At 40.7% G+C, this 72,089-nt stretch overlaps 1 protein-coding gene and 1 long non-coding RNA gene across 3 annotated transcripts; one reads left to right on the forward strand and one right to left on the reverse strand.

Annotated features, from left to right (window-relative positions):
• Positions 1–14,945: 14,945 nt before the first annotated feature.
• Positions 14,946–32,988, reverse strand: LOC132406510 (uncharacterized). Its single transcript, XR_009516187.1, has 3 exons — positions 32,854–32,988; positions 27,708–27,754; positions 14,946–15,100 (listed from the first exon to the last, which is right to left on the reverse strand). It is a non-coding gene; the product is annotated as an uncharacterized LOC132406510 (long non-coding RNA).
• Positions 24,780–48,937, forward strand: LOC132406509 (vascular cell adhesion protein 1-like). Of its 2 annotated transcripts, XM_059992279.1 has the most exons (6): positions 24,780–24,933; positions 25,794–25,831; positions 31,938–32,213; positions 32,745–33,056; positions 40,482–40,772; positions 45,719–48,937. In XM_059992279.1, exons 3-6 carry the CDS (start codon positions 32,039–32,041, stop codon positions 45,862–45,864), a joined length of 924 nt encoding a protein of 307 aa, XP_059848262.1. In that variant the 5' UTR covers positions 24,780–24,933; positions 25,794–25,831; positions 31,938–32,038; the 3' UTR covers positions 45,865–48,937. The 2 variants fall into 2 exon arrangements, with proteins under 2 accessions (XP_059848262.1, XP_059848261.1); XM_059992278.1 differs by lacking the exon at positions 24,780–24,933 and having other exon boundaries at positions 25,457–25,831.
• Positions 48,938–72,089: the final 23,152 nt, after the last annotated feature.

The following is a 72,089-nucleotide window of genomic DNA, read 5'->3' on the forward strand; positions in this document are numbered from 1 at the left end:
ATCAGGTCCTGGGACTGGGTACCTTTTGCTATCTGGTCCATTCTTAACTGATCCACCTCAGCCGCCTAATTGAACACTCTGAGCTGCCTCTATAGCCAAAAAATAAAAGCAGAAAGCTTCTCCCCCTTCTCCTGACGCATATTCTGAAACCCCACCATGAGCTCCACTGGGCTTCCAGTCGGGCCAAAAGCATTGTCCAGTGCTTGCAGATAATTGACAGCTGTCGCTATGGGAGATTACAACCTGACAGTTCTGACAGCGTCAGCGGCCCACCCCTTCAAACTTTCAGCCAATCTCTGTCTCTTCATCATCTGAGCACTGCCACTCATCCAACAACTGAGAGGTCCGTTCCTCCCACGTCTCATACTCTTCCTCCCCTTTAGGGGTGGGCATTATTCCAGGGAATAGGCAGAGCCTGCTATAGCTGGGACTTTGAATCTGATTTCTCTATTTATTCACCAGAGAAGTAAGGGCGGATACTAACTCAGAATTCTCACTCTTCGCCAGGGAGTGTGGACTATCTAGACATTCCAAATCCGGCCGCTCTTTCCCCTCACTCCTCAGAAATGAGAGACCCTTGTCTTTGAAATCTCCACCCCCCATCAGTGCTGGTCTGCATTAAAACAATAGCTGCACCCACCATTTTATCAAGCCTCCGCTCACAATCGCAACTTCAACGGTACTTAACAGTGGAATTAACAACTCATCCAGAGTACAAACATCTGCCCCACTGGTCCATTGCTCAGTGTAATCACACAGCAACCAACGGAATCAATCCCAAACGTAGCCCCCACAATTGTAACTCTCGCTTCACCTAGCGGCTTAATATAAGGGGTGATAGCCCCCGGCCTAGCCAAACTTAAGAAATCTCGCTTGGGTGGACGCTGTCCCCTGTTACAAATCAGTACCCCGAAATAACAAACAGTACACAATATGCGATTAAATGACTAAGCTTTATAATTCTTACTTTGACTATACGGTTAGTAAAGAAAACAAAAATAAAGAAAAAGGGCACAACCTTATGAAACAGTCTATCGCGCGGTATTGGAGCTCACAGATAAACAAATTGTCCACCATCGATCTCCTCCAATCGTCGCTGCCCTTACGACCCTTGCTCCAGGTCCACTCCGTTCGGCGGTCTACCAACTCTCTCTGTTTGCGTCTTCTGTCCTCAGCTCTCCCCGCAAAAGACCGCGAAAATCTCTCTTCCAGACTCACAAGCATTCCTAACCCCGTTATCTCTACTCATAACCCAAACATTGCTGCTACAGAGAAATCATTACATTATCAGTGAAATCTTACAGCGTGTTACACAGAAATAATAAAAAAGTGATGTAGTGTTTATGGGTTCAATGCCCGTTTAGAAATCGAATGGCAGAGCTGAAGAAACTGTTCCTGAATTGCTGAGTGTGTGCTTCAAGCTTCTGTACCTTCTTCATGAAGAGAAGAAATCATGTCCTGGGTCCTTAATGATGGACGCCGCCTTTTTGAGGCATCGCTCCTTGAAAATGTCTTGGATACTGTGGAGGCTAGTGCCCATGATGGAACCATCTAATTTTACAATTCTCTTAGGCTCCAGCTATTGTAGACTCTATAGGAACAATCTAGCCAAGTGGGCAAGGTCTAACATCCACAAGTTTGCATACAACACAAAAATGAATGGGAATGGAGTCACATAGTGCAGAAATGGGGCCTGTGTCTCATTGTATGTAAGGGAACCATCAAATGCTTGTTTTTACTATTCCTTAGCAACAGCATTTAGTCCACAGGCTTCTATGTCCCATGTGAGAACTTGTCAAATGCCTTGCTAAGGTCCATGTAGACATCATCCACTGCCTTGCCCTCATCCACTTTCCTGGTAACTTCCTTGAAAAAAATCGATAAGATTGGTTAGACATGACCAACCATGCATGAAGCCATGCTGACTATCCTTAATTGTTCGGAAATTGCACCATCTCGGATTGCAAGACCCTGCAGAGGATAGTGAGGTCAGCTGAGAAGATCATCAGGGTCTCTCTTCCTGCCATCACGGACACTTACACTACACGCTGCATCCAATACAATCTCTCTCCCTCCTGCCGTCTCAATACAATCTGTACACACCCCTCATACAATCTCTTCTCCCTCCTGCTGTCTGGGAAAAAGGCTCCGAAGCATTCGGGCTCTCACGACCAGACTATGTAACAGTTTCTTCCCCCAAGCTATCAGACTCCTCAATACCTGAAGCCTGGACTGACACCTTGCCCTACTGTCCTGTTTATTATTTATTGTAATGCCGGTACTATTTTGTGCACTTTATGCAGTCCAGTGTAGGTCTGTAGTCTAGTGTAGCTGTGTTTTTTTATTACATTCAGTCTAGTTTTTTTGTACTGTCATGTAACACCATGGTCCTGAAAAACGTTGTCTCATTTTTACTATGCAGTAAATATGTACCAGCAGTTATGGTCGAAATGACAATAAAAGTTGACTTGACTTTACATTGCAACTCATCTGACTGACTACAATTTTGCCCTATCATCTGCCTGTCCTTCCCAACAGTCTCACTACCTACTGCCTCTGCTCGTAAACCAACAGCCCTATCCTTAGCCCCATCAGTCTGGTTCCCATCCCCCTGCCAAATTAGTTTAAACCCTCCCCAACAACTCCAGAAAACCTGCCTGCAAGGCTATTGGTCCCCCTCAGATTCAGGTGTAATGTCTCCCTTTTATACAGAGATCATACTTTCCCCAGAAGAGATCCCAATGATCCAGAAATCTGAAGTCCTTCTCCAGAACCAGTTTCTCAGTGGCTGAGAAACTGCCAAATCATCCTATTCTTACCCTCACCGGTGCATGGCACGGAGAGCAATCTCGAGATTACTACCCTGGCAATCCTGCTTTTCAGCTGTCTACATAGCTCCCTAAACTCTCTCAGGACCTCCTGACTATGGTATTGGTGCCACTATGAACCAAGACTTCTCTCTGCTCATTCTCCCCCTTTAGAGTGTGAACCTGATCTGAAATACCCCTGACCCTGGCACTTGGGAGGCAACATACCATCCGGGTGTCTCGATCATATCCACAAAATCTCCTGTCTCCTCCTCTAACGATGGAATCCCCATTCACTACTACAAAATAACAACAGCAAAATGAGTCCCATTCCTTCCTCCCAGCCCCACACACACACACACACACATACAGTCCTTTAAGATCCACCTACTTGAAGGACCTCTTAAATGACCTCCTGTTTCATCTCTCGCCCAATGTTCCTTTGTGTAAATAAATTCATTCAAATGCTGTGTGTGTTTGGTGTCCTGTCAGTCTTTGTGTTGATTCTTAGCACGAATGGAAATGCTGGCAACAATTTTGTTATGTGGCTTCTCACTCCGACCAGAAACTAGCTCTCCACGTTGGGCAAACCTGGACAAAAAAGATGAAAGTCTGAGGTGTAAAGGAATGACTGCTGCACAAATAAACAAGGTGGGTCACGAGGTGTAAAGGCAAAATACTGGAATGATGGTCCAAAATTATTCAATTCTTATTCCAGATTGTTGTATGTTCCTCGTTAAAATGTGAGTTGCTACTCCCCAACTTTACGTTGCATTATGTAGGAACAAATTAAACAATTTCTTCAGAAGGGGACTGTGCTGAGGAATTGAAGGGAAATGTTACTGGAAGCTCAGGCCTGTATTGTTAAACTAAATCTATCTTTGGTTTTGAAAGGACAAATAATAATGAATAAGTGTTTTCGATATCTCCAGGAGTGGCTTGGAAGACGTGTGCCTGAAGGGTGTGGTCCTGCGGAGGATCTGAATCCTCGCTGGTGTCACCAACTGAAGCATTGTGGGAGTTCAGAACATTGAGATATCAGTGTACGCTGCTGTTGAAATAGGCGACACTGCAGCCTGTAACACTGAGACATCGAGTTGCTGGTCTCCTCTCTCGCTGTGGCAGGAGCCATAGCTCTCTCCCTTGTTAGTGAGAAAGAGAGCCTGTGGACATTGAAGTGTTGGGATAAACTGGTTTTTTTTGTTGATGGACGTCAGGACTCTACAGGACTTTGCTGTTGCTTACATGGAGGGGGTGGGGGAACTGATGTTTTTGTGACACCTGGGGACACACTTAATGTGACACACTAAATCATCACTGTGCAGCCAATTGGCTTCAGAAGTCACGTAATTAGTTAAATGGAGATCACCTGTGTGCAGTCAAGGTGTGTCAATTGATTGTAGTAAAAATTCACCTGTATGGGGAAGGTCCAACTCTAAGTGTCTATATGGGTATTCTTGGGATGCTGCATGAAAATCTCTGTTGGCCATTTATATTTGTTTAATTACATCTGTGCTTGATTCTGGCTGTGTGGCTTTCGTTCAAAGGTCCAAAGCTTCATCTTCAAATTTAAAAAGTTTGGATGCGATACAAGCACAGACGTTAAGATTGTGTTGGGGTGCAGGGGTGCTGTCCCCTGTTTCAGCTTTACTTGTTGAAATGGGACAATTACCCTTACAGTTGTTGACATAACGGATTAATTTGAGGGGGCAGAGAAATGATCACCCTGTTTGAAAAGCATATTGGAAGACTGTTGGGAACATCACAAGAAGAGAGTTTTTAGTTTTGGGTAGCTGGGTTCTTATCACACTAGGAATATGGGTTTGTTGGATTCTGCAATATGTCCCACTGCAGCTTTTTTGGTAACCCCACCTTGTTTTTTTTCCCAATGACTTTAGTTGATTTTAGGTTGCGTGATTTAATGAAGTCCTTTAAGGATCCTGAAATGCCTGAGAGTCTGTTGGTTCATCAATCTGTCAAGCAAAATTATTGTGATATGCTAACCATTAATTTAACAGGGAATGTCGGTGTGGGTGTTCTTGTGCCTGAATTACAGGTAACAGTAAAGAATGTCTTGTTAACCATTTATCAGTATATGCTGTAGTGTTAGCTGCCTTCATTTTGGACTTATAATGGGTGGAGGAAGTCTGTCCCTGCAAAGGAAACGCTTCAGACTTTATTTCATATTCAGATTATTGGTCTACATGTCTACTTCTTATGGGTTTCTACATATAGGGGTGTTGAGGGGAATGAACATTGATTATTCAGCCAAAAACGCTGTTAAAAGTTCGTCTGTGGATATAGACCTTCCACTTAGCAAATCAGAAGCTGAGGGTTGGTGGGGCTAAGAATTGGGGGATTATGGCAAGACCTGTGGGCATAAGAGGAGACACCTTTACAAAGTACATAAAATTGTTGTTATAAGGGGGTAAAACAAGAAGGGAAGGAATTACATTGACTTGACTTCTAATCAGGTATACTATGGTTAATTATTACTTTTACCTTCTTGGAAAACATCACTCTGGGGTGTGTAAGTTTTGTCACCATTATGAAACAGTGGAACATATTCTTTCACAATGTGAAGCATATACAGTAAGGTTGAAAGAAAGCAAACGCAGGCTGCACTACAATCTTTGGGGTTGATAGTTCTCATTTTAAAACTTAAGTTATGGAAGTGACTTTAATTCACAATATTATTTTTCTTCATTTACTATCTACAGGGCTTTCTGGAGTAATTTAGTTTTCATTTGATAAAGAATTAGTAGGGGTTTTATTTCCCAACTCTCTACACCACACTCCAGTCCAGTTGATGGTGTTAATGCACCTTTAAATTGGGAAGAAGAGGAAGAGGAAGAAGAATAATTGACTGCTGGAGATTTAGTATCCTGACAAAATCTACACTATGAAACAAAAGAACACTCTGAGCAAATCTGTGAAAAAGTTATAGAAAAGCACAAGTCAGAAGACGGATACAAAAAAATTTCCAAGTCACTGAATATCCCTTAGAGTACAGTTGTCAATAATCATGAACTGGCAAGAATATAGCCAAATGTAAATCTGCCTAGAGCAGGCCATCCTCAAAAACTGAGTGACCATGCAAGAAAGAGACTAGTGGGGGAGGCCACCAAGAGCCCTCTGACAACTCTGCATAAGTTACAAGCTTCAGTAGCTGAGATGGGAGAGGCTGCAAACAACTGCGATCCGTATGCTTCACCAATCCAATTGAGAATTTGAGGCTGGACGTGAAAAGGGCTGTTCACTCATGATCCCCATGCAATGTGACAGAGCTTGAGCAGTTTTGCAAAGAAGAATGGGGAAAAATTGCAGTGTCCAGATGTGCAAAGCTGATAGAGACCTATCCACACAGACTCAAGGCTGTAATTGCTGCCAAAGGTGCATCTACTAAATCCTGACTTGAAGGGGGTGAATAATTAGCAATCAATTATTTTCTGTTTAATAATTGTAATAAATTTATACCAGTTTGTAGAAATTTGTTTTCACCTTGACAAGAAGGAGTCTTTTTTCTGTTGATGTGTCAAAAAGCCAAATTAACTCCACTGTGATTCAACGTTTATAGAATAAAAGATGCCGAATGAGGATGAATGCTTTTTATAGGCAGAGTACATTCACTGATATCAAATGGAACCATTGAGCAATGCAAAAGTACACAGCTGTAAGAACATGCACTTTATTAGTTACACATCTACACTTGCTCATTAATGCAGATGTCCAGTCAGTCAATCTTAAAAGCATGCAGACACAATCAAGAGTTTCAGTTGTTGTTCAGACCAAACATCAAAATGCAGAAGAAATATGACCTAAGTAACTTTGACCATGGAATGATTTTGGTGCTAGACAGGGTGGTGTGAGTATCTCAGAAACTGCTGATCTCTTGGGATTTGCACACACAAGTCTCTAGAGTTTACAGAGAATGGTGTTGGAAAACAAAAAAAAACAACACCGAATGGCGTTTCTGTGGGTGAAAACATCTTATTAATGAGAGAACTCAGAGGAGAATTGGTCAGACTGGATCAAGCTGACAGGAAGGAGAGAGTAACTAAAAAAACCACAGGTTACAGCAGTGGTGTGCAGAAGGACATTGAACCTTGTAGCAGGTGGGCTACAGCAGCAGCAGTCCATGAACATAGAGTCATTAGGTCCAGGAGGTACGTAATAACGTGGCCACCGAGTGCAGCCTGAATGGCTGAAGGCAAAGCCAGCAATAGATTAAAATTAGGGAAGTTCAAAAGGCAATGAATGGGAAGGGTTATTGTGGTATTGCAAGGCTGGAAAGAGTTACACATTTGGGCAAGAAATGCATCATTCAGAAAATTGGTGATTTTACATGCTGCTTCTAAACATGTACAAATCCCCTGTCAATTGCTGACAAGTGAGGGAAAATTATAGTGTTGTCAATGAGGATACTTATTCCAATAACTTGGGAATTATAAAATGAGTCTCCAAGTTAACCAAGATCAAAGTACTCTCCCAGGCTGTTGTTCCCTGGTATTGGGTACCTGGTCACATTCATTTGGCAATGTTGACCTGACAGTCTCATCTGATTGGCCAACATTCTGTAACAGTCACTTTCTTACTCTGACCCATGAAGTGTTTACCAGCTGGACGGAGAGAAAACTCAAAATCCCCTTGAAGTGCATAATCACGGAGACTCCTTGATGCCTCTTGATTTGCCTGTGTCTCAAATTGGAAGAGTATTTGACACAGACTGCAAATCTGGAATCAGCTACACATACTGTACAGGCCTATATACTGTAAGTGCAGAAAGTCCCAAACCGCCCACCCCATCAGTGGAAAAGTTGACACTTCCCACATTTGTGTCATTAATCATAACCATATGCACAAAATGGAAGTAACCTTGAATTCCCATATGATGAAGAACGTCTTCAGAAATAGATGCATAGCTGATAACACTTCCAGTGACTGTAAGCGACCTCTTTCCCATTCCAATTGTTAGCAAGCTCCCAAAATGTCGTATGCCAGAACTAGATCCACAGGACCCGTTACTTATTAATATGTTCCTATAGCTGAAAACAATTCTTTAAAAATTACTTGCTCATATCATCTTTTAACACACACCAATAATGACTGAGGGGAGGCAACAAAGCAACAGGCTCCAAAACATATTAAACTGCAGAAGAAATAGTTCATGTGTCTCTATGGATGTTAACTCAGACCACAACTTTGCTGTGAGGTTTGGGAGTTTGTGTGCCTCAATGACATGGAGAGCTGTGTCGGCTGGAGTCAGGGCTTTATGCTTTGGGCCTTGGTAGGGTCACTCACGCCAAACAGGTCAAAGTGTAGAGGACAGACTAAGAGTGGTCCACCAGTCCTCCAGGTTCCAGGTTTCAGCTCAGGGCCAACAATCCTGACTGGTCAAACCAAATTGTAATGGAAACAGCAATGAAGAATCCTTCTACATCTGAGTGCGATGGTATTCCTGAGTCTCCACGCAGGATTTGTGTGCCTGACGGTAGTGAAAACCGAGAGGAAGCCACTGACATGATGAAGGAAGTCCTGAACATCGCCAGAGATGGAGGACCTTCATTGCTGCCCTAAACACCAGTGGTGTAACAGGCATCAGGTGGGGGGGTGGAGGTCTCACAGGGAAAATTACTGGGCAAATCCATCATTTTTTTCCCGCAGGATCAGCAATGACTGTTTTTAAGTTGATGCAAAATACTTTCCTTTATTGCTCTTTTGTTTGGTTCTGATTTTTGATCATTTTCTGATTTTACTATCCACTCGGCACTTGTGGATTATTGTTAGGCCTTGCCTCCTGTAATTTGTATTTTTGTATTTTCTGAGCTTTTTGGTAGAAATAGTAAATTACAGCACCTGTTGCAAGGGTTGCTATGGCCATTGCTGATATACTTGCTGCCACTATTACAGAAGTTTTACTTGTGGAGAAAGTTGGAACAAAATTAATGGTAATGTATAATAGTCCATTTCAACAATAATGTGATTTCATTAAAAATGTTAATTACATATTGGGTAAATGTTCTCTTCCATACACTGCTAACAGAGCAACACTTTGAAAGTTTAACACCCTCCCTCCCTCTTTGCTCCCTCCATGATTCCCTGCTCCATTCATCCCTCCCCATTAATCTCCCTTCAGGCACCTATCCTTGCAAGTGGCTTAAGTCTGACACCTGCCCACACACCTTCTCGCTCACCTCCATTCAGGACCTCAAACAGTCCTTCTAGGTGAGGCAACACTTCACCTGCAGATCTGCTGGGTTGTCTATTGTGTCTGATGGTCCCTATGTGGCCTTTACAATGGTGAGACCCATCATAAATTTAGGGACCATTCTATCGAGAACCTCCTCTCCATCCACCACAAACGGAACCTCCTGGTGGCCAAACACTTTAATTCACGTTCCGACATGTTGACCCATGGCCCCCTCTTGTTCCAAGATGAGACCACCCTCAAGGTGGAGGAGCCACTGCTTGTATTCTGTCTGGGTACCCGCCAATCTGATGGCATGAACATCGATTCCTCCTTCTGTTGAACAATTCCCCCCCTCCCCTTTATTCCCCACTCTAACCTTCTACTTCTCACCTGCCTATTACTTCCCCCTGGGTCTCTTTCTCCTATTGTCTGCTCTCCTCTGCTATCAGATTCTTTCTTCTCCAGCCCTTGACCTTTCAAACCTATCTCCTCCTTTTTTCTTAACCCTGAAGAAGGGTCTCAGCCCAAAGCATTGACTGTTAACTCTTTTCCATAGATGTTGTGTGACCTGCTGAGTTCCTCCAGGTCTGGGTAAAAGCTAAGCTTATGGATTGACCCTCACTAAGTGCATGTTCTTGGTCTTCTGTTGTTGTAGCCCATCCTTCTTAAAGTCCAGCGTGTTGTGCACTCAGGGATGCCGTTCTACACACCACTGCTGTAATGAGTGATTATTTGAGATACTGTCACGTTCCTGTCAGCTCGAACCAATCATTCTCCTCTGACCTCTCTCATTAACAAAGTATGGGGCCTCAAAATGTGGCATCCATATTTAAGGACCTTCACCACCCAGGGCATTACCACCATAATTTATCTATATATCTATATCTATCTCTAAATATATATATATATATATATACACACACTTACTAGAGTTCATAGTTTTCTTTTTCTCTTGATTATCATACATTGCATTGTACTGCTGCCACAAAATTAAAAATTTCACAACGTATGCTGGTGATATTAATTCAATTCAGATTCACTGCCTCTACAGTAAAGACTGATTGACTCTGAAAATGTACAACACTTCCTTGATCTTAGGGGCCATCTTTTAAGGCAGAAGTCAATAACAACTTACTGTCTTCAATATGCCTCTCTGCTTTTGGTTAATTGAAGAAAAGTGTGTTTGAAGATGGAGGTCCAATTTAATATCAGAAAAATGTATACAATATGTATTCTGAAATTATTTTTTCAAACATCCACAAAAACAGAGAAGTGCGCCAAAGAATGAATGACAGTTAAACGTGGGAACCCTGAAGTCCTCCCTCCTGCACGTAAGCGGCAACGAGCAACGATCTCCCCTCCCCTCACCAGCAAAAAAAGTGCAACAGTACCATCACTGAGTCCAAGCGTGAGCTAAGCAATAGCAAAGACACAGACCAAAGTTACCCCAAAGGCTTTGCATTTCATCTGAAATTCAACAAACCACAGGTTCTCTCTCTCCCTGGCAAGGGAGAGGGAGGTGTCCCCCATTTTCACAGTGAGTGGGAGACATACCAACAACTCACTGGTTTACGACGTTAAAAGTCAGTTTCATCACTTCTTTCAAGCTCTGTGTCAGAAAATTGCAAAACCTTAGGTCTTCGGGCTCCCAGCGAAAGATTTTCCGGCCTCCCTGATGACACACGAGTCTCCTGCTGTGACACCGCCCCTCAATCTACCCATCTCCAGAGCCCCGAGATCTTAGGCTTCCGAACACAATCAAGATTCTCAGGCCAAACCCTTGGCGTGTCGAATAACCGCCAGTCGTGGAACCCCAAGAACGGGTCCCATTCCTGCAAAGAACTGAAGTCAGCGTGTAACTCCAGGTCAGGATCTTCAAAAGAACCCTGAAAGGGAAAAATAAAGATATTAAAGTTGGAAATAGAGCTGTTTCCGAAGATGTAAGCAAAGGAGTTGTCTCTTGCAAATTTCTACAGAAGTACCACCGAGAGCATTCCAACTGGATTTATCACCATGTGGTATGGAGGGGTTACCGCGTGGAATTGGGGGAAGCTGCAGAAAGTTGCAAGCTCAGCCATCTCCATCATGGGGACTAGTCTCACCACCATCAAGGGCATCTTTATTAGCGATCTCGGAAAAAAGTGGCATCCATTATTAAGGACCTGCATCACCCAGGACGTGCTCTCTTCTCATTGCTACCATCAAGGAGGAGGTTCAGGAGCCTGTAGACACACACTCAACATTGCAGGAACAGCTTCTTCACGTCTGCCACTGGGTTTCTGAATGGCCAATGAATCCATGTACACTATTTTTGCACTATTTTAATTGATACGTATTTCTTATAGTGTTTTGTTATATTGCAGGCATTGTTGTTGGAGAGTAACTACATAGCTGGCGATGAACGCCGAAAGGACGACTGGGGAAGTGAGGGTATGAAGTGTAGCGAGATGTCATTGTCAGTAAAATTATCTTTGATCTGTGGTTTGCTATGTGTCAAATTCTGAGTCATCTTGTCTGAACTAGTTTGGTATTTGTTACTCATCAGGAACGGGTCCCATTATAAGAAATGATGGCATGTTTAGGAAATCCAGTAAAGCTGTAATCCAGGTAATCCAGGGCATTATGCACAAATAATACAATATCTAGGTATTTTCATTTCCTGAAGGGAAATGAATCAGAGGGAGATAAGTAAAGTAATTTAATCCAATGAATAAAATTGGGCCCAAAATTAAATTTTTCTAAGGTTTTAAATAGGTAATTCCATTCAACCGATCAAAAGCCTTCTCTGCATCCAGAGAAATCGCACATTCTGATATTTCCTTGGATGAAGGATGCAGAACATTTAACAGTCGCTGTATATTAAAATGGGAATATCGATTGTAATAAATCCTGTCTGATCATTAGATATTATAGAAGGTGTAATATTTTCGAGTCTACAGGCCAAAACTTTAGATAGGATCTAAGCATCAACATTGAGTAAAGAGATTGGTCTATATGAAGAGCATTCAGTGGGATTTTTATTCTTTTTAAGAATAAGCAAAATGAACGCTTCATAAAAACACTGTGGCAACCTACCCACCTTGAAGGAATCAGCAAGGGTAGAACATAAATAAGGTATAAGCAATGAAGAAAAAGCCTTACAAAATTCTCCAGAGAATCCATCAGGTCCTGGAGATTTCCCAGAATGCAATGAACATATAGCCTCAGTGATTTCCTCCTGAGAAATAGGTTGATCCAATTGCTTTCAATTATCAGCCAAAAGTCCAGTAATATTTAATTGGTCTAAAAATTGCTCATTGCAGTATTATCTTTAACAAAATCAGAACTATACAATTTAGAATAAAATTCTCTAAAAGTGTCATTTATTTCAAAATAATCAGTTGTCATATCACCATTGGTTTTGCAAATTTCTTTAATTTGCCATTTAACTATAGAGTTCTCCAACTGATTAACCAATAGTTTACCAGTTTTTTTTCTCCATGTACATAGAATTGGCTTCTATCTTTTAAAAGTTGGCTTTCAATTGGATACATTATAAGAAGATCATATTTAGTTTTATTTTCAATACGTCTTTTGTATAGTTCAGGGTCTGGTGCCAAAGCTAATTGTTTTAATTGATGGTCTAATTGTTTTAATTGATTAACTAAATCAGTTCTCTCTTTATTAGCTTTTTTCCTAATATATACAATATAGGAGATAATTTGTCCTCTAATATATGCCTTAAAAGCATCCCAAATTAGCAGTCTTTTCCAACACATTTTCTTCAAAAAAAGAGTAATTTGATTCTCTAATTTTAGAAAGTCCTTATCAGATAACAAAGTTAAATTAAAATGCCAGTAACTGTTCATTTGAGTGAAACCAGGAAGATTTAAAGATAGCAATACAGGAGAATGGTCAGATACAGCTAATTCTTTATATTCAATGGATCAAACTAATGGAATCATTTGACTAACAATTAAAAAAATCAATCCTGATATAGGAATGATGGACATGAGAGAAGAATAAATACCTCCTTTCTGCTGGGTGAAAAAAAATGCCAGACATCAACAATATCACATTTCATTAAAAAGAATTGAATAAATAAAGCTGATTTATTAGGTGTGGCTGATTTAAGAGTGTCAAGTACCCGTGACCAGGTTACCAAACCAACAGAAATGGAATGGATACATTGGAGTCTGGTGGTACTGTAACTAAAGGTGTTTATTAGTAAACTAAGTAATACAATATCAAAAATGCAAATATACATATAAAACAGGTTAGCAATGATAAATACAGAAGTGTAGGAATAAGAATCAAAACCAAGCTCTATCATAGTCTAGGGGTAAATGAATAGTCTTAAGATAATGCAGAGTTCAGTTCAGTTCAGTTTGGGTTGAGGTAGTTGCTGTTGTGATGTTGGAGAGAGAGAGAGAGAGAGAGAGAGAGAGAGAGAGAGAGAGAGAGAGAGAGAGAGAGCTGGCAAACCTTCCATTGTCTTCTTGTTCCGTTGTACCGTTATGGTCACCGATTATGACCCCTCCATTCCAAGCCAGACCGTTCTTCAGTGGTAGGCTCATCACCCAGGCATGGGTGGACACACACACACAAGCCCCCACCGGCCTGGTTTCATACACTGTGAGCCTCTGACCAATTCCCCCGAATCAATCCTCCAAGCCCCCACCTTCCTGTGAGAGCACAACACTCTTTCAGTGTCCAGTGGCATGTCTGCCTGTGTCTCAGCAGACTTGTCTTTTATCTCCCCTGCCGGGGTACCAGCCATCCATCAACTGATCATGTCCACGTCCATCAAACCAGGCCACTCCCTGCTGTCTCAGCAGGCACCTGGCACCACACTGCTGTGTCAGCAGGGATTCACACAAGCAGGCAAAGTCCTTGGAAGTAAAGTCAACAATCAGCGAAGAAGCCATAATTTTAAATCCTTGTGCCTCTCTCATTATCAGCATGTGCAGCATGGCGCCTCTGCCCCTCTTTATCTCTCTCTCTTGTTAGCAGCATAGTTCACTGGGGTGTCAACTCTGGACCCCCATGGTTTACTCATCACACATAACAAGAGAAGAACAACCTAATACTGGGTCTAGACAACATTTATAATTACCTCCCATCAATGAAGAATAAGAACTTGAATCTGGCAGGAGTGAAAAGTAACGCTCAAAAAATCCTGGGTCATCCACATGGGGGCATACATATTAGCAAATACAATTAATTTATTATCTGGTTTCACTGACACTATGACAAATCGCCCATTAGGGTCAGAGACAACTTAATGTTGAACAAAAGAAATTGTATTATCTATAAAAATTGAGACCCCCTTGAGATTTTGCTCTGAATGAAGAATGAAATTGTAGATCCCTCCACCGAATACAAAGGCATGCATTGTCACAACTACGTACATGCATTTCTTGTAGAAAAAAATAATGAGGGCCCTTAACTTTTGAATATAAGCAAAAATCTTATTCCATTTCACAGGATGATTTAATCCTTTCACATTAAAACTAAGTAAAGTAATATTTTGATCCATTATAAATTCTAATTAATAGAAGAGTTAAAAGACCTGACCATAAATTATTAGAACCAGAGACCAAACCATAAAATAAGGTACTCAAATAGAAAAGTTGGATGGTAGCCCAACCCAGCTTCCAGAGAAAAAAGAAAAAAGAGACCCCATCCCCCTTGCCCTCCCAAAGCTAAAAAGCCGGCCAAAGAACAGTCAGCATGCTAAACCCTATCGACAACCCTCCCAAAGAAATCCTGCTGGCAAAACTCCAATCATCCAAGGTTATTATGTTCCTACCAAGACAAAACAGAAAAAAACATAGATCAAAAATCCAAAACATAGGAGGATTCATTTTAACAATATCAAAAAATATAGATATAGAAAAACTCAAAAAAAAGAATAAAGTAGTAAAAAATATCAAAGAAAATATCAAAAAACAAGATATATAAACGGTCAAAACATAGGTTTATTAAAACCCTATTCCATCCAATATTACAAAGATAATTGCTCTTGTAAGAGATTTAATGCACTTAATCTTCTGCTTTCAAAAACTTCTGTGCATGTTCAACCAATCCCAGCCATTTCTGCACACCAGTTTTCAGAACGATTCTAAGACATGCGGGGAAACAAAGAGAGGGTTTAAACCCTTTATTATAAAGCAGCAACTCGACCTCTTCATACTTAGCATGTTCAGCCATAACCGTTGGTGTATAAGATTTTTGCCTATATTAAAAAACTTAATGTCCCAATTATTTTTTTTACAAGAAACTCACGTATGCCTTTTTAGCCAATGGGGAGAATTACACTTTCACTCTTGTTTTCAGGCCAAGTCCAGGGGAGTTTCAATTTTTATAGATAATAAAGTTCCCTTTGTTCAACACAAGGTAGTCTCTGATACTAATGGGCATTTTGTTATAGTCTCAGGTAAATTAGAAAATAAATTAATGGCATTTGCTAATGAAAATGACCCAAATATAGATCACCCCAAATATGAACATTTTTTTGTTTCTGCCTGATTTGAATTTGTACTCATTGGTGATGGCAGGAGACTTTAATTGCTGATTAGATCCAGTTTTAGATAGGTCATCTTCTAAACCAGTGACACTTAATAAATCAGCTTTGTTTATTCGTTCATTTCTAATGGAATGTGGTATTGTTGATGTACGATGCTTTCTACATCCAGCGGATAGAGAATATTCATTTTTCTCTCATGTTCATCATACATATTCCAGAATTGACTATTTTGTTATTGACAACCATATGATTCCACTAGTCTTATCTTGTGAATATAAAGAGATTGCTATCTCTGATCATGCCCCTGTGCTTTTATCTTTAAATCTTCCTGGTTTTCCTCAAACAAACAGATTCTGGCATTTTAATCTAACTTTGTTATCAGACAAGGATTTTTTTAAGTTCTTGGAGAGGCAAAATATTCTCTTTCTTAAAGAGAATATGGCAGAGGAGACCTCTAACCTTGTTATATGGGGTGCCTTTAAGGCATATATTAGAGGACAAATTATTTCTTATACTGCAAGTGTTAAGAAAAAAGCTAATAAAGGGAGAATTAATTTAGCCAATCAACTAAAACAATTAGACCAAGAATATGGCTTGGCTTCAGATCCTGCTCTATATAAATGATGGGTTGAAATTAAAACTAAATATGATCTTTTATTAACATATCCTATTGAAACTCAACCCCTAAAGAATAAAAGTCAACTTTATGTTCATGGAGATAAAACAGGTAAATTATTGGCTAACCAAATTAAAACTTCTATTGCTAAATGACAGATTAAAGAAATTTGTAAAGCTAATGGTGTCAGGACAACTGATCATTTAGAAATAAATGTTACCGTTAGAGAATTTTCTTCTAAACTTTATAGTTCTGACCCTCTTAAAGATAATACTGTAATGAATAATTTTTTGGACCAATTAAATATTCCTACACTTTCTGTGGATAACTGAAAACGGTTGGATCAACCTATTTCTCATGAAGAAATTGCAGAGGTTTTATGGTCACTGGACTCAGGGAAGGCTCCAGGTCCTGATGGATTTTCTGGAGAATTTTATAAGGCTTTTTCTTCACTGCTCATACCTCATTTATGTTCAGTCTTTTCGGATTCTTATAAGTTGGGTAGGTTGCCACAATCTTTTTATGAAGTTTCTATTTCGCTTATCCTTAAAAAGAATAAGAACCCAACTAAATATTCTTCACATAGACCAATTTCCTTACTTCATGTTGATACTAAAATCCTATCTAAAGTTCTGGCTCATAGGATTGAAAATATCTTACCATCTATCATTTCTGACGATCAGACTGGATTTATTAAAAATTGATATTCCCATTTTAATATTCACCAGTTATTAAATGTTATCTATTCTCCTTCTAAGGAGATATCAGAATGTGTGATATCCTTAGACACTGAGAAGGCTTTTGATAGGTTTGAATCTCACTATTTATTTAAAATTTTAGAAAAATTTAATTTTGGCCCCAATTTTACTCAATGGATTAAATTACTTTATTTATCTCCTGTTCAGGTTCTTACTAATTCTCAGAATTCTAAACCATTTAAACTTCAATGTGGAACCAAGCAGGGTTGTCCTTTGAGCCCTTTACTCTTTGACCTGGCCTTAGAACCCTTAGCTATTGCCTTTCGAGAATCTAGTGATATAACTGGTATTTTGTGGAAGGGTACTACCCACAAAGTTTCACTTTATGCAGATGACTCATTGCTTTTTATTCCCAATGTCGAGACTTCATTGCCTTCTGCACTTTCTCCACTCTCTTGTTTTAGCCAGTTTTCTGAATATAAATTGAACCTACATAAGAGTGAACTTTTTCCTTTGAATACTTTGGTATCAACTAATACTAATCTTCCTTTTAAAATGGTAAGAAACCAATTTACTTATTTGGGTGTAACAATTACTAAGAATTATAAATACCTATTTTTTAAAGAAAATGTTCTTACTTTATTAAATTATATAAAAAGAACCATCAAATTAGTTGCCTCTTTCATTATCACTCATTGGCTGAATTAGTTCTATTAAAATGAATATCTTACCTAAATTTATATACCTCTTCCAGGCCTTACCTATCTTTATTCCTAAATCTGTTTATGATTCTCTTGACTCTATTTTATCCTCTTATATATAGAAAAATAAATGTCCTCGACTGAATAAAGTTCATCTCCAGAAAGTTAAAAACAATGGAGGTTTAGTTTTACCAAACTTTAAGTTTTATTATTGGGCAGTTAATATATGGAATCTTACGTTTTGGTTATATTATAAAAATCATGAGGACTGTCCAGGGTGGGTGTCTTTAGAAGCTAACTCTGTTAATAAATTTTCTATCATCACTCTTCTGGGATCTTCACTTCCTTTATCTTTAAGTAAAATAACTGAAAATGTGGTAGTTAAACATACCTTAATGATCTGGATACAATTTATAAAACACTTTGGTTTATTGAGATTTTCCCTTTCTAGTCCCATTTTTCTTAATTAATTTTTAAGCCCTCTATGACTGATGTAGTTTTTAAACAATGGGATAGTTTGGGTCTTAAATGTTTCCAGAATATGTTTGTTGCAGGAAGTCTTTCTTTGTTCAAACAACTGTCATCTAAATATAGTTTACCAAAAACCCACTTTTTACGATATTTACAAATTAGAGACCTTCTGCAATCTCAATTATATACATTTCCTAAAAGTCTTGATAAGAACTTATTAGATGAAATTCTTAATTTGAAACATTTTACGATGGTTAAGTATCCAATATTTATGATATTTTGATTGGAATGAGAAATGATTCTTTAGACAAAATCAAATATCTTTGGGAACAAGATTTACAGACTTCAATTTCTGAAGAAACTTGGAATGACATTTTTAAACAGGTTAATACTTCATTATTATGTGCCCATCATTCCTTCCTACAATTTAAAGTGGTCGATAGGGCTTATATGACCAAGGATAAGCTATCCCATTTCTATATGGATATAACTCCCTACTGTGATAGGTGTAACAATGGAGAAACTTCATTCATTCATATGTTTTGGACATGCCCAAGTCTTGAAAAATATTGGAAGGAAATATTCCAAACTTTTTCTGTACTTTTTAAAGTAAATTTTAAGCCTAGTCCTTTGACTAGGAGAGTTTAAAAAAGAATGGGACTTCCAACGGCTGTTTTTGTTGATCGGTGTGAAGGGTGGTGTGAGAGTACAAGAAGGGCAAGACTGTGCAGGCGTGTGTGACGTAGACAGGACAGCACAGAGAGTTTAAAAAGAAGGCCACCCTATACAGCAGGCAGCAGTCAGAGTGGGCGGTGGAGAAGGTGGCAGCAGAGTGTAGGGCCTTGGCTCAATGGACTTAGGCAGTAATGGGAAGAGGCGAGAGCGCAGCACCAACTCTTTTTCTCCCCTTGGCGAATCGGCCCGGACAGACAGGAACAGCAGGGCTCACATGGCTAACGGTACAAGCTAATAGTTTAAAAAGTTCCTGTGTTTGGCCAGGTAAGTGGGTGAGTAGACTTATTTTTCCTTATTTCATTCGTGTAGAATTAGGTAGCATATCTGCAGGGTTTGTGCTTTGTTCAGAGTGTCAGATGTGGGAATCCTGGGAGACCTCCAGCCTCCCTGATGGCCACATCAGCACCAGGTGCACCGAGATGCAACTCCTCAGAGACCGTGTTAGGGATCTGGAGCTGCAGCTTGATGACCTACTGCTTATTAGGAAAAGTGAAGAGGTGATAGACAGGAGCTACAGGGAGGTAGTTATCCCTAGGCTACAGGGGTCAGAAAACTGGGTGACTGTCAGGAGATGGAAGGGAAATGCCCGGATAATGGAGAGCACCCCTGTGGCTGCCCCCCTCAGCAACAAGTATATCATTTTGGATGCTGTTGAGGGGGTGACCTGATAGGGGACAGTCACGGTGACTGGGTCTCTGGCACTGAGCCTGGCACTGTTGTGCAGGAGGGAAGGAGGGAGAAGAGGAATGCAGTAGTCATAGGGGATTCCATAGTCAGGGGAACAGACAGGAGATTCTGTGAGCCTGACAGAGATACTCGCATGGTGTGTTGCCTCCCGGGTGCCAGGGTATGGGATTTCCTGGATCGGATCCAGAATATTCTGAAGGGAGAGGGTGAGCAGCCAGCTGTCTTGGCATATGTTGGTACCAATGACATAGATAGGAAAAGGGAGGAGGTCCTGAAGAGAGATTTTCGGAAGTTAGGAAGGAAGCTGAGAAGCAGGACCTCCAGGGTAGTAATCTCAGGATTGCTATTTGTGCCACGTGCTAGTAAGGACAAGAATAGTAGAATGAGGCAGATGAATGTGTGGCTGAGAGACTGGTGCGGGGCTTCAGATTCTTGGATCATTGGGATCTCTTCTGGGGGAAGTATGACCTGTTCAAAAAGGACGGGTTACACCTGAACCCAAAGGGGACCAATATCCTGGTGGGAAGGTTTACTAGAGCTGTAAGGGAGGATTTAAACTAATTTGGCAGGGGGATGGGAACTGGAATGATAGAGCGGAGGAGAGGGAAAACAGAAATAGATCTAAGATAGTGAGCAGTAAGGATGTCAGGAAGGACAGGCAGGTGATGGGGCAAATTTGCAGCCATTGGGATGAGTTGCAGTGCAATCAATGCAAAAAGTACCAAATACCTGACTTATGTTATACTTAAATGCACACAGCATAAGGAATATGGTGGATGATCTTGTTGTACAGTTACAGATTGGCAGGTAAGATATTGTGGCCATCACTGAGACGTGGCTAAAGGATGCATGTCTCTAGGAGCTGAACGTCCAAGGATACATGGTGTATCAGAAGGATAGACAGGTAGGCAGAGAGGGTGGTGTGGCTTTAGTGGTAAGAAATGATATTAAATCATTAGAAAGAGTTGATATAGGATCGGAAGGTACAGAATCTTTATGGGTTGTGCTAAGAAAATGCAGGGGTAAAAGGACCCTGATGGCAGTTATCTACAGGCCTCCAAACAGCTGCAGTGATGTGGACTACAAATTACAACAGGAGATAGAAAAGGCTTGCTAGAAGGGCAGTGTTATGATAATTGTCGGGGATTTTAACATGCGAGTGGATTGGGAAAATTAGGTCGACACTGGATCACAGAGAGAATTTGTAGAATGTCCACGAGATGGCTTTTTAGAACAGCTTGTTGTTGAGCCCACTAGGGGATCGGCTGTACTGGATTGGGTATTGTGTAATGAACCAGAGGTGATTAGGGAGATGGAGGTGAAGGAACCCTTAGGAGACAGTGATCACAACATGATTGAGTTCACTGTGAAACTTGAGAAAGAGAAGCTGAAATCCGATGTGTCGGTATTTCAGCGGAGTAAAGGAAATTACAGTGGCATGAGAGAGGAACTGCCCAAGGTTGACTGGAAAGGGACACTAGCAGGAAGGACGGCAGAGCAGCAGTGGTTGGAGTTTATGCGAGAAGTGAGGAAGGTGCAAGACAGATATATTCCAAAAAAGAAGAAATTTTCAAACGGAAAAAGGATGCAACCGTGGCTGACAAGAGAAGTCAAAGCCAAAGTAAAAGCAAAGAAGAGGACTGAAGGCTAATAAATCCCCGGGTCCAGATGGTCTGCATCCGAGGGTTCTAAAAGAGGTGGCTCAGGAAATTGCGGATGCATTGGTAATCATTTTCCAATGTTCCTTAGATTCAGGATCAGTTCCTGAAGATTGGAGAGTGGCTAATGTTATCCCACTTTTCAAGAAGGGAGGGAAGGAGAAAACGGAGAACTATCACCCTGTTAGCCTAACATCAGTCGTGGGGAAGATGCTTGAGTCCATTATTAAGGACAAAATAGTGGCATATCTTGATGGCAGTAATAGGATTAGGCTGAGCCAGCATGGATTTACCAAGGGCAAATCATGCTTGACTAATCTGTTGGAGTTTTTTGAGGGTGTAACAAGGATGTTAGATGAGGGTAAGCCATTTGGATGTAGTGTACCTAGATTTTCAGAAGGCTTTCGATAAGGTGCCACATAGGAGATTGGTGAGTAAAATCAGAGCTCATGGCATTGAGGGCAGGGTTTCAACATGGATAGAAAACTGGTTTGCAGATAGAAAGCAAAGGGTAGCAGTGAATGGGTGTTTCTCGGACTGGCTGGAGGTGACTAGTGGGGTACCACAGGGCTCTGTATTGGGACCACAGCTCTTTACGATTTATGTCAATGATTTAGATGAGGACATTGAAAACTATATCAGCAAGTTTGCTGATGATACTAAACTGGGTGGCAGTGTGACATGCGAAGAGGACGTTAGGAGAATACAGGGAGACTTGGATAGGCTGGGTGAGTGGGCAGATACTTGGCAGATGTCATTCAATGTGAATAAATGTGAAGGTATCCACTTTGGAAGCAGGAACAAGAGGGCAGAGTATTGTCTGAATGGTGTAGAGTTAGGTAAGGGAGAAATGCAAAGAGACCTAGGAGTCCTAGTTCATCAGTCAATGAAGGTGAATGAGCAAGTGCAACAGGCAGTGAAGAGGGCAAATGGAATGCTGGCCTTTATTACAAGGGGAATTGAGTACAAGAGCAAGGATGTCCTTCTGCATTTGTACAGGGCCCTGGTGAGACCACACCTGGAATATTGTGTACAGTTTTGGTCTCCAGGTTTAAGGAAGGACATTCTGGCATTTGAGGAAATGCAGCATAGATTCACTAGGTTGATTCCTGGGATGGCAGGGCTGTCTTACACAGAGAGATTGGAGAGATTGGGCTTTTACACACTGGAATTGAGGAGATTGAGAGGGGATCTGATTGAAACGTTTAAGATAATTAAAGGATTTGATAGGATTGAGGCAGGAAATATGTTCCAGATGTTGGGAGAGTCCAGAGGGCATGGATTGAGAATAAGAGGTCAGTTATTTAAAACAGAGTTGAGGAAAAACTTCTTCTCCCAGAGAGTTGTGGAGGTGTGGAATGCACTGCCTCGGAAGACGGTGAAGGCCAATTCTCTGGATGCTTTGAAGAAGGAGCTAGATAGATATCTGATGGATAGGGGAATCAAGGGATATGGGGACAAGGCAGGGACTGAGTATTGATAGTGAATGATCAGCCATGATCTCAGAATGGCGGTGCAGACTCAAGGGGCCGAATGGTCTACTTCTGCACCTATTGTCTATTGTCTATTAAGAGGGCATACAAGGAACCAAAAATTAGTGGGAAGACAGAGGATTGGGAAGTTTTTAAAAGCTTACAAAAGGAAACTAAGAAGGTCATTATGAGGGAAAAGATTAACTATGAAAGGAAGCTAGAAAATAATATCAAAGAGGATACTAAAAGCTTTTCAAGTATATAAAGAGTAAAAGACAGGTGAGAGTAGATATAGGATTGATAGAAAATGATGCTGGAGAAATCATAATGGGAGATAAGGAGATGGCAGAGGAACTGAATGAGTATTTTGCATCAGTCTTCACTGAGGAAGACATCAGCAGTATACCAGACACTCAAGGGTGTCAGGGAAGAGGAGTGTGCGCAGTCACAATTACGACAGAGAAAGTACTCAGGAAGCTGAATAGTCTAAGGGTAGATAAATCTCCTGGAACAGATGGAATGCACCCTCGTGTCCTGAAGGAAGTAGCTGTGGAGATTGCGGAGGCATTAGCAATGATCTTTCAAAGTCGATAGATTCTGGCCTGGTTCCGGAGGACTGGAAGATTGCAAATGTCACTCCGCTATTTAAGAAGGGGGCAAGGAAGCAAAAAGGAAATTATAGACCTGTTAGCTTGACATCGGTGGTTGGGAAGTTGTTGGAGTCAATTGTCAAGGATGAGGTTACAGAGTACCTGGAGGCATATGACAAGATAAGCAGAACTCAGCATGGTTTCCTTAAAGGGAAATCCTGCCTGACAAACCTAGTGCAATTTTTTGAGGAAATTACAAGTAGGCTAGACAAGGGAGATGTAGTGGATGTTGTGTATTTGGATTTTCAGAAGGCATTTGACAAGGTGCTGCACATGGAGCTGCTAAACAAGATAAGAGTCCATTGAATTATGGGAAAGTTACATACCCGGTTACAGGAAACAGAGAGTGGGAATAAAGGGATCCCATTCTGGTTGGCCGCTGGTTACCAGTGGTGTCCCAGAGGGGTCTGTGTTGGGGCCGCTTCTTTTTACGTTGTATATCAATGATTTGGATTATGGAATAGATGGCTTTGTGCCTAAGTTTGCTGATGATACAAAGATAGGTGGAGGGACCAGTAGTGCTGAGGAAACAGAGAGTCTGCAGAGAGACTTGGATAGATTGGGGGAATGGGCAAAGAAGCGGCAAATGAATTACAATGTCGGAAAGTGTATGGTCATGCACTTTGGTAGAAGAAATAAACAGGCAGACTATTATGTAAATGGGGAGAAATTCAAAGTTCTGAGATACAACGGGACTTGGGAGTCCTCGTGCAGGATACCCTTAAGGTTAACCTCCAGATTGAGTCGGTGGTGAAGAAGGCAAATGCAATGTTGCCATTCATTTCTAGAGGAATAGAGTATAGGAGCAGGAATGTGATGTTGAGGCTCTATAAGGCACTGGTAAGACCTCACTTGGAACACTGTGTGCAGTTTTGGGCTCCTTATTTAAGAAAGGATGTGCTGACGTTGGAGAGGGTTCAGAGAGATTAACTAGAATGATTCTGGGAATGAGAGGGTTAACATATGAGGAACGTTTGACCGCTCTTGGACTGTACTCCTTGGAGTTTAGAAGAATGAGGGGGGACCTTATAGAAACATTTCGAATGTTGAAAGGCAGGGACAGAGTGGATGTGGCAAAGTTGTTTCCCGTGGTGGGGGAGTCTAGTACAAGAGGGCATGAATTGAAGGGCGCCCATTCAGAACAGAGATGTGAAAAAATGTTTAGCCAGAGGGTGGTGAATCTGTGGAATTTGTTGCCACGGGCGGCAGTGGAGGCCAAGTCATTGGGTGTATTTAAGGCAGAGACTGATAGGTATCTGAGTAGCCAGGGCATCAAAGATTATGGTGAGAAGGCAGGGGAATGGGACTAAAGGGGAGATTGGATCAGCTCATGATAGAATGGCGGAGCAGCGTCGATGGGCCGAATGGCCGACTTCTGCTCCTTTGTCTTATGGTCTAAAACAGAGTGAAGATAGCCAGTAAACAGATACAAGAGGGAAAAGTAAAGTATGCATGGTTGAAACTTAAAGCCCACACCGGCAAGAAGTCTGAGAGAGAGCGGCACAGTTTTCACATGCCAAACACAGAGTGACGGCATTATAGTTATAACCAACTACAGTTTGAGTACGCCTCATCCGAACTTCCACAAGGTGCTGGAAAGATCCCCGGGCAAGGTGCAGGTCTCTGAGTATCACAGACGGGTTTGAAAACTTAAGTTAATGAAAACTAGAAAAGTACGGCATAAAGAGAACAATGAAGAATGGATTCGTCAGCGTCAGAGTGAACATTCGCCACTTAACGGTAAGCTGATCATGAAACAAGCAAAACTCTGAAAATTGAAGGTAATTGTGAATACTTGCAGGAATTTAAGAAAAGGCACGGCATTAAATGTTTGAAGATTTGTGGTGATAAAGTGACTGCTGATCATGAAGCAGCAGAGAAATTCATTGATGAGTTTGTCATGAACATCTAACGCTACATCAGCACTTACGTGAGATGGGCAAGCGTAGGACAAAGTCTGCTTAAGGTAACAAATAAACGCGGAATCGGAAATGATGGCTTTCCCAAGCTACTTCATTATATTATTCCAAATTCCAGAAAACTCCAAACACTTCCGGTCCCATGCATTCCAGATAACTCCCACCCCACAAATGTTCCCCTTGAGGCACCTACACAAACTCTAATATTTTCTTCTGACTCTCCCGCCATGTCAGAGGGAAAATCTCCACTCATGTTGAAAATAAATTCTACAGTGGAGGTAGGTTAGTTTTAGTGACGGTCTTGGGGATGCAATACCAGGAAGAAGTTGACGCTGCACCGGAGAATTATGAGATTCAGAACTGATATTGAGAGTTGAACTGTATACACGGTAACAAACTGAGCATTTTGCACAATGCACAACTTGTGATGTTCCAGAAGAACAAGGTGTTCATGAACCAAAGTTTTACTAGTCGATCGGTAGTTATGCAACCACTGAAGGTGTACGAATGTTTAAAAAAAACGCGAGTCACGAAGGGGGCGGTCCGCGCTGTCACCTCTTACACTGCTCGAAGCGCCAAGCAGATTAGTACTGCTTCTTCGTGTTAATTCTGGTACTTTTTAAAAAGTTAATCACATTCAGACCACGTTTTCGTTCGAGATTTGATTATTATGTATTTCAGGTCGATTTCCCTTGTCGCTTTCCTCTTCGTGGTAACAGGTAGGTAAATTGGTTTTAAATATGATCAATATATTTGCGTGGAGTCACGCAGCGTTAGAGAGTAACTGTACATACTAACTGTATATCTCGGATTGTGCGCTACTGAGTGGACATGGACCGTATCTCGTTTCCAATTTCCTCGGCAAAATTCTTTTTGGCAAAACATAAACTTTACGTTAACTTGAATTCCGCTGAAGAATGACGAGGAAGATAGAAATGAAAACTAGGCACCGAGCAAAATAGTTGCATGATTCAGGAATTCAATTTAAATTTAAGAATATATCTCATAATTTTACTCTTTAGGTCAGAAGCATTTTCATTCCGTTTCTCAGTCCCTGGTCACTATTCTCTCAGTACTCTCTACACTAGATCACTGGTGTGCGCTGGGCTGAGTCTGACCGCGGGTCCGTTTTTGGCTCCGTTTACAACTCCGTATCTTTGTGTGAAACTGCAACAGCCACCAAAGTGCACACAGCCCGAGTTCCTGTACTTCCTTCCGATATAACAGTCTGACCAGTCACCATAACGCGCCTGATGCAAGGTCTCCTCTGGAAACGCCGTCAGTTCCTTTTCCCGACACAATTATCCAAACTAAACAATTGAATCTCTTGGCCATGTCTACATGGTCTTACGTTTTGAGTTGCTGCCACATGATTGTCCGATTAGGTGTTTGTACTAATGAGCAGCTGCAAGGTTAATCTAATGAAGTTGTCCACTGAGTGTGTTCTGCCATCCCTTCATCATCACTGGGTATAAATCCTGAAATTCCCTGAAGGGCTGAGGCTGTTTTAGAAAATGGCTCAGAGGAAATTGGGCACTGTCTGTAGTTACCTGAAACATCACTGTCCAAATTAGTGGAAAAACAAACAAGTTCCTTCCCCTTTTAATGTGAAAAATTCTGTGCTTCCTGTTGTGGTTGTCCAACAAATCAATATCGGGTCCAATATTTTGATCTGTGGTCTGTTCTGAGACATTATGAGTTACTTCAAATAGTTAAGAGAAAACAATTGGCTTCATCACAGAAGATGGATAGTTGTGGGGCTTTTCTGACTGGAGGACTGCACCCATCGGTGTTCTGTCAGTCCAGGGATCTCTTGTTTGTAATTTAAATTAATAACTTGCATGAGCATGTGGATGGTCTGATCAGTAAGTTTGCAGAAAAATTGTTGGAGTACTGGAGAGTGAGGAACATTGTCAAAGGGCATAGCAGGGGTTACAGGAGATCAGTTGGAAATTTAGGCAGATAAGTGTGAGGTGATGCATTTTTGGACGTCAAATACTAGAGAAAAGTATACAATAAATGGCAAGACACTTGAGAGTATTGATGTACAGAGGGATCTTGGGGTGGATGACCATTGCCCCCTGAAAGTGGAAAGAGCAGTAAAGACAGTGTGAAGCGTGCTCGCCTTCACTGGTGGGAACACTGGGCATGAATGTTGACAGGTGCGTTCCAGCTATACAAGACATTGGATCGGCTATATTTGGAATATTTGTGTAGTTCTGGTCACCTCATTGAGAAAGGATGTGGAAGATTTGAATAGGGGCATAAGAGTTTCATCAGAATGTTGTCTGGATTGTGGTGTATTATCTACAAGGAGAGGCAAGAGCATCAGATGCTGAGAGGCAACATGATAGAGGGCACGGATAGGGTAGAGAGTCATGTTCCTCCCAGGTTGGAAGTGTCATAGTTTTAAGGTGACAGAAGGTTTAAGTTGCCCTTGCAGAAGATTCATTTGGATTTTGCCAGACCATTCATGGGCACAAATCTCTAGGCAGTGGTCGATGCAGCTACAAAGTGGCCAGATGTGTTTCCAATGGCCTCCACTGCAGCTTTGCACACTGTTGATGTGCAAGACTGCTGTTCCAGAATACTTACTCAGTGACAATGGAGCATAGTTTGTTCTGGATCAGTTTCAGTCATTCCTGAAAATGAATGGAATAAGACATATTACACCTGCACCGTACCACCCAGCTACAAATGGTTTAGTGTAAAGTTTTGTCCAGAATCCAAAGAACGCTCTGTGAGCAATGTCATCAGAACACTGAATCAGAACCTCGACAATTGTCTCTTTGCATGTCCCAATGCAGCACAGTTCAAAACTAACAACTCACCAGCTCTGCTTTCCTGGGACGTCCCTTGTGCTCACGCTTGGATCTCCTCAATCCCAGTCTCAGATGGAGTACGCAGGACAAGCAGCAGGGACAAACTGAGGGCTCCTCAAACAAGGAGGCTCAATGGTTCACTCCTCGACAAGCAGTCCTGGTGAGGACTGCAGTGGTGATCCAAAGTGGGTATTTGGAAAGGTTATGGATAGAATTGTACCATTCTTACACAATGGAGATTGCATCTAATGTCATCTGAAGATGACACTTTGATCAGTCAAGGAGAGCATCATCAATAGTTTGAGAAGAAAGGTGTCCATAGCTGTTAGAACCACTCCGAGAGTCAAGTCTCACAACCATCATAGAGGATGCCCCAGAGCCCGAGATTGATTCACAGCCACAAAACTCACAAGCTAAGTAGAGTGACCCCCTTGTCAGGAAAGACTTTATCCCACAAGAGTATGGGACAAATGTAGTGTACAGTATTTAATATTTCAGTAATACAGGTTTACCACCGATTTTCTCACACCCTTGAGTCCTGAACCTTGTCAGATTAATGTTTTTGCCAGATTAAGAAGTCATGCAATAATAATGGCAAAAATGGTCTGCAGAAGCTTAAAAATTATTAGTAATTAAACAAAACTTAAATGTAAATTTATTAATTGCTGTGCTTACAAAGAATGGAGTTTCTTGATTATCTTTTTAAACTCTTCATCCAGGTGAAGTTATTTCATGTGTTTTGATCTCTCACTGTGATTTTTCTTGCATCAAATAAAAATTCATTAGCTCTTGTTCTGTCATGAAGGTACATATCTCTAACCCTTTGATTAAATCAACTTAATTTGTTTAAATTAAATTTAAACAGCTCAATTAACTTGTCAATAGTAAATCTTTCAGTTTCATCCATTTCATAATCATCGTTGCCATCTTGATCACTTGCAGTGTTTTTATCAGCATTCAGAGCACTGTATAATTCCTGAGTCTGTAAGGTGATGTAGAACAGGTGTTCTGTCATTGACGATCATCCACTCGTAGAGATTTTCTGCATTAAGACTACTTGCTATAGCTTTCAAAGCAGGTCCTGTAACACTTGTTGCATATGTGAGCAAGTCATGAACAACTTTCTCCCTTGATACATGAAATCCTGAAAAATCATCGACAAGCTTTTCTTCAGGCGCATTGTCAAACATCAAGGCAGGCCACTGCTTATACCAGCCATTCTTTAGTGTTGAATGTTCTAACTTCTCCCACCCTCAAGCAATGAACCAAAGAGCATCCTTCATGTTCAAGTCTTTAATAAATGCCTGTACAGAATTGCTAGCATTTCACATCATCGAACAGATGTTTCATGAAAAGTGAGCGATACTTGGCCTTAGAGAGTACAGTATTCCTTAGTCGAGGTTGAATAAGCAATGTACAGTTTGATGGTAAATACACTGTAAAACCATTATTCTTACGCAGGAGTTCAGCTTTGGGGTGAGCTGAATAGTTACCCAAAATAAGAATTTTGCCTTTTAGATGTGCAATGTGCTCTGGCTTCTGGAACAAAATATTTTTCAAACCACTCTACCATAATATCAGTGGTAAACCAGCCATTTTTATTTGCACAATATGTTACTGGGTAAATTTTAACACCTTCCAGGGCCCTAGGGCATTTATTTTTTCTGATTCCCAGTGGTTTACATTGGAGCACCCTAAAATGGTAACTCTGTCCTTAGATTGTTTGAATCCTGTGGGACCTTCTTCGATTGCTAATGTTTTCCGAGGCGTGCATTGTCAGAATAATGCAGTTTCGACTGCATTTAACACCTGTTCAGGACTGAAGCTTTCGGCAGCTATGAACTTTGCAAATTCATCCACCTACTCCATAGTTCCTTCCTGGTTTGCAGATCATTTTTCTCCACACACTTTATGCATGGAAATTCCATGGCACTTCTTAAACCTTTGAAGCCATCCTTCACTATAGTCACACACAAGTTCTAATTTAAGTTCTTTATGGAATAACTTAGCTTGGCTCATTATAATACTGCCGGATAATACAATTCCATCACTCCAATGCTGGCGAAACCATTCAATCAATACTCAATCATATTCTGTGCTCTTACCAAATTGCCCAACCTGCTGAGTTCCTCCAGCTTGCTGCACATGTTTCATAGTTTTTCTAATGCTCATTTGCTTAGCAAATCACTGTTTGCATTGAATTGTAAAATTTTCTCTTTGGTGCTTTATATCATACACAGTTGATGAACCAGTGCCATACAAGTCACACAGCTTATGCACAGAAACACCTTGGTGCAGTTTTTTCAATTTTTCAACCCCCTTAGATCAATACTGATTGATGTTTACATTTTACACTACCACCAGTATTTGCACTTATCTTAGCTAGGGTTAAAGTTATGTAAAGTAAACACAAAATATTGGGACTAGCACCAAGTGCAATGTAGATAATAAAAGGAGTGAGCTTTTGTCAAAATGAGTCTTGCACGTGAGTGTGCACTACACACAGTGCCATCTGGTGGCTGCCCAATAAACTACGTCTTGTAATTTCATCCGAATTAAAAGAGGTGCTGAACCATCAGTTTCTGAAAAATCAGTGATCAACCTGTATTTGAATGAAGTTGTAAACATATTATTTGATTAAACATTCTTTGTTTGTTTACATAATTCATTGTGGGTTACATGTAAGACATTTGTGAATGGCACAAGTCATTATAGAAAACCTACAGCACAATACAGGCCCTTTGGCCCACAAAGCTGTGCTGAACATGTCCTTACACTCGAACTACCTAGCTTTACCCATAGCCCCCTATTTTTCCAAGCTCCGTGTATCCACCCAGGAGTCTCTTAAAAGACCTTATCGTATCCGCCTCCATCATCATCGCCGGCAGCCCATTCCACGTCCTCACCACTCCCTGCGTAAAAAAACGTACCCCTGACATCTTCTCTGTACCTACCTCCAAGCACCTTAAAACTATGCCCTCTCATGCTAGCCATTTCAGCCCTGGGGAAAAGCCTCTGACTATTCACATGATCAATGCCTCTCATCATCTTGTACACCTCTGTCAGGTCACCTCTCATCTTCTATTGCTCCAAGGAGAAAAGGCCAAGTTCACTCAATCTATTCTCATTAGGCATGCTCCCCAATCCAGGCAACATCCTTGTAAATCTCCTCTGCATCCTTTCTATGGTTTCCATGTCCATCCTACAGTGAGGCGACCAGAACTGAGCACAGTACTCCAAATGGGGTCTGACCAAAGTCCTATATAGCTGCAACATTACCTCCCGTTCTTAAATTCAATTCCACGGTTGATGGAGGACAATGAACCGTATGCCTTCTTAACCACAGAGTCAACCTGCGTAGCAGCTTTGAGTGTCATGTGGACTCGGACCCCAAGATCCATATGATCCTCTAATCCACATATGACACTACAATATATGTGGGTGCTTGATGAAACAAAAAGGAGAAGAAAAACTAAGTAGACAAATATCCCGGCTCCCGCACACTTCTCTTGATTCCATTTCTGGAGTTACAAAGCATAACATGGCGAATAGGAGAGAGGAAATGAAAAAGTGTCTGTGGTTGATGAGTCTTTGATTATGTTAGCAGCTTTACTGAGGCAGCAAGAAGTATAGTACAGATACAATGGGCTGAAGGGCCTGTTCCTGGGCTGTACTTTTCTGGAGTTCTATGGTCAAATGACATTCACTGAATCTTCAACCCATCTTTTAGAATTACTAGCCAGAGCAAACATCAATCCTGTTTCAACTTGTCAAAATATGTTGACATTTCTGTGCATTTCAGTTCGATATTCTCCAATTCTAGTTTACACTGGTCTGTCAACTTAATCTCTTCTCTTCTGAAAGTGTGCGATATCAGGAATCAGTCCAGTGAATCTCCTCTCCACTGCTTTAGTGGAAAGTACATCCACCATTAGGTACAGAGATCAAAATTGCACCCAGAACTACACTAAATGTTTTCCATTTCCCTGTGTGTCTCTGGCAGGTAAACTGAATGGATTTGAGGTTTCGGTCAAAACAAACCCCCCAGCAGTGGAATTTGGACACTCTCTGGAGGTGATCTGCAGTACAACATGTAACAACTCAATGATCGTTGTGGAATATAAACCAGGGATAAATCCCAACAACACTCGTGGTGATAAGTGGATTACAGACCGATTTCCGAGTGTCCAGCAATGGGATTTCTCAGCACCCTGTACTGTAATCTGTCGATCTGATAACACTACAATGAAGGAAGTCAAACAGGTGGTCCCAGTGTACAGTAAGTGAAATCTCTTGCTCAGAACACATCCCATAGCAGAGTACAACATGATGAAAGGCGGCAAAATACAATTATGTATCACTTGAAAACATTACACAGAAAGATGCTGTCGTGTATCGGGGAGGTAGAGAATGGCCTGCTGGGAAATGGATTTACACTTCACTCCCCCACAACGAGTTCACAGTCTGAAAGGGATTTAAATAATTACATTGAACAGAGATAATTCTACAGAAATGGAGAAAGGAACGTTTGAGAGTGAACAAATTTGTTCTCAGGTTAAGAGTGTGCTGATATTTCACTCCAATGCTTTGATACGTAGTACACTGATCTACGGGGAGGTGTGAGAATCCAGTAGGTTAATGGATTTTCATAGCTGGGTTTCACAGTTACAGGGACAGATGAAGATTCTTTATTTGCTGTGGTTTGAAGGGGTTCTTCAAACCGGGAATATCACAGGGTAGAAAGATTCACATGTAGTTGGGATACAGACTGTTCCAATGATTACAATAATCCTTGATTCTCCTTTGACAGATCGAAACTTAAGCATTGTTCAACCTCCTGAAGTGCTGGAAGTTAACAAACCATATCAACTGGAGTGCACTGGCCCGAAGGTCTATCCACAGAACAGACTCGTACTCACCTGGCTCAGAGGGAGTGAGACTGTTCAACGTAGTTCCACAGAGGACCCAGGTCTCCCGGAAGATGGTCCATTGAAGAATGTCATTAGTGTCACTCCAAGAATTTCAGGCAATGGACTGGTGTACACCTGCTTGGCAGAGTTGAACTTGGACTCTAACTCCACCAAACAAATCGCAAGCTCATCTGTAACTCTGCAAGTGCACTGTGAGTTCCACATTAACGATGTTTGCTCCTCCTTCTGAGAATAGATAAAACTTAAATAGTTTATCGATAGTTAATACTGAGAAGGAAACCTACAACCATTTTTCATTGCTCCTATTTAATCTATTATATGAAATCTGTCAGGAAAATATCTTGGACTATGTTAAAAATGTTCAGTTTTCCAAAGTGTGGTAATAAATTGCCTGGACATTTTTTAATAGCCAGAGATTCTTAAAAATAGTTTGCCAATGTCTTGGCATCAATTTGTTACTTATGGACATTTGGGTCCAAAGCGGTAGCTCAGGCCCTGGCCTGACTCCTCTGTCACTGCAGAGGGAAGAAGCCTAAAGCAGCCTCACAGAGGGAAGACCATCTGACATCATGACCGATGTGAGAAAGCCTGGTAAAGTCAGATAGTTAAGGGTGCTGAAGGCAGCTTTCCATGATTACTGTACAAAGCTTGACCGAACTTCTATGGGCCAAGAAATGTGTGCCAGAGTCTCCAGAAAACATATCTTGATTTACTTTGCAAGGTCTTGTTAGTGTGTTCTAACTTTGGAGACATTCTGTACAGTGGAGAGTTTATCAGTTGAACAACAGGCAGAGACTTCAGCCACTGAACTTGTGGATTTGCCTTTACTTGTGGAGTGGTAGTTAATAGTGTTATTCCTCTGCCACTCAGTCAGCCACTCCCATGTTTACATACATACAGAGTTATCATTTAAGTTCATTTGAGTATCATTCATACTCTACAAGAACACATTCCAATAAGTTGAGCTTCTCCCATGCACTCACACCTAATATTGGCCATACTCACTTTTTAACAATCAGCAGTGGCCCCTTTAGATGCTGTCCCTTGTGCCTGAAAGTCACTATACCATCCCCTTTTACTGGAACATTCTCTCCAGTATAGTCTGTCACTTTTAATTTCACTGGGTAAATCTTGCTCTTTACTTTGAGAGATCCATGGGTAATAGATACACTGGACTCTGGTGTCCAGCTTGAATGGAATTACTGTCTCATTCACAGTCACTGGAACAATCCATTCTGTTATACCAGCACCAGCAGTCTGCAGAGAATCCTCAAAGACTTCCTCCATTTCCTCACCAACAATGTGCACCTTTTTCTTGGTAGACCCAGCTTTGCAGCAGTTTGCGAAATGATTCTTCTTCCTACAATTATCATGGGACCTTTCTTTGTAAGTAGGACCTTTCTTTGGGGTATGCCTACCTCCACATTTTCTGTTTGAGCCTACTTCTTTGCTATGCTCCTACTTTGCAAAACACCTTGTGTCCCTCTTTTTTCACAACATGCACTGTGGTTTCTGCTCTGTGTATCTCTTTCGCTTGTGCTTGCATGGTCTCCACTGCCCACCATGCGGCCTTTTCTAGCATCAGCTCTTTTTCACAGAGCAAGCTTTCTCTGAGAACATTATCTGGGATTCCACAACTATTTTGTCTCTGACTAATGAATCTCTCAAATCTCCAAATTCACACAACTCACTCAATGCATGAAGCTCAGCTGAGCACTGGTCAAAGGTAGCACCTTGTTCCTGTTCACAGGAGAAGAACATGACATTTCATTTGGGAAAAAACACTCCTCAAATTCTGTCATTAGAATGTCCAGTGTAAAACTGTCTCATCAGTTTGAAAACTGTTATAGACATCCAAAGCAGCTTCGCCAATTATGTGTAGAAAGATAGATGCTTTCAATATTTCCTCCACCCGCCAGCTCTGCTTGACACTAAATATGTATTGAATTGCTGTTCGTAGCATTTCCAATTGTCAGTTAGATTGTCAGTAACCTGTATAGCTGTGGGAGGACTTAGGTCATCCTTAACAGAATTTTTCAGGCTTCTCTCACCTCAATTTCTTGCTGAACTTTGAAACAGTGTGATCTTTTTCCAGCAGTTTCTCTCTGTCGGTCCATAGCGTCTCTTTCTATATTCATTCACCATATTCAATTATGCTTTGGATTTAGACTGACAGCAGGTTATGTTTGTTCTTCAACAAAGACAAACTTGCATGGGAAGAAATTTTAGAACTATTTCAGCTACAGAATACTACAGTCATGGCTTCTGCTCAACCATATTTTATGCCATGAATTGGTCTGTTCACCACCATGACTTCCAGTTCTGGGTGAACCGCCTATATTGCGCACAGGGAAATGAAATTCTTTTTTATGCACAGACACAACAACACATCTTCCCCTTTAAAGAAAACAAGCACAATAGTATGACCTCATAAACTTGCAAGGAACAATGATCCTGTCCAACAAAAATATTTACATTAACTTCAATTGTAATAAGCAAATATAGTCCCTTATTCACTCAGCTACTTTCAATCCACCTCTGTGGTGGTTTAATGATACTCTGGGTCCAGCCTGCCACAAGCATGTCTGTTCATCAACATGACTTCTGGCACCAGGTGAATTGCCCACATTGCACATCAGAACTGCAGTTCGTTATTATGTACATACATAATAACACACCTGAGACATATGATTTCTCTAAACCAGGGGACTTTGAGAGATGGCTCAGATGCTTTGAGAGATTTAGGGTTGTATGTAATCACACCCAGGCTTCAGAGGAGCATCAATTAAGCACACTGATATACTGCAGTGTGTAATATTGAGTTGAAAGATGACAAAATCTGCAGCAGGATCATGTAATATTGGGATTGTGGATTCCCAGCTGTTCTAAAAGGAGCTGACAAACTCAGACCTTACTTGCTTGAAAGAGACACACTCGACATTATTGATGGTTTGCTGCTAAAGGGCACCAGACTCATCATCCCTGTTTGTGTGCACACCAAAATCATCAGTCAAATCCACCAAGGGCATCAAGAGATCAAAAAGTGTTCCCTAAGAGCAAAGCAATTTGTGCTATGGCTGAGTCTGAGCTCACAGCAGGGAAATTTTGTAAAGCAATTTGAAGCATGCAGAAACCTGCACAAAAATCCTGCTGAACCTCTCAATCCCACAGAATCCCCAAACTTTCCCTGGCACAGACATTTCCAAGCAGAAAAGAGATAAATTTCTTCTCACTGTGATTACTACTCATGTAATGTTGAGGTGTCCAAGCTGTCCTCCACATCCTCAACGGCAGTTATACAGCTCCCGAAGGCTGTATTTGCTCATGATGGAATACCGGACACTTGCATCAGACATGGTCCAGAATACAGCTGCTCATAATTCAAAGCTTTTGTGAGGGACTATGAGATCAAACATGAAACAAGCAGTCCACAGTACCAACAGGCAAATAAATTACATACTTGTTACCAAGGTGGAATGAACCCAAGTGCTGAACACGGGCACGGAGGCCGAGTAGGGAGGCGTTATGGTCATAGTCAGTGAGGATTTGGTACCAAGGGAGTCTTTACCTGGAGTCTTGGTCTTAGTAGAGAATTCAGGAGTGATGCTAGACCAGAACTGATAGTCCTAAGAACCATGGAACAAGGTTGCTTGTACACGAGTCAACCAACAAACTGGCAACTCCTTGTTGTGGTCACAGGGTTTTTATATTGCATTTGATGATGGAAAGCAGGTGTTTGTAGTTAGTAGAACCTGGGAATTATTGAGAACTAAACGAGGTGATTGAGGCCCAATTCCTGAGGAAAATAGCCAGGTGGGCAATTGCCAGAGGGACCGTGACAATACTATGGGTAAAGCGAACTGAATCGTTCAATTTCAGTGACTACAATTTCAATTCACTTCTACAGACAAGAAGTACATACAAAGTTTCTCTTGCTTTTTCAAGAAGGGGAGACATAGTGATAGTTTATTGTGTTATTCCTATGCCACTCAGTCAGCCTCTCCCATGTGGAGGAGTTCACATACTGTACAACCAAAGGGTTATCAATAAAATTCAATCAAGTATCCTGCATGCTGGCATCCTGGTGTACCCTGCACTATCCCTCTATAATGAACATAACTTTTACCTGCACGTATCTCAGTCAGGGCAGCACATGAGCATCCAGCACAGTCAGCACAGACTAGCCTTGTTCTCTCGGGGATCTCACTTTGGTAATGGTGGCCTAAATTTTATAGGATGAAAAGATATCTGCCAATAGTTTGCAACAATTTAGAGAAGTATCTTTGCCTTTGAAGTCAGCATGCAGCACAATCACAGATCCACTAGATTAAGATGTATAACACTGGATTTATTTTTTCAAAAAAGTTGCTTCCTCTGCATTTTTTTGTTTATGGTAGACCACTTGAAACTGAACATAAATATAATTTCAGACTACTTGTGTCACTTAGGAATTTGAGAAACAAGAAAATAACTTTAATGGAATTATGCATCTAATTGACAATGCTTTGCAATAGTTCAACTAAGCTAAAAACATTGTGTTGTTAATTTGCATTTGTACTCAGTGTCTGAGGTTTCTCACTTTAGTGTCCAACAATAATCATCCAGCATTGATGGATTCCAGTTACCCTGATACCATTTCTCCATGACCACAATGTCCTGGTGAAACCTTTCACCGTGCTCATTACTGACAGCACCAAGATTTGCAGGGATGAAGTCTAAATGGGATTGCAGGAAATGAATCTTTACTGCCGTGTTGCACTTCATGGTTTTGTTTGCTTGAAGCATGTTGTCAACTGGCTGTATGTAGTTTGTTGCTCTGTAGTTGCCAAGTAAAACTTCAGCAACATCTTTGAATGCCTTCCATGCAATTTTCTCCAGTCCCACCAGGAGTTCCTCAAATTACCTGTCATTCACGACCTGTTTGATTTATGGACCAACAAAAACGTCTTCCTTAATCTTGGAATCTGTTACTCTGACTTGAATTATGAATTGAAGTAACAAATATAGGCAATTTCAGAAGTACCAGTCCGTGATAAGGAAATTTCATGATAGTTTTCATGATCGGCAGTTCAAAATCCATTAGATTCATGCAAAAGTATTCAGGAAGCAAAGTATTTGTTGTTCAATGTTTCTTAGTGTGTCCAGTGCTAGTCTTTATGTCTGTGAAATATGGTGTCATTACACAGTGAGATCTAATGAAGAAAAAATATTGACCAAGACATCCTGAAGAGTTCTGTTGCTCTTCTTGAAAACGGTGTTTGCTATTCGCAAAACTAGCCCTTAAATCAACAGCACCTACAATAATGACATACGCACTTAGTTTCAAACAAGGAAGTCAACCCTAGATTTTGCACTCATGGCTTTGGAATGCAGTGTGAACCCAGAACCTTTTGACCCAATACCCAACAATCAAACCATAAGCCACAGATGGACACATAGCCCTTGAAGATTGATAACAAAACGTTTTTTTTTCAGGGCATAGTATCTAACATTTTCTTCTCAGCAAAGAACACAAATATTCTGTGATGATTCATACCACTCCAACTATTTCCTGAAATAAATCACATGGGGTGGGTGCACAATGGTGCCATTTCCATCACATTCCAGTTCCGAGTGTTGCTGGGAGCAAGTACCCATTCCAGAGTTCCTCACTTGCTGAGGATTGTCAGAAAGGGGATCTGCTTTGTCTGCACCAATATAATCTAAAGGAGACCTGCCAAAGCCTGGTGCTAGGAACCCTACCTGTAGGTCCCATTTAATTTATCTTCCCCTTCAGTCCCTGCACACTTATCAGTTTACACCCCACTACTAACTGCCAATGTCCCATCCCTGATCACATAACCCTGAGTTCTCAATAAAGCGATCTTGGAATCGTTGACCCCCAATCGATCATTCAGCTTTTCAGCAGGACATCCTCGTTCATTATTTGCCAGTGTCCAATCTTTGTCCACATACTCTCCCAATTAAAATCCTTCCCCTTGCACTCCACACCAAACCCTACCACATCTGGTTTTGGACTCCAATTCTGTTTTACTTTAGTGCGTAGAGTATGGCGACAATAAGGAATTTCTTGGATTCAAACAATAATGATTTCTTATGGCCATTTGTCCCCCATGCTACCAAAGTCCAAGTGTGGGTTCTAATCATTTCTGACCATATAAGTAGATATTCCATCTGGGTACCCTCCAACCTAATTGCTTGAATATGAATTTCTCCTTCTGGTGAACAAAAATTCTCCCCCACATCTCGTCTATTTCCCACTCTGACCTTTGACTTCTTCTCACCAGTCTGTTACTTCCCCCGGGTCCCCTCCTCTTTCTCTTTCTCCTATTGTTCATTCTCCTCTCCTATCAGATTCTCTCTTCTCCGGCCGTTGACCTTTCCCATCCACCTGACTTCACCTATCACCTTCCAGCTAGCCTCCTTTCCCCTCCCCCCCTCACCATTTAATTCAGGCATCTCACCCCTTACCTCTCAGTCCTGATGAAGGGTCTTGGCCTGGAATGTCAACAGTTTACTCTTTTCCATAAACAAGAGAAAATTTGCAGCTGCTGGATATCTGAGCAACACACACAAAATGCTGGAGGAACTTATCCTGACAGTGGAGGAGGCCACACTTAGGTTGGAGGAACAACACCTTATATTCCATCTGGGTAACCTCCAACCTGATGGCGTGAACATCGATTCCTCAGACTTCCAGTAATGCCTCCACCCACCCCCTCACTATTTTGCATCCCCTTGTCCATCTCTCATATCATTTCCTTGCTCACCCATCGCCTCCCTCTGGTGCGCCCCTCCTCCCCCCTCCCCTTCTTCTTTCTTCCATGACCTTCTGTCTCTTTCACCAATCAACTTCCTAACTCTTTCCTTCATCGTTCCCCCTTCAAGTTTCACCTGTCACCTGGTGGTTCTCTCTCCTCCCCTCACCTTTCAAATCTAATCCTCTACATCTTTTCTCCAAAGGGTTTGGCCCGAAACGTCGACTGCACTTTTTTCCACTGATGTTGCCTGACCTGCTGAGTTCCTCCAGCACTTTGTGTGTATTGTTCTGGATTTCCAGCATCTGCAGAATCTCTTGTGTTTATGATATACACATAAGTATCGTGTTATTTTCACACTAAACAAAAGATAGTATTCTGTAGAGTGATACAAAATAATTAACTGGAATAAACTTCAAGCAATAATGCACTTTGAACTTCACTGCAGCTGAATAAAATTCAGGTGATCTGAACTGCCCATTCGTAGGTGGGTCAGAGTTTAACGGATCATCACTCTTCAGGTAAGGTCACATGTGAAATTATAACTCTGCTTTATTTCTACACAGACGTTGCAAGTGTCTTATTGACTGATTTCCAAGCGTTCTCTGTAGCTGAATATGTGGTTTTCTTTGTGCTTCTGGTCTGTTGATGTGGAGTATCAGCAAGGCCAAGGAGGAGCTTCTTGAGGCCCTGATGAAGGGTCTCAGCCTGAAACGTTGAGTGTTTATTCTTCTCCATAGATGCTGCCTGGCCTGCTGTTCCTCCGGCATTTTGAGTGTGTTGCTCTGGATTTCCAACATCTGCAGAGTCTCTTGAGTTTCTAATGAGCGGCTTAATTTTCTGTTTTTGCTTTTCCAGATAAACCTCAAAATACAATCATATCAGTGAATAATAAAACCACATCCGAGTTTCTAATATTCCTGAGAAAAGGTGATGAAGCCGTAATGACCTGCAGTTCAAATGGAAACCCCGCAGTCACGATACAGTGGAAATACCCCCATCAGGGCAGCAAGTTTGGGTCTCATTCTTCCGGGGTTCTCCGCATTTCCGAAATAACATCAAAACATGGAGGAGTTTACACATGTACAGCTACAAATCAAGTTGGAAATGATAGTAGGACAGTGATTATCAGCATCAAGGGTGTCAAAGGTTCGTTTTCCATCTTTCTAACAATTCATATATGAGAATAAAAAATAATTTGAAGACAGGAGTTCAGCCGCAGAAGAACTGCTGTTTAAAAATACATTCAAGGTGATTTTGTTTGTTTCTCTATCTACCTGCCTAGCTCTAGATAGATGGATAGAGTGGCACAGTGTTGTAGCGCTTAGCACAATGCTTTCAAGTATAGGTGACCCAGGTTCAATTCACACCGCTGCCTGTAAGGAGTTTATAGGTTCTCCCTGTGACCGCGTGGGTTTCCTCTCACAGTCCAAAGGTGTGCCAGTTGGTAGGTGAATTGGTCATTGTAAATCGTTCCATGATTAGGGTAGGATTAAATTGGGGGATTGCTGGGCAGCGTGATCTGAAGGTCCAGAAGGGCCTATTCAGACAGACAGACAGACCCACAGACAGACATACTTTATTGATCCCGAGGGAAATTGGGTTTCATTACAGCCGCACCAAGAATAGTGTAGAAATATAGCAATATAAAACCATAAATAATTAAATAATAATAAGTTAATCATGCCAAGTGGAAATAAGTCCAGGACCAGCCTATTGGCTCAGGGTGTTTGACACTCCGAGGGAGGAGTTGTAAAGTTTGATGGCCACAGGAAGGAATGACTTCCTTTCCTGCTCAGTGTTACATGTTGTATCTCAATAAATAATTAAAATAAATCTACCTGTCCAGCTATCTACTATCTAATACAGCGGTGCTCTGGCAGGATAGATTAGAGGGCTCGGCTAGAGAGACTATTTGGGTGGAATTGAGGAATGGGAAAGGTGCAGTAACACTTATAGGGATGTATTATAGACCACCTAATGGGGAGCAAGAATTGGAGGAGCAAATTTTCAAGGAGATAGCAGATGTTTGTAGTAAACACAGGGTTGTGATTGTGGGAGATTTTAATTTTCCACACATAGACTGGGAAGCCCATACTGTAAAAGGGATGGATGGTTTGGAGTTTGTAAAATGTGTGCAGGATAGTTTTTTGCAGCAATACATAGAGGTACCAACTAGAGAAGGGGCAGTGTTGGATCTCCTGTTAGGGAATGAGATAGGTCAGGTGATGGACGTATGTGTTGGGGAGCACTTCGGGTCCAGTGATCACAATGCCATTAACTTCAATATAATTATGGAGAAGGATAAGACAGGACCCAGGGTTGAGATTTTTGATTGGAGGAAGGTTAACTTTGAGGAGATACAAAAGGATTTAGGAGTGGATTGGGACAATTTGTTTTATGGGAAGGATGTAATAGAGAAATGGAGGTCAACTAAAGGTGAAATTTTGAGGGCACAGAATCTTTATGTTCCTGTTAGGTTGAAAGGAAAGGTTAAAAGTTTGAGAGAGCCATGGTTTTCAAGGAATATTAGAAACTTGGTTTGGAAAAAGAGAGATATCTATAATAAATATAGGCAGAATGGATTAAATGAGGTGCTTGAGGAATATAAAGAATGTAAAAAGAATCTTAAGAAAGAAATTAGAAAAGCTAAAAGAAGATACGAGGTTGCTTTGGCAAGTAAAGTGAAAATAAATCCAAAGGGTTTCTACAGTTATATTAATAGCAAAAGGATAGTGAGGGATAAAATTGGTCCCTTAGAGAATCAGAGTGGACAGCTATGTATGGAGCCTTAAGAGATGAGGGAGATTCTTTTCTTTGGTATTCACTAAGGAGAAGGATATTGAATTGTGTAAGGTAAGAGAAACAAGTAAGGAAATTATAGAAACTATAACATTTAAAGAGGAGGAAGTACTGGCACTTTTAAGGAATATAAAAGTGGATAAACCTCCTGACAGGATATTTCCTAGGACCTTGAGGGAAGTTAGTGTAGAAATAACAGAGGCTCTTACAGAAATATTTCAAATGTCATTAGAAATGGGGATGGTGCCGGAGGATTGGCATATTACTCATGTTGTTCCATTGTTTGAAAAGGGTTCTAAGAATAAACCTAGCAATTATAGGCCTGTAAGTTTGATGTCAGTGGTGAGTAAATAAATGGAAAGTATTCTTAGAGATGGTATATATAATTATCTGGATAGACAGGGTCTGATTAGGAACAGTTAACATGGAGTTGTGCGTGGAAGGTCATGTTTGACAAATGTTACTGAATTTTTTGAAGAGGTTTCTAGGAAAGTTGATGAGGGTAAAGCAGTGGATGTTGTCTATATGGACTTCAGTAAGGCCTTCGACAAGGTTCCGCATGGAAGGTTAGTTAGGAAGGTTCAATCATTAGGTATTAATATTGAAGTAGTAAAATGGATTCAACAGTGGCTGGATGGGAGATGCCAGAGAGTAGTGATGGATAACTGTTTGTCAGGTTGGAGGCTGGTGACGAGTGGTGTGCCTCAGGGATCTGTACTGGGTCCAATGTTGTTTGTCATATATATTAATGATCTGGATGATGGGGTGGTAAATTGGATTAGTAAGTATGCAGATGATACTAAGATAGGGTTAGATAGGTTGTAGATAATGAAGTAGGTTTTCAAAGCTTGCAGAGGGATCTAGGAATAATGGTGTATAGTCCCCTGAAGGTGGAATCTGATGTGGATAGGGTGGTGAAGAAAGCTTTTGGTATGCTGGCCTTTATAAAGCAGAGCATTGAGTATAGGAGTTGGGATGTAATGTTAAAATTGTACAAGGCATTGGTAAGGCCAGGTTTAGAGTATTGTGTACAGTTCTGGTCACCAAATTATAGGAAAGATGTTAACAAAATAGAGAGAGTACAAAGAAGATTTACTAGAATGTTTCCTGGGTTTCAGCACCTAAGTTACAGAGAAAGGTTCAACAAGTTAGATCTTTATTCTTTGGAGCGTAGAAGGTTGAGGGGGGACTTGATAGAGGTATTTAAAATTATGAGGGGGATAGATAGAGTTGACGTGGATAGGCTTTTTCCATTGAGAGTAGGGGAGATTTAAACAAGAGGACATGAGTTGAGAGTTAGGGGGCAAAAGTTTAAGGGTAACAAAAGGGGGAATTTCTTTACTCAGAGAGTGGTAGCTGTGTGGAACGAGCTTCCAGTAGAAGTGGTAGAGGCAGGTTCAGTATTGTCATTTAAAGTAAAATTGGATAGGTATATGGACATGAAAGGAATGGAGAGTTATGGGCTGAGTGCAGGCCAGTGGGACTAGGTGAAAGTAAGCGATCGGCACGGACTAGAAGGGCCAAGATGGCCTGTTTCCGTGCTGTAATTGTTATATGGTTATTATCACCTATCTACTATCTCCTTATTATTATTATATGTATACACAGTTTGTATTCTTTTTCACATTGTAAGTCTTTGTGTGTAGTTTTACATTGATTCTATCATGTTTCTTTGTTCCACTGTGAATGCCTGCAAAGAAATTAATCTCAGGGTAGTATGTGGTGACATAAAGGTACTTTGATAATTAATCTGCTTTGAACTTTGAGGTGTACTAACTCGCTCTTGAATGCTGCCTCATCACAACCTGTGATTCATTCAGCAACAGTTGTGTCATCAGCAAATTTGTAAAAAGGTAGGTTGTGTACAGATGCATTGAGGCAATATTGCAAAGATGAAAGTGAGTAGCCATGTTATGGAGAGAATAAGACAGCTGGAAGATCAGCCTAGCATCAATATACCAAGCTCCCAGTCATTTCAGTACAGACCAGACAACGGGCTGGTATAGCAACGGAGATAGAAAGTTTGTGATCAGAACTGAGGGCAATGGCTTTCCTCTTCCTAGGAAGTTTCTGCCTTTACAGCAATGAAAATCTCCCATGCAATCCTGACAAATCGAAGATGGAGGCAGACAATGAAAATAAATAATAAGCAAACTGAAGTATAGGAGAAGCAATTAGCAAATTGATAGATATCCCAAAGAATGATCTGTGGTTTGGGGAGAATGAAACAAAATAAAGAACAGCGGGAACAGATGAACTGGATTGATTAATATACAGGGCTGCACAAACCCTTAGACACATACTGTATATATAGCTAGGCTGCCTAAGACGGTATTTGTTAAAGTGGAGCAGAGAGCAAGTATGCAAATCTGGCAGGTGCAAAGAACATTGGGAATGGTGAGGGCGGACAGCCACAGGACGGGTGTGGAACAGGTGACGGGGGTGGTAGCATGGGTGTAGACACACCCAGTCTGATTCACCAGGGCAGGTCAATTGATTACAAACCACTGGCTTATTGATTATTACAGAATGTCTCAATGGTGCTTCCCACTCATTTCCCTCTCCCATCCTCTTTTCCCAATCATGAGACCCCTCCCCAATCTCAGTCCACAACTGAGATTCATATCAGAGCCAGGTCTATCATCACTCACAAAGGTCATGAAATTTGATTTTCTTTTTGTGGCAGCAGTGCAGTGCAATACATAAAATTACTACAATACTGTGCATAAGTCCCAGACACTATCTATCTATATATATATCTATATATATGTGTGTGTGTGTGTGTGTGTGTGTGTGTGTGTGTGTGTGTGTGTGTGTGTGTGTGTGTGTGTGTGTGTGTGTGTGTGTGTTATTTATTTACCTATTTATTTTAATTTAATTTATCTAGCTGTTTATTTATTTATTTAGAGATACAGGGTGGAATAAGCCTTTCCAGCCATTCTAGCCGCCCTGCCCAGTAAACCCCAATTTAACCCTAGCCTAACCACAGGACAATTTACAACAACCAATTAACCTACAAACAGGTAAGCCTTTGCATTGTGGGAGGAAACTGGAGCACCCAGAGGAAACCCACACATTCTATGGGGAGAGCACAGAAACTTCTTACAGAAGCTGCCAGGGTTGAACTCTGAACTTCAACATCCCAAGCTGTAGCAATGTAACACTAACCACTACAATAGTGTGACACACACCCTATTGAAGATGTGGATTTTTGGATGTTATTTGAAGTTGAATAAAAATGGATTGCCCAGGAAAAAAATCAATAATATGTACTTTTATTACTATTTTCACAGGTGAAGAATGGAAGACGGTGCTGATTATTACAGAAGTTGCATTTTTTCTCATTGTTATAGTGACTGTTGTCTGCTGCTGCTTGTTTTGTGAGGTCTCAAGAAGTGGAAGCTATGAAGTTCAGGAAAGTCTATCAGACTTTAATTAAATACAAGATGAGGAAAAGAAATCCCTTTGTATGAATTCAGTGAATAAACTCCAGAGATGACAGCTATTCCAAACAAGTTTAGTGAATATCAAGATTCAAGGCTCAAGACTGTTTATTATCATTCTTCAGTACTCGAGTGCAAAGGAGAACAAATTGATTGTTACACCAGACCCGATGCAGCATAAAAAAGCATAATGAACACAAAACGCATAAAGAGCACGCAAAAGCACAATAATTATAAATACGACTTGCCATCTCTCTTGCTATTGCAAGACCCTGTTGGACATTGATAACGTAAGACAGCAGGCCTATTTCCCTTGTCAAAATAACTTTTATTACCAAAGTACACATATGTCACTACATACAACCCTGAGATTCATTTTCCTGCAGGCATACTCAGTAAATCTATAGATTAGTAATTATAACAGGGTCAATGAAATATCAACTAGAGTGCAGAAGACGACAAACTGTGCAAATCCAAACATAAATAAACAGAAATAAATAATGAAACATGAGATAATGAGATAAAGAGCCCTTGGAGTGAAATCATTGGTTGTAGGAACTTTTCTAAGATGGGGCAAGAAAGTGGAGTTATCCCCTTTTATTCAAGAGCTTGATGCCTGAGGGGTAGTAGCTGTTCTTGAACCTGGTGGTGTGAGTCCTGAGGCTCCTGTACCCTTGACCTGATGGCAGCAGCAAGAAAAGAGCATGGCCTGGGTGGTGGAGACCTCTGATGATGGATGCTGCTTTCGTGCAACAGTGTTTCAGGCAGATGTGCTCAATGGTTGGGAGGGCTTTACGTGTGACATACTGAACCAAATCTACTGCCTTTTGTATGATTTTCCATTCAAAGACATTAATATTTCCATACCAGGCCATGATGCAGCCAGTCAGTACATTCTCCACTGCACATCTATAGTAGTTTGTCAAATGCTTTGTCAAATTAACGAGCGGTTGTACAGGTGTGTCTAACAGAGTGGCCACTGAGTGTACGGGTCTCAATATCATTTGCTGTTTATTGATGGTTGGTCCCAGTGCTGAAATGTTCAAATGAATTGCACCAGTATCACTGACAAAATGTGCTGATGTTCTGAGAATTCTATTCCCATTTGCGGGAAAAGGTTACAGGAACATTTCTTCCAATTAAATAAAATAATAAGGAAAAGATATGGTCATTGATAAGCAGCAGTGGGGCTCCAGTTCTTCACTTGGAGTATTGCCAATAGTTTCAGGTCCCTTATCTAGGAAAGGATGTGCTGACACTGGAGGTGGTTCAAAGGAGGTTCACAAAAATGATTCTGGTCTGGAAAGGCTTGTCATATGAGGAGCATTTGATGGATCTGGGCTTCTACTCTCTGGAATTCAGAAGTATGAGGAGGTGACCTCATTGAAACCTATCAAATAGTGAAAGGCCTTGATAGATTGGAGGTGGAAAGGATATTCCTAATGTGAGTCTAAGACCAGAGGACACTGCCTCAGAATAGAGGAGGGTCCTTTTAGAACGGAGGAGAGAAGGAATTTGCTTAGCCAGAGAGTGGTGAATCTGTGGAATTCATTGCCACAGGCAGCTGTGAAGGCCAAGTCATTGGGTATATTTAAGGTGAAGGTTGAAAGATTCTTGTTTGGTCGGGGCATGTAGCGTTATGGGGTGAAGACAGGAGATTGAGTCTGAGAGGGAAAATGGATCAGCTATGAGGAAATGGCAAAGCAGACTCAATGGGCCAAATGACCTAAATTTATTCCTATATCTTAAGGCCTTATGATCTTATACATTCCTATAACTTATAACTTGGCTCAGCCAAATTTACTTTCCAATACTAATTGCTTGAAATGAATGGCTTGCTGTGTCATTTCCAAAGGCTATTAAACATCACAGTGCTGCTCGATTTAATAGTTTTGTGCAAGTAAACAGATTAATATTTTGATTTTGTTTTTTCTCTCAAAACATTACCAGATTATATTGTGTTTTAATGTTAGAGATAAATCAATGGAAATATTAAAAATAATTTCTCAAAATGTCACCTTCAAAATAATGTCAAATATAAATTTAACAATTTTAGCTTCTTGTTTTTGGCTTACCAACACATCACTGTATACTCAGATCTGTCAGTTATAATGGCAAAGAGGACATTGGGTTACTGAATTTGTCCAGTGGGCCTGAGAACAAAGCAAGACCTGAGGTTTGATTGATGTAAGGGCTGGGCCGAATTGGAAAGGTCGGGCGTGGGCTGAATCAAGGCAACAGGGCCCAGGCCTAAGGACATATCGAAGCAACCAAGCCCGAGTCCGAGAGTGAGGAATGTCCTGAGATTAGGACAATTTAAAGTGCCGGACCAGATTGAAAAGGTCAGTGTGTCGAGGCCGGAGGTGAGGGACAGACCAGTCCAGCTCAATGCTCATGAGGTTCACTCTTATCTGCACTGAACTGAGGCTACAGCCTGCAACTAACGGGCTCCTGAATTGGCTGCAGTGATGACTGGCTTCGTGATTATGGACTCACTTTCGTGAGGTTTAGTTGTTTACTTGATTTTGTAGTTTGCACCATTTGTTTTTATTTTCTGCACAGTGGGTGTTTGGTGGTCCTTTTCTAAATAATTCGATTGGGTTTCTTTGTTTTGTGACAGTCTGTAAGGAGACAGATCTCAAGGTTGTATAAAGTAAACATACTTAGATAATAAATGCACATTGAACTTTGAGACGTTTTTCTCTTGCTTTTCTTTTTAGTTTTCTGGACATGCATCTGAGAATATAAAAAAGAATTCGCATATGAAGCAAAGATTTTGCTTGAATATTAGTCTAAACGCAAAAATGTCATATTCATTCCTAACTTCTACAGTTGGCTTTTGAGATCTTGCATGTACATAAGGGCCTGTGGATGATAGAGATAAGTTAAAGCAATTCTTATCAGCTGTAAAATATGTAACAGGCAAACACTTTCCCAGAATGGTGAATGTTTTGAAACCTGTGAATATTATCACATGGTTAAGTTTGTAAATGCCTTAGCCATTTGTGTAGACTCTGTAAAATATTGTACCCAGACCAAAAATAAACCTGTTTCTTATTATTTTACAATAGCTAAGAAAATGGTGTTCAGGCATGTTATCACTGTGGTGTTGGCTTTCTGGGTCTAAATTAATTATCTGTATGGAGGTTCCATTCTCCAAAGAACTCCTTTGCAATTTCAAAGAATTTAAAAGAATATAAGAGATGAAACAGAAATGGGCTGGTAACACTCCTCATAAAAAGCCTTTCAATCCCGGAATCATTTTTATACACCTCCTTTGTCAACACATTCTTTCTTAGAGAAAGGGCCCAGAACTGCTCACAATACTCTAAGTAGGTCTCATGAGAGCTTAATAAAGCCTTAGCATTACATCCTTACTTTTAAATTCTAGTCCTTTCGAAATGAATGTTGACATCACACTTGCCCCCCCTCACCACCAACTCAACCTGCAAACTAACCTTTAGGGAATCCTACACGAGAACTCCCCGGTCCAACTACACCCGGATTTTTTAATTTTCCCTCCATTTAGAAAATAGTGCATGCTTTTGTTTCTACCAAAGTGCATGACTACACCCTCCCTAACACTATATTGTATCTTTCACTTCTTTGTCCATTCTCCTAATCTATTTAAGTCCTTCTGTCGCTTCTCTACTTCCTTAACACTATCCGCGCCTCCACCTACCTTCATATCATCCACAAACTTGGCCACAAAGCTATTAATTCCATCATCCACATCATTGACATATAACGTAAAAAGAAATCGTTCCAACACAGAGCCTGGTGGAAGATCACTGGTTACTGGCAATCAAGGGAAAATCTGCAGACGCTGGACATCCAAGCAACACACACAGAATGCTGGAGGAACTCAGCAGGCCAGGCAGCATCTATGGAAAAGAGCAAATAGTCAACATTTCAGGAAGCAATCAGAACTACTTACTGGCAACTGACCAGAAAAAGCTCCATTTATTCCCATTCTTTGCCTTTTGCTAATCAGCCAATGATCTGTCCGTGTTGATACCTTTAGTGTAATACCATGGGCTCTTAACTTGTTAATCACAAGATCATAAGATAAAGGAGCACAAGTAGGCCATTCCGCCACTCCACCATGAGCTAAACTATTCTCCCATCTAGTTCCAATCTTCAGCTTTTTCCCCATATCCCTTGATACCCTGACTAATTAGATACCTATCAATCTCCTCCTTAAACACCCTCAATGATCGGGCCTCCACAGCTGTATGTGGCAACGAATTCCATAAATCCACAACCCTCTGGCTAAAAAAAAATTCTCCTCACCTCTGTTTTAAATGGGTACCCTCTAATTCTAAGACTGTGGCCTCTTGTCCTGGAATCACCCACCAAGGGAAACAGCCTTTCCACATCTACTCTGTGCAACCCTTTCAACATTTGAAATGTTTCTATGAGATCCCCTCTCAATTGTCTATACTCTAATGAATACAGTCGAAGAGATGACAAACGCTTCTCATATGTTAGCCCCTGCATTCCAGAAATCATCCTCGTAAATCTTCTCTGAACTCTCCCTAACATCAGTACATCCCTTCTAAGATAGGGGGCCCAAAACCGTACACAGTATTCCAAATGAGATCTCACCAGTGACCCATAGAGCCTCATCAACACCTCCTTACTCTTATACACTATTCCTCTTGAAATGAATGCCAACATAGCATTTGTTTTCCTTACTGCCCATCCAACCTAGTGGTTAACCTTTAAGGTATCCTGCACGAGGACCCCCAAATCCCTTTGCACTTCTGATTTTTGAAAATTTCGCCCCATCTAAATAATAAACTGCCCGATTATTTCTTCTTCCAAAATGTATAACCGCACATTTCTCAACATTGTACCTCATCTACCATTTCTTTAACCACTCTCCTAAACTGACCAAGTCTCTCTGCAACCTTTTCATTTCTTCAACGCTTCCTGCTCCTCCACCTACTTTGGTGTCATCTGCAAACTTAGCCACAAAACCATTAAATCCATAATCTAAATCATCTTGTTAAGCAGCCTCATGTGTGGCACACTTCTGAAAATCCAACTACATCTACCAATTCTCCTTGTCTAGCCTGCTTGTTATTTCTGCAAAGAACTCCAAAAGATTGGTCAAGCAAGATCTTTCATTAAGGAAATCATACTGACTACAGTCTATTTTATCATCTGCCTCCAAGTACCCCAAAACCACAACCTTAACCATCATCTCCAACACCTTCCTAACCACTGAAGTCAGGATAACTAGCCTATAATTTCCTTTCTTCTGCCTCTCTTCTTTCTTAATGAGTGGAGTGACGTTTACAATTATCAATTCCTCTGAAACCATTCCAGAATCTATTGATTCTTGCAAGATCACTACTAATGCCTCTACAATCTATTCAGCTACCTCTTTCAGAACCCTGGGACATAGTCCATCTGGTCAGTTGACTTAGCTACCTTCAGACCTGTCAGTTTCCCAAGAACTTTCTACCCAGTAATGGCCACTTCAAACACTTCAACCTGTATTATTATGTGTGCAAAACAAACAACTTCAGATCCTGGTGGCAATGCAAGGGGCGCACCCGGAACTGGTAGCTACGATGGTTACCTGCACACAGGGTTTGAGCAGCGGTTCAGTAATAAAATGTTCTAATGCAAGCCCACATTCTTTTATTAAGAACAAACATAACATGATGTCTGAAGATGGTGTGAAGACTGAGCACGAAGAGTAAATGAATACTGTGCATGACTGAGAACGAGACTGCATGAGTACGAAAGATGAGTGAGCAGTTCCTGAAGTTCAGCAGTCACTGGATTCTCCAAGAGAGATTCAGGTGAGAGGCCGAGAGTTCCCATCATGAATAAGCCAAGTCCTCGTACACCTATGTAGTTTACTGGCAATCTAACTGATAACTGGGAACCACTTCAAACGGTGATTCAATATATTTAGCTGGTAGCAGAACGGGAGAGACCAATGAAAAATTGAAAGCGAGGCTTTTACTGAATGTGTTTGGACACCTACAACAGCTTTCAAATTGACTCTGCTTTTACATTGGACATTCAGATGACAAAATTTAAGGAGTATTTTGTCCCAAGTAAAAACATCACATTTGAGAGATATAAGTCTTTTCCTGGGACCAGAAACAGGTGTTAGCTTTGGCCAATTCTTAGCTGAGCTTCACACACTGAGTAATTCCTGTGAATTTGGAAATTTGAGGAACTCACTAGTTAGAGAAAGAATAATTTGTGGAGTTCCAGATAATGGACTCCGAGATAACTTCACGCCCACATCACCCAAGGCCAAATGGCTTAACAGAGAGTTCAGTCACGGTAGTGAAGTACCTCATAAAGATAGCGCAAGATGGACAAGAGGATTTCAACAGAAGTCTAATGATTTACAGAGGTGCACCACTGCAGCATGGCCTTTCACCAGCCCGAATGCTAATGGGTCAATGCATATGCACCGACCTTCCAATACTTGAAAACCTGCTGGCACCTAAAGGAATATACAAGGTCAAACTGGCTAAAGGAAAAGGGAAAGGAAAACAGAATCTGTATCACAACAAGACTGTGAATAGCTTACCAGCCCTGAAACCTGTAGATAAAGTGAGAATCCGAGATCATGATTCTGGCACATAGTCCATGCAAGGATATGAGCAAGAGGAAGCAGCTCCACTTTGCTGCCAGATCCAGATGGAGTGAAGGACACCTCTGAGAAAGAATTGCACGGATCAATGGCCAAGAGCTTCGACATGAAGCTGTGATGCATCACCTGTCAGTACACCAACGGGGCCAGCATATGTAAAAAGTAAACATGTTGATCAGAGTAATCAGAAAGCCACAAATATCAAAGCAGCAAATGCAAGCAATATACCCTGTGGAAGCAAATAACAGACCTCAAGGACAATTAAACCACCTCAGAAACTGATTGAAAGTTGTAGAGTGGATCAGGGACAGGAGTAGCTCATTACAATTGAAATCGAAATGTTGAACAGAAAAGAGACGGACTACAGAACACAGCTATCTTTGTTGGAAAGGATTATTGTTCCTTGCAGATTTATGAGGATATTTATTTTATTTTAAAGGGGTAAGATGTCTTATTATGTGTGCATAATAAAGAACTTTTGTTCACAGTGGGCATTGGGAGGCATTCACTTCAAACCGTAAGTTATGATGGTGATCTAGTTGTGTGAGCAAAGGGTTGAATGGCAGTTAAGTAATAAAATGTTCTAACATAAACCCACACCAAGTTTCTCTTTATTAAGAACAAAAATAACACTGCCCCCTGACACTCTCAAACTTCCGACATACTCCTAGTGTCTTACATAGTGAAGATTGCTGTAGAATACTTATTCCATTCATCTGCTATTTCTTTCTGCCTCATTGCTACCTCTTCAGCAACCTTTTCCAATGGCCCAAGATCTACTCTCATCTCTCTTTACAATTTATATATCTGAAGAAATGTTTTGCAGAAACTTTTGATATCCTTTTTTATACTATTGGGTAGCTTACCTCTGTAATCCATCTTTTCCTTCTTTATGACTTTTTTTATTTGCCTTCTGTTGGTTTTTAAAACTTTCCCAATCCTCCAACTTCCCACTAATTTTTGTTTTATTATATGCACTCTCTTTGACTTCTCTTGTCAGCCACCTTTGTGTTATCCTGCCTTAGAATATGTCTTCCTCTTTAGGCTATATCTATCCTGCACCTTCCAAATTGTTCCCAGAAATTCCAGCCATTACTGCTCTACCATCATCCCTGCAAGTGTATCTTTCCAATCAATTTTAGCCAGCCCCTCTCTCATGCTCTGTAATTCCCTTTATTCCATTGTAATACTGATACAACTAACTTTAATTTCTTCTTCTCAAGTTGCAGGATGAATGCTATCATATTATAACTGTTTTAACATATTCTAGAGTTATAGTATACAGAAAATATTAATTTCAACAGAAACCAGTCTTCAGATTTGAAAGTGGACTGTATGTTGTATTAAAAATGCAGCTCAGAACAATGGCTTTCTTGGTGCTGCAGATTGGGTTTGATTGTAAAACAGAAAACACCCATTGACCTGAGATGTCTGCATATGCATGAATGCAGTGAAGAAACAGTGCTGTGAAGATTCAATCTAGGATGCCTGGAGTGTTGGTGTGAAGATTTAGGTGTTCAAAAATTATATGTAACTCAAATGAAGCATTGTCAACCCGAAGTATTGAAGTAAACATTATCATTGTAACTATTGAAACTGTTACCATTGATCTTAAGGGTATAAAAATTTGATGTACTTTATGCTTAGGAGGCCTCTTCTTCCAAGAGTGTCTCCAGTATGTTTTGCTGAATAAAGACTTCTACATCCACTGACTTCAGTGTCTCTCTGGTGACTTCATTCACCGATACAATATTTGGGGGCTTGTCCGGGATATGTTCATGAACCTTTGTGTGGCCAATGATCCTGGCAGTCTAAGTGGGTGAATATTTTTAAGATTAGCACTCACACTTGAATCTGTTTATGTCTGTGATCATGGGATCACAAAGTACCATGAAGACTGTGGAAGGCTAAACTGGTAGATATAAAAGTCATGTGATATGTGTATGTGAATGTGTGTTTATGAAAGAGACCAGAAATTTTTGTGTAATTTGGTGAGAAAGTGCCACCAGTTGTGATGGGTGATTACCAAACATTCGGGACGCCAGTGGAGAGCATGTATACACATTTGGGGAGCTGTATAGTAGTAGAATCATTTGTGAGTGTGTTTGTGTGTTTAAGAGTACCTTGATGTAACAGTTTTAAAATGCAGAATAATGCAACAGGCATTATGAGTTCAAATGCACATACTGTAAGTGGCAGATTGTAGAGTGCTCTGAAAGTTTAAATATGTATTGTTTAGGTGGATAAGATGATGAGAGGCATTGATTGTGTGGATAGTCGGAGGCTTTTTCCCAGGGCTGAAATGGCTAGCACAAGAGGCCGCAGTTTTAAGGTGCTTAGAAGTAGATACAGAGGAGAAGTTGGGTTAAGTTTTTTTTACGCAAAGTGTGGTGGGTGTATGGAATGGGCTGCCGGCGATGATGATGGTGGTGGATACGATAGGGTTTTTTAGGAGATTCCTGGACAGGTACATGGAGCTCAGAAAAATAGAGGGCTATGGGTAACCCTAGGTAATTTCTAAGGTAAGGACATGTTCAGCACAGCTTTGTGAGCTGAAGGGCCTAAATTGCACTGTAGGTTTTCTATGTTTCCAATTTTGATCCATCAATTATATTTTGTGTAGTGTGGGGGTATTTGAAGGAGAAGTTATACCCAGATATATCCATTGGGATGGAGCCTTTTGAGGTCAGGCCACACCTGGAAAGACCCTGACGACACATCCGAGCCCTTGGCCTTGATTATGACCATCCATAAGCCCTTCAACCCGGAGAGAAGCAGAGAATTTTGTCAGAACTTCCCTCACTTGGGGGACGTCACGTGATGACGTAGGATTGAGACGCTGGAACTCAGTCCTCCCGTAAAAAAGTTAATAAATTAATGTTTAAGTGAAGAAAAGTTAATTAATACTTTTTTAAGGTTACTTATAAATTACTCCGGATTGTTTTAAGCTATGCCTCATAAACAGAGGACGAAGAAAACTACTACCGCGAAGACCGCTCAAGTTGGAACAGAATCAAGGCCTACTTCTACTGAAGAACCACGGACTCAGGTACAACACACCACCGGTGAAACAGAAAAGGAGACCGCGGCAGCATCGGTCATTTCTAAAGGAAAAGATCAACGAGAACTGCGCAAGCATAAAGGAACGAGCATGCGCAAACGAGAGCAACCAGAACTACAAAACCCAGCAGCGACTGAAACCGACAGTGAAAGTGAATCTGAGAGAGAGCCGGACTCTCTGGAAAAATCAGACGAAGATGAAGATGAAAGTTCCTCTGAAAATACAAAAAAGACATTGAGGCAAATAATGCATAAATTAAATGCATTAAAAGTAATTAAAAGTAACCAAAAAGTAATTAAAGAAAAAATAATAAATATGGAGGCTATGTTTGATAAAATGACAAAGAAACAGGAAAAAATGGAAAAGAAAATTACAGATTTGGAAGTCAAAATGGAAGAAATGGATGGAAGAATGAAGAAGATGGAAGATGATAATGATACCTGGACATCAGAAAGAAAACAACTCATGGGAAAAATTGATAAGCTTGAAAATTTTAGTAGACGCAACAATATTAAAATTGTTGGACTTAAAGAAGGTACCGAAGGAGAAGACCCAATAAATTTTTTTCAAAAATGGATTCCTGAAAAATTGGAAATGGGAGAAGAAACTTCAATTGAGATTGAAAGGGTGCACAGAGCCTTAAGACCAAGATCTCAAGATGATCAAAATCCGCGATCAATTTTGATAAGATGTTTAAGATACCAGGATAAAGAAAAGATTTTGAGGGCGGCTGCCCAAGGTGCTAAAAGAAGAAAAGGTCCATTGATGATAGCAGAGAAACCAGTTCTTTTTTATCCTGATATAAGTTATAACCTTTTGAAGAGAAAGAAAGAATTTAATCCAGCTAATTTTTTCCTATTATCAATAAATACTCAAGATAGAGTGAAAAATGTGGAATATAAAGCAAGAATATTGTCTGACCACTCTCCTTTAATAATGACAATGATAATGATAGATAAAGAGGAATCAATTTATAGATGGAGATTTAATTCAATTCTACTAAAACGTCAAGATTTTTGTGATTTTATGAAAAAGCAGATTCAGTTCTTTTTAGATACAAATTTACATTCAGCTGATGATAAATTTATATTGTGGGAAGCAATGAAAGCATATTTGAGAGGCCAGATAATAAGTAATACTTCTAAAATTAAGAAGGAATATATGATAGAAATAGATCAATTGGAAAAAGAGATTATAAAATTAGAAAAAGAATCTCAAAGAAATATGACAAAAGAAAAACAAAGACAACTTATTAATAAGAAGTTAAAATATAATACACTCCAGACATATCGAACAGAAAAAGCAATTATGAGAACTAAACAGAGATATTATGAACTAGGTGAAAGATCACATAAAGTTCTTGCATGGCAGTTAAAAACAGATCAGATTTCTAAAACAATAAATGCAATTCGAACAAAAGTGAATGAAATTACTTATAAGCCTCTAGAAATTAATGAGGCTTTTAAGAATTTTTATTCTGAGTTGTATAAATCAGAATCAAAGAATGATGATGTTAAGATAGAAGAATTTTTATCACAAATAACTCTTCCAAAATTAAATACAGAAGAACAGAAGGGATTAGGTATGCCTTTTACATTGAAGGAAGTTGAAGAAGCTTTGGGATCACTTCAAAGCAATAAATCTCCAGGAGAAGATGGTTTTCCACCTGAATTTTATAAAAAGTTTAAAGATTTATTAATTCCTCCTTTTATGGAGTTAATATATCAAGCGGAAAGAATGCATAAACTTCCAGAATCTTTTTCAACAGCTATTTTAATAGTATTGCCAAAAAAAGATAGAGACCTTTTAAAACCAACATCATATAGACCTATTTCTTTGTTAAACACTGATTATAAAATAATAGCAAAAATCTTATCTAATAGATTATCTAAATGCTTACCAAAATTAGTGCATATGGATCAAACAGGATTTATCAAAAATAGACAATCGGCAGATAATGTAACCCGGTTATTTAGTATAATCCATTTAGCACAAAAGAGGGAGGAAATGAGTGTGGCAGTTGCTTTAGATGCAGAAAAAGCATTTGATAGATTGGAATGGGATTTTTTATTTAAGGTATTGGAAAAATATGGATTAGGAACATCATTTATAAAATGGATTAAAACCTTAAATACTAATCCCAAAGCTAAAGTAGTGACAAATGGTCAAATTTCAACATCATTTCAGTTAACAAGATCAACTAGGCAAGGTTGCCCATTATACCCTGCTTTGTTTGTGTTGGCAATAGAACCACTAGCTGAATTAATTAGAATGGACCCAGATATTAAGGGTTTCAGAGTTAATCAGGAATACAAGATTAACTTATTTGCTGATGATGTTCTACTTTATTTAACAGATCCATTACATTCACTACGCAAATTATCTTATAAATTAGAAGAATATGGGAAAATATCGGGTTATATCGGGAAAATTGGGATAAAAGTGAAATTTTACCTCTTACTAAAGGAGATTATAATCAATGTCGATTAATAACTCAATTTAGATGGCCAACAAATGGTATAAAATATTTAGGTATAAGAGTTGATAATGACATAAAAAACTTATACAAATTAAATTATTTACCACTTTTGAAAAAAATTCAGGAAGATCTTGATAAATGGATGGCATTACCAATAACATTAGTAGGTAGAGTAAATACTATAAAAATGAATATATTCCCTAGACTACAATATTTATTTCAATCATTACCAATACAATTACCCCAGAAGTTTTTTCAAGAGTTAAACAAATATGTGAGGAAATTTCTCTGGAAAGGTAAGATGTCAAGAATATCGTTGGAAAAATTGACATGGAAATTTGATCTAGGAGGATTACAACTTCCAAATTTTAAGAATTATTATAAAGCAAATCAACTTAGATTTATTGCATCTTTTTTCGAGAAAGATAAACCGGCATGGATTAGAATAGAACTAGATAAAATAGGAGAAAACGTACCAGAAGATTTTATATACAAATGGGAATCTAAATGGATACGGGAAAAATAGACAATAGACAATAGGTGCAGAAGTAGACCATTCGGCCCCTCGAGTCTGCACCGCCATTCTGAGATCATGGCTGATCATTCACTATCAATACCCAGTCCCTGCCTTGTCCCCATATCCATCAGATATCTATCCAGCTCCTTCTTGAAAGCATCCAGAGAATTGGCCTCCACCGTCTTCCGAGGCAGTGCATTCCACACCTCCACAACTCTCTGGGAGAAGAAGCTCTTCCTCAACTCTGTTTTAAATAACTGACCTCTTATTCTCAATCCATGCCCTCTGGTACTGGACTCTCCCAACATCTGGAACATATTTCCTGCCTCAATCCTATCAAATCCTTTAATTATCTTAAACGTTTCAATCAGATCCCCTCTCAATCTCCTCAATTCCAGCGTGTACAAGCCCAATCTCTCCAATCTCTCTGCGTAAGACAGCCCTGCCATCCCAGGAATCAACCTAGTGAATCTATGCTGCACTTCCTCAATTGCCAGAATGTCCTTCCTTAAACCTGGAGACCAAAACTGTACACAATATTCCAGGTGTGGTCTCACCAGGGCCCTGTACAAATGCAAAAGAACATCCTTGCTCTTGCATTCAATTCCCCTTGTAACAAAGGCCAACATTCCATTTGCCCTCTTCACTGCCTGTTGCACTTGCTCATTCACCTTCATTGACTGGTGAACTAGGACTCCTAGGTCTCTTTGCATTTCTCCCTTACCTAACTCGACACCGTTCAGACAATACTCTGCCCTCTTGTTCCAGCTTCCAAAGTGGATAACTTCACATTTATTCACATTGAATGACATCTGCCAAGTATCTGCCCACTCACTCAGCCTATCCAAGTCTCCCTGTATTCTCCTAACGTCCTCTTCGCATGTCACACTGCCACCCAGTTTAGTATCGTCAGCAAACTTGCTGATATAGTTTTCAATGCCCTCATCTAAATCATTGACATAAATTGTAAAGAGCTGTGGTCCCAATACAGAGCCCTGTGGTACCCCACTAGTCACTTCCAGCCAGTCTGAGAAACACCCATTCACTGCTACCCTTTGCTTTCTATCTGCCAACCAGTTTTCTATCCATGTTGAAAGCCTGCCCCCAATGCCATGAGCTCTGATTTTACTCACCAATCTCCTATGTGGCACCTTATCGAAAGCCTGCTGAAAATCTAGGTACACAACATCTACTGGCTTACCCTCGTCTAACATCCTTGTTACACCCTCAAAAAACTCCAACAGATTAGTCAAGCATGATTTGCCCTTGGTAAATCCATGCTGGCTCGGCCTAAACCTATTTCTGCCATCTAGATGTGCCACTATTTCGTCCTTAATAATGGACTCAAGCATCTTCCCCACGACTGACGTTAGGCTAACAGGGCGATAGTTCTCCGTTTTCTCCTTCCCTCCCTTCTTGAAAAGTGGGACAACATTAGCCACTCTCCAATCTTCAGGAACTGATCCTGAATCTAAGGAACATTGGAAAATGATTATCAATGCATCCGCAATTTCCTGAGCCACCTCTCAGGAAAGAAAAGAAAGAATCTCCTATATTAAAACATTTGATTGACTTATGGAATAGGATAAATGTTGATGATGAGACAAAAAAATCTTTATTAGCAAAGAGATCTTTAATTCAAAATAGACTTATTCCTTTCACAATGGACAATCAACTTTTATATAATTGGATTCAAAAAGGGATTAGATATATAGGGAATTGTTTTGAAGGAGGTATATTAATGTCATTTGATCAATTAAAGAATAAATATAAAGTATCAAATAACACTTTATTTTGTTACTTTCAATTAAGGGCTTATTTAAGAGAAAAATTAGGTCAAACAATGTTATTGCCTAAACCTAATGAAATAGAAATTTTAATTCAAAAAGGAAATATTAAAAAAATTATATCTTGTATGTATAATTTGATTCAAAAACAGGCAATTAAACAAGGAGTCCATAAGTCAAGACAAAAATGGGAAAGTGATTTGAATATTAAAATTGAAGAAACAAATTGGTCAAGACTATGTCTTGATAGTATGACAAATACAATAAATGTTCGGTTAAGAATAGTGCAGTATAATTTTCTACATCAATTATATATTACACCACAAAAAATAAATTAATTAAATCCAAATTTATCGGATCAGTGTTTCCGATGTAACCAGGAAACTGGTACTTTTTTACATTCGACATGGTCTTGCTCTAAAATTCAACCTTTTTGGACAAATTTAAGACTTTTACTGGAACAAATTACAGGAACACAATTTCCTCATAATCCAATTTTACTCTTACTAGGTGATATTGAAGGGATAAAACCAAAACTCAAACTAAATAAATATCAGAAAGAATTTATAAAAATTGCACTGGCAGTAGCCAAAAAAGCTATTGCAGTTACTTGGAAATCGGATACATATTTATAGACTCTTGGAAGAAAGAAATCTATGGCTGTATTCCATTAGAAAAAATTACTTATAATTTAAGAGATAAATATGAAACATTTCTGAAAATTTGGAGCCCTTATTTACAAAAGACAGGATTAAATATATCGATGCTCTGAAGATGAAACAATTGGTTATTTGGGGAAAGAAATAAATATACATATTAAAGTTATTACGAATTCCATGGAGCATGTGGAGATCTTCCAACAACCAGGCAATCCTTTTTTCTTTTTTTTTTCTTTCTCTTTTTTTTTCTATAGGGCAGTTAGGGGGGAGGGGTTAAGGGGAGGGGGGAAGGGTCATATACATTTTTTTTCATACTTTACTTTGTAACTACTTAAAAAGGCAATTTAAAAAGTTTTCAAAAAAAAAAGAACTTCCCTCACTTGAAATCATCTGTGGGAATGAAGCATTCTGGGCCCAGCTCAAGGAAATGGCTGAAGTTCATCAGATGTACCCCAAAGGTCAGGGAAATGTATACATTATACATCCTGAAATACTTCTACTTCACAGCCATCGACAAAAACAGAGGAGTGCCCCAAATGAATGACAGTTAAATGTTAGAACACCAAAGTCCACCCCAGCTCCCCTCCCTCCCACATATAAGCAGCAGCAAGCAACGATTCCCCCCTCCCCTCACCAGCAAAAAAAAAGCATCAGCACCCGCCACCGAGCACTCAGGCGTGAGCAAAGCAACAGCAAAGACACAGATTTGCTGAACCCCAAAGACTACTCGTTCATCTGGTATTGAACATACCACAGGCTCTCTCTCGCCCTAATAAGAGAGAAAGAATTGTCTCCATTTCACAGCGAGAGGGGAGACATAACAAACAACTCACTGATTTACAATGTTAAAAGTCCGTTGCATTGCTTTTACCAAGCTCTGTGCCCAAAGATCTCAGGTCTCTGGGCACACAGCCGTAGATCTTCCATCTCTCATGACACACCGATCTCTGATCCCCTGTCTCCAAAGCCCCAAAATCTGGGTCCTCCGAAGGTGAGGGAAGCTCTTAAGCCAAGCCTTTGGCATGCCAAGTAACAGCTATTCATGAAACCCCAAGTGCAGGTCCCATTCCCGCAAAGAACCGTAGTCAGCATGTAACTCCTGGTTCAAAAGAACTCTGAAAGGAGAAAACAGAGACAGTAAAGATGGAAATAGAGCTGTTTCCAAAGATGCAAGCAAAGGAGTCATCGTTAGGTGCCATTAATCCTCCTAAGCTGTTTTGGTAAAAGCAAGGTGCCCGAGGAAGATGTTAATCAATCAGTATGGCCTTGGGAGTTCAAGGTGGTACATGGGTGACTATCAGGAATGCCAGCAATGAAGAGAAATATCGCTTCTTTAAAGTGCAAGTGAGGCAGCGACTGGGGGGAGGTGCGAGTAACTGGGAAACGATACTGTCAGTAGTTCAGAGAGCTAAGGAGCCTGCTTGGTATATATGCAGAACGTAAATCAAGCATACGAGGAGTATTCAGGGTTGGATCATCCGGGGAGGGATGACCCAGTCCTCCTGAAAATGCTGAAGGAAGGCCTGAGCTCAGCACAGCAGGAAGTTCTAGGTTTGGGGAAAGCAGCGGGAAAGGCCTACTCTGTTTTAGGATCGTGGGCCAGCGAGATAGACCAGAGAATGGAGAAGAGAAGTTGAACGGTGGCTGCAGTGGATGGATTAATGCCCCTCTTAGCATCATTTCACCACTCTTTATTTAGTTTGCTTAATAGTTGTGTGTTGGTTTGTACTCTAAAATGAACTGAAACCTTGGAATTAGATTGCTTGGCATTTTTGACTCCTGGAAGAACCCTGAGGATCGGAAATCAAACAGAGATCCAACATTGGCTTTTTGTAAACCTCCATGGGTGACCATTACTAGCAATGGAGGCTGCTGGCTTCAACATATTAAACTGATTCAAAAGAGGAGGCAGGAGCCTAACTATGACTTTACTTTAAGGAGGCACGTGTGGTAGCGTAATAGCACACGCAATTAATATATTTTTAATACAACCCATAATGAATTATTTTAAACAATCAAGAATGCTTAATCAACAATACATTTACAAGATTACTTAAATATTACTGAAATACTAAATAAATGGATGCTCTTCCCACCAGATCTATGATCTGGTCAGCAGTCAGATCGGACAGGGAGGGCACTGACTGCTGTCATTTCTGCCCATCTTGGTGGTTGCTTCTCACACATTCCTCCCTTTGTGGGATTCAGCTTCCAATGACGGCCTGGCAGACCACAGCAGTAACATATCATCTCCTTTCTATGACCACTCTAATCGTTCCTTGCTTGGTGTCCCAGTTGCTGGTGCACAGAGCAAGTTCTCAGTGTCTTCACAGCAGCAATATTCACTACAGCCACTTATGATTTATATTCATCCATCTATTGTCTATCTGCCCAGCCCATGATGCAATTGCAGGGTAGATCTATCCCACTGCAATCCACAAATCTAAAACTTCCTGCTGGGCTGAGCTCAGACCTTCTTTCAGCAGTTTCGGGAAGAGTGGATTGTCTGACCTTGAGAATTTCTCATAAGATCAATACTTACATTTTACATCATCCACGGCAGGCTCACGGGCTCTCTGAACTACTGACAATATCATTCCCCAGTTACTCTCACCTTCTCCCAGTCACTGCTTTCTTCTCCCTTAAAAAAAGTTATATCTCTCTTTGTTCCTGGCATTCCCACTAGTTGCCCATGACTCCCTGGACCACATTGCCCTACATGTTCCTCAGGAATTTAGCTTTTACCAACCCATCTATCCCTTTTGGATGCATCTGGTGAATTTCAAGTATTTCATTGAACTTGCACCAGAATCCTGCATTCGCAGAAGTAATGTTAAGTAAAGAAGGCTCCGACAAAATGCTCTGCTTTTCCCTTGGGGTGAAGGGCTTATGGATGGTATTAATTGAGGTCAAGGGCTGACCTGGGTCATCAAGGTTCTTGACCTGACGTTATCTCACCTCAATCAGTGCTACCCTGACAGATATATCTGGGTATAACATCTCTCTCAAATATTTACACACTAACTTCCATATTAAGCAAGATATAAGGGATAAATAAAAATTAAACAGCATGTACTTAAAACTACAGAGGATGTACCCTGCAGTCCTCCAGTTCAGTGCTGCTGAACTTGTGATGCCTGTTGTATTCCTTTTCATATAAAAGTGTTACCCCAAAGTTTCAAACCTATTCTGAAACACAGACTCTAAACAAGTGTTTCTTGGCATTCTTGCTCACTGACAGAGTGGTAACGTGGTGGTTAGCACGATGCTTTACAGTACCAGTGACCCGGGTTCAAATCCCACCGCGCCTGTAAGGAGCTTGTATGTTCTCCCCGTGGCCATGTGGGTTTCCACCCACAGCCCACAGACGTACCAGTTGTACTTTCTCCACTAGTACCTAGTACTGGAAAGCTGATTTGTGAGGTAAGGGTGTCAGACTAGTTTGCCTCTGTTGGCATGAAATGTGGTGACAGAGAAGTTAATGAAGCGTTAAGATCCTCAGCGTTCTTGACAGGGCAGATGTGTTAAGGAATTTTCTTATGTGTGACAAAATCTAAACTAAGGGCACTGCTTAAAAATAAGGAGTCACCCATTTTAGTCAAAGATGAATCAAAATTATTTTCTCAGTGGGTAGTGATTCTTTCAAACTCTCTTTCTTAATGGACGGTGAAAGAAGAGTCTTTAAGTATTTTTAAGACGGAGATAAAGGCCTCAATAGAGTGGATCTGGAGAGGATGATGCGGGAGTCTAGGACCAGAGGACACAGCCTCAAAATAGAAGGGGCATCCTTAAGAATGGAGATAAGGAGGAATTTCTTGAGTCAGAGAGTGGTGACTCTTTGCAATTCGTTGCCACAGGCACTGTGGAGGCCACATCATTGGTATATTTAAACAGAGGATGATAGATTCTTGATCAATTGGGGCATGAAATGATATGGGGAGGCAGGAGATTAGGGCTGAGGGGTAAATGGATTTGGGATGATGAAATGGTGGAACAGACTCAATGGGCCAAACAGCCTAATTCTGTTCCTATATCTTATGATCTTATGGTACATGGGTCCTTGACAAGCAAGAAGTGGAAAGGGCATCACATATAGATGGGTATGTGGAGATTGATTTAGAATTAGATCAGTCAAGATATTATTAATTAACAAGGGGATTAAAATGTCAAACACCTATTCCTGCTTCTAACTAATGTCTTTGTGAACTATCATCTATGAATTCAAGGTGAAGACACATAAACCAGTCCCCAAGAGTCAATGTAAACCTTTCATCACTCTTGGCAACATCAACATCAACACCAAGCCATTCAGTCAAAAGGGGTGTTGGTCAAACCTAACTTCAGACAGTAATTAATAAGGTTAGTGATTTGAGTCTGTATAACACTGGAACGCCATGACTCTTTCATAAGCTGCCTGTTGATACCACCAAGGAAAGAACTTCCTGAAGTTACAGGAAGAAGACATTCCTTGCTTGACAATAGAGCTCCAAGATTTACTCTAACAACTTAATCAGAAACCAAAAAAAAAAAGCAGGTCGTAAGAATCTTCCAGACATCAGCAGTGGCCAACAGAAGTCTGCGATAACCAATGAAATTGCAATCTTTGAGCCAGCTTCTGACCATTGTGGTTAACTTCATCCAGGAGCTGATTATCTGACCTGCAGAACCTGTTTCATGTTTCCAGTATTATTTGTATTTGCACAGCTTATCTTCTTTTCCACATTGGCTGTTTGTCAGTCTCTTTTTATATTTTTTTGATAAAATATTGCTGTATATTTTTCCTGTAAATGTAACTGTAGATTCTCCAGAATGCCTCTTTTGTTATACTGACAAAAGACTTCTTACAATTACACCTCCACTTTCTGTATGGCTTGTTCACAGTCACAGCAACTGGGGGCTTGTCCGACATGTGCCCCATTTTGTGGCCAGCATCCTCAGCAGCCTGGTGCAGTGACTGTGTGTATGTGATGGCACTGGGTATCTTGGTGTGACAAGGCCACTGGTTACTTGCCATTGCAGTTGTAGGGGGCAGAGGCAGTGTGTGTACTTGCTCAGAGGGCACCGGGGCGTAGCAGTAAACACAACGCTTTACAGTACAGGTGCCCAGGTTCAATTCCCACCACTGCCTGTAAGCAGTTTGTAGTTTCTTCCTGTTACTGCATGGGTTTCCTCTGGATGCTCCAGTTTCCTCCCACAGTCCAAAGATGTACCAGTTGGTAGGTCAATTGGTCATTGTAAATTGTCATATGATTAGGATAGAGTTAAATCAAGTGATGACTGGGCAGTGTGATTCAAAGGGCCAGAAAGGCCTATTCTGTGTTATATCTCAATGAGTAAAAGAAGGAGGATATCCATGTTAAAGAGAAATACTGCATGGCATGGGACTGTAAAGGAGTTCATAAATGTACTCACTTGGAGCACATACGAGAGAGAGAGAGAGAGAGAGAGAGAGAGATGGATAGATAGATATGCCAGTACACTGAAGTTATATGCAGCAGCACCACACATCAAGATGGCACCTATTAGGATCAGGCAATGGCAGGCGCAAAACCCTGAGCATCACAGTCAGGCTCTCAGAATCATACACCATCCATAAACCCTGATCCTGGGAGAGAAACAAAGCTTTCTCACTGAGCTACCTTCATCGTGCGCGGTAATGGAAAAGTCTGGCGTTAAGTTAAGGGAAATGATTGAAATTCACCGAGTGCGTCCCAGTGATGTACATGTTCAAGGTACAAAGGTCAAAGTACATTTTTTTACCAAAATATGCATTCATCAGACAGCCATGAGATTCATCTCCTAATAGGCAGCCACACAACAAAGAAACTCAAACTAACCCATTTTAAAAAAGACCGTCGGACATCCAATGTGCAGAGAGAAAGAAAAACAAATCACACAAACAATAAACGCAAACAAATAGCATTCTGAACTGAAGTCAGAAAAGAGAGTCCGAGACCCATAGATCAGCGCAGAACCAAATAAACTTCACGGAACAGCGAGCGGCAAAGTTATAGGCAAATCCCTGAGAAATCTGTGGGACATTATGGCCTGGGGTCTATGGACGGTACATGGACAAATCGTGGTAATGCAGAAATGAGGAGAGGTTTCACAATTTTAAGGGGGAGGTGGAACAATGGCTGGGGAGAGGTGAGAGAGAGAGGAATGATAATTCCCTCATTCAGAAGACCAATGTGCTTGCTATACACTATGCAGAGTGGAAATAGCAAGACTATAAGGAATTCTCAGGGTTGGACAATCTGAGAGGTGGGTGGAATTAGTTTTCATGAAAATGCTTAAATAAGACATGAGTTGGGCTCACCAGGATGCCTTGAATTTGGGGGATAGCAGTAGGATCCACCTACCCCACAATAGGAGGTGGCCTAGAGAGATTCACAGAGGAAAAGAGTCCCTAGTTTGGCTGCACTGGATAGATCGTCTATGAAGAGACGGGATTTCCTTTGTGTACCAGTAACTGGGTGCTTAATGATAGATTGCCACTAAAGACATAGGAATGTGAAGGAGATAATATATTACCAGCTGTGACTTCCTGTGTGCCGTGGATAGAGGCAGTGTTCTCACAGGGGAGGAAGATGTGAGAGCCACCCACCAAAATAGGCAGAAGTCACAATGCAATCCTCTCTGCCTACGCTAACCGTGAGGACAGCATTCAGCCCGTTTTCTCTAAGTTGGACGATCTGCAGTTTCTCTGAGTTGAGGAATGACCATTCAGCAAGAGGCATTCATAGAAAGAGCCAATAAGAAAACCTCAAGTGCAGCGGAATGGCCATTCATTTGGAGTGTGCCAATCTTTAGAATGACTTTGGTTCATCAGGCTTGGCTGAGGTAGATTGTCTTGTAAGTTACTCTCTCTCCGTTCTTATTTGTTCATTCCTCATCAGTTAGTACCTAGCTATTTCCAGGGCCAGTATCCAGTCTCCCAGATAAACACAACTGCAACAGGTGCATCGAGCTGCAGCTTCTGAGAGAACGTATTAAGGAACTGGAGCTGCAGTTCGATGAGCTTCTACTCACACAGGGAAATGAGGAGGTGACAGGCAGGAGCTACGGGGAGGTAGCTACCCTTAAGTTGCAGGAGACAAGTAACTGGGAGACTGTCAGGAGAAGGAAGGGAAATGCACAGAGTGCAGAGTACATTTGTGACCATTCCCCTCAATAATAAGTATACAACTGATGCTGTAGGCATCATTGAATCCTGGCTGAAAGAAGGCCATAGCTGGGAGCTTAATGTCTAAGGAAACACATTGTATCAGAAGGATGGGTAGGAAGGTTGGGGGAGGGCATGGCTCTGTTGGTATAAAATGAAATTAAATCATAAGGAAGAGGTGACATAAGGTCGGAAGGTATTGAATTGTTGTGGACAGAACTAAGGAAGGGTAAAAAGACTCTGATGGGAGTTATACACAGGCCCTTAAACAGTAGTAAGGATGTGCTCTACAAGTTACAATGGGAGTTAGAAAACGATAGACAAAAGGAGATAGTGTCTTTACAATGAAAGAGATTAGCAGTACGGTGGATGTTCCAGGCATCAGGGGTCAAGAAGTGTGTGAGGTTGCCATACTAGGGAGAAGGTTCTTAGGAAACCGAAAGATTTGAAGGTAGATAAGTCACCTGGACTAGATGGTATACACCCCAGGGTTCTGAAAGAGGTGGCTGAAGAGATGGTGGAGACATTAGCAAGGATCTATCAAGAAACTCTAGATTCTGGAATGGTTCCGGAAGACTGGAATATTGCAAATGTCACTCCAAGAAGGGAGAGAGGCAGAAGAGAGGAAATTTAGGCCAGTTAGTTTGACCTCTGTGGTTGGGAAGATGTTGGAGTTGATTGTTAAGGATGTGGTTTCGGGTTACTTGGAGGCACAAGATAAAATATGCTGTAGTCAGCATGGTTTCCTTAAGAGAAAATCTTGCCTGACAAATCTGATGGAATTCTTTAAAGAAATAACAAGCAGGATAGGCAAAGGAGAATTGCTTGATGTTGTGTACTTGAATTTGCAGAAAGCCTTTGACAAGGTGCCACATATGAGGCTGCTTAACAAGCTACGAGCCCATGGTATTGCAAGAAAGATTCTAGCACGGATAAAGCAGTGGCTGATTGAGAGGCAAAGAGTGGGAATGAATGGAGCCTTTTCTGATTGGCTGACAGTAGCTAATGGTTTTCCACAGGAGTCTGTGTTGGGACCAATTCTTTTTACACTATATGTCAATGATTTGGATGATGGAATTGATGGCTTTGTTGCAAATTTTGCAGATGATACAAAAATTGGTGGAGTAGCAAGTATTTTTGAGGAAACAGAGATGCTACAGAAGGACTTGGACAATTTAGGAGAATGGGCAAAGAAGTGGCAGATGGAATACAGTGTTGGGTAATGTATGGCCATGCACTTTAGTAGAAGAAATGAGAGGGTTGAATATTTTCTAAATGGAGAGAAAATATAAAAATCTGAGGCCAAGGTGATTGGGAGTCCTTGCACAGGATTCCCTAAAGGTTAATTTGCAGGTTAAGAGTATGGTGAGGAAAACAAATGTGATGTTAGCATTTGTTTCAAGAAGACTAGAATTCAAAAGCAAGTATGTAATGTTGAGACTTTATAAAGCACTGACGAGGCCTCACTTAGAGAACTGGGAGCAGGTTTGGGCCCTTCGTCTTCGAAAGGATGTGCTGAAACTGGAGAGGATACAAGGAACCCCAACCACCTGGAAAAGAAAAGAAAGACATAAGAGAAGAATAAGTAGCTGCTTCATGGACAAACTGGAAGAAGTCACCTGAGTCTGCAAAAACCGCTGGCAGCATCTTCCCTCACTCCTCCTTTTAGTAATGGGAGAGTGAATAACATGTCAGGTTACAAGTTGTGATGGTATGTCTCAAGGAAACCCAGTTTTGAAATGGCTTATTGGTTCAGTCTAACACATTTCTAGCACTACACAACGCATGAACAGTGTGAAGACCATGTTTTATTTCCACAAGGACAGTGATTGTCATTCATAAAAACGCTATCATGGATAGCTGTGCCTGCCACAGTTAGATTAGTGAGAATGAAGTCATCATCATCAAGCAGCCAAAGGAAAGTAGCATTTATAGGCAAGGACCTTGACCTTTCTTCTGACAATTTCCATTGGGTGGGAGGTAGAGCCTTAGGTTCCACACCACCACTCTGATTTGCACAGTTCGTCTTCTTTTGCACATTGGTTGTTTGTCAGTATTTATTTATGTATAGTTTTTCACAAATTCTATTGCATTTCTTTATTTTATATAGTGAAATATACGTACTTTGATCATAAATTAATTTGATTTTTGACTTTTGAGGTAGGATTATCCCTTGGGTCGGATAGTATGAACGTCTCGCCAAGCTCTTTGTGTTACTGCCCGAGCAGGTCTCTGGGCCCCCTCGGCAGAGATCACCCCTTGAGGCATGTATCCCACTGAGCAGAATCTGCCGGAAGCAGAATGGTTTTCAGTTTTCCCATCAAGACACAAACAAGTCCTGACTTAGTGCATATTTTGTGGTCCAAGTCATTTTAAACAGTGCATTCTAGCTAACGCTGTAATCTTTTTAGAGAAATCTAATTTGACATGGGTATTGAACACAATAAATTAACAAACTAATTTCCAATTGTATAACTTTTAAACTGCCAGCCTTCTATCTTGTGCACTGGATGGTTTCACTTTCAACGTTGTCCTGAATATTGGTCGCAGGATCACAAGCATTATCTATTACTCATTAGATTTTTTGTGGGCTAGTGATATGAACTTCACTTGAATGGACTGCTCAAACGTATTGTGCAGTATTTTCTCTTCTTCTGGTGATTGGATTCATGGTTTAATAATAGAACCAGAGTCAGGTTTATTCTGACTGACATATATGGCATGAAATGTCTTGTTTAGCAGCAGCAGTGCAGTGCAAAGAAAAAAACTATAAATTATATAAAAAAAACAAAGGAGTAATAAGGGGCTGTTCTTGGGTTCATTGTCCATTCAGAAATCTAATGGCAGAGGGAAAGAAGCTGTTCCTAAATCACTGAGTGTGGGCCTTCACACTCCTGTACCTCCTCCCTGAAGATAGTAATGAGGAGAGGGTGTGTTCAGGTCAATGAGGACCTTTGTGCTGGATGAGCCTTCTGGAAGCACAGCCACTTGAAGACGTCCTCAGTGGTGGAGGACATATTTATTTTATTTACTTAAAGATGCAGCACAGAACAGACCCTTCCAGAATTTCAAGCTGCTCTCCCCTTGCAACCGCCAATTCAACCCTAGACTAATCAATTTACAGTGACCAACTAACCTGCCAACCGGTACTACTTTGGACTGTGGGATGAAAATGGAGCAGCCAGAGGAAACCGATGCATTCAACGGGGAGGATGTACAGACTCCTTATAGGTGACATTGGAACTGAACTCCGAATACAGACGCTCCAAGCTGCAACAGCATTACGGTAACCGTTTCGCTACCAGGACACCCGCGTTGTGCCCATGTGCTGGCTGAGTCTATAACTCTCTGCAGCTTCCTCCAATCCTGCGCATTGGAACTTCTGCACCTGTCTGCGATGCAACCAGTGAGAATGCTCCCCGGCGGACACCCATTCAAATTTGCAGAAGTCCTTGGCAACATAGCAAATCTCTTCCAACTCTTAACGAAGGAGAACCATTGCATCTAAGGATGGGCCCAGGATAGATTCCCCAAGATGTTGATGCTTGGCGTTGAATGAATCTTTTGATACTTGGCATTGCTTTAAGTGTTTCAGACACAAAAACAGAACTCTTTACCCTGAGGCAGGAACACATATAACACGATTGAAAGTAATTCAGAAGATGTGTAACCAGGAAGGCAGATGGTTGGGTTGAGTTGTTCTCCAATGATGGCCAATTAAAATATGCTGGCCGTGAAATGCTTATGTGATCACATAATAAATACTGGGTGGCTTCCAAAGTACTCTGCCTTCCTTCGGGCTAAGATGTGTAACGTGTAGAGATGTCTAAATAAAGGGCTATTCACCAGTGTGCAGAGCTGTGGGAACTGACTTCAAAAGATGGCCTTTAAATAAATGCTTCCTCTCCTAGCAACTCTCCCTCAA

This window comes from Hypanus sabinus, chromosome 16 (genome assembly GCF_030144855.1).
Source record: "Hypanus sabinus isolate sHypSab1 chromosome 16, sHypSab1.hap1, whole genome shotgun sequence".
In the NCBI taxonomy this organism is placed as follows: domain Eukaryota; kingdom Metazoa; phylum Chordata; class Chondrichthyes; order Myliobatiformes; family Dasyatidae; genus Hypanus; species Hypanus sabinus.

Bases quoted from the DNA above. Each gene is read 5' to 3' on its own strand.
- LOC132406509 (XM_059992278.1), top strand. From the start codon at position 25,783: ATGTATTTCAGGTCGATTTCCCTTGTCGCTTTCCTCTTCGTGGTAACA. The intron at 32,214-32,744 runs GTAAGTGAAATC...CTCCTTTGACAG, and splicing joins ACAGGTGGTCCCAGTGTACA to ATCGAAACTTAAGCATTGTT. The intron at 40,773-45,718 runs GTTCGTTTTCCA...CTATTTTCACAG, and splicing joins CAGCATCAAGGGTGTCAAAG to GTGAAGAATGGAAGACGGTG.